This window comes from Mirounga leonina, unplaced genomic scaffold (assembly GCF_011800145.1).
Source record: "Mirounga leonina isolate KUSES-001 unplaced genomic scaffold, KU_Mleo_1.0 Mir_165, whole genome shotgun sequence".
NCBI classification, from domain to species: Eukaryota; Metazoa; Chordata; class Mammalia; order Carnivora; family Phocidae; genus Mirounga; species Mirounga leonina.
Genome location: NW_023270415.1, coordinates 7,238,438 through 7,310,526, shown reverse-complemented (window position 1 = coordinate 7,310,526; position 72,089 = coordinate 7,238,438). Strand labels below are relative to the sequence as shown.

General features: G+C 38.1%; 3 protein-coding genes across 5 annotated transcripts; 1 reads left to right on the top strand and 2 right to left on the bottom strand.

Moving 5' to 3' along the window:
* Positions 1-17,563: 17,563 nt before the first annotated feature.
* On the bottom strand, positions 17,564-24,443 carry MRPL15 (mitochondrial ribosomal protein L15). Its single transcript, XM_035011160.1, has 5 exons — positions 24,254-24,443; positions 22,900-23,054; positions 22,141-22,306; positions 19,430-19,553; positions 17,564-18,980 (listed from the first exon to the last, which is right to left on the bottom strand). The coding sequence occupies exons 1-5, from the start codon at positions 24,359-24,361 to the stop codon at positions 18,643-18,645; spliced, it is 891 nt and encodes a 296-aa protein (XP_034867051.1). The 5' UTR covers positions 24,362-24,443; the 3' UTR covers positions 17,564-18,642.
* A 15,400-nt stretch (positions 24,444-39,843) lies between these two features.
* Positions 39,844-70,918, top strand: LYPLA1 (lysophospholipase 1). Of its 3 annotated transcripts, none has more exons than XM_035011156.1 (9): positions 39,844-40,041; positions 41,129-41,160; positions 54,271-54,336; positions 55,912-55,959; positions 58,257-58,327; positions 61,505-61,578; positions 63,784-63,885; positions 65,597-65,773; positions 69,151-70,918. In XM_035011156.1, exons 1-9 carry the CDS (start codon positions 39,973-39,975, stop codon positions 69,202-69,204), a joined length of 693 nt encoding a protein of 230 aa, XP_034867047.1. In that variant the 5' UTR covers positions 39,844-39,972; the 3' UTR covers positions 69,205-70,918. The 3 variants fall into 3 exon arrangements, with proteins under 3 accessions (XP_034867047.1, XP_034867048.1, XP_034867049.1); XM_035011157.1 differs by lacking the exon at positions 39,844-40,041 and adding an exon at positions 40,108-40,126; XM_035011158.1 differs by lacking the exons at positions 39,844-40,041; positions 41,129-41,160; positions 54,271-54,336 and adding an exon at positions 55,616-55,807.
* A 353-nt stretch (positions 70,919-71,271) lies between these two features.
* LOC118014824 (60S ribosomal protein L36a-like) lies at positions 71,272-71,685 on the bottom strand. The gene has a single exon (XM_035011159.1). It carries the CDS (start codon positions 71,658-71,660, stop codon positions 71,340-71,342), a length of 321 nt encoding a protein of 106 aa, XP_034867050.1. The 5' UTR covers positions 71,661-71,685; the 3' UTR covers positions 71,272-71,339.
* Between the last annotated feature and the right edge of the window lie 404 nt (positions 71,686-72,089).

Sequence of the window (72,089 nt, the reverse complement as noted above, 5' to 3'; positions counted from 1 at the left end):
GAGAGAGAGAGAGATTTTAAAAACCATCAGTCCCATTCCTTTGCATTTGCTTTTGCAATTTGGTATTTCTAAGGGAAATATCTGAAGAATATTTTGAATCTTGATGTGACAGTTCATTGGCTCCAGGGACCAAAATTCTGCTCTCCTTGGTTTTATCTATATAATGAGAACAAATAGCTTAGATCTGGGTGGCAGGCGCACAGGCAAACAAAAGTAATTGGGGGCCCTTGCCTTCTCCCTGCATTTGTAGGCCAGCATGTCAGGCTCCTTAGTGGTAGAACACCATTTCTAGCTTAGAATATTTGGCTTTGAGCGAAAAAGTATGACTATTTTTTATCTTGGCAAATACTCTAAAACACTGTGCCAAAATACAGCCCCAAAAGAGAGAAAGACCAAGAGAACCCAGCTCTACACATTATCACCAACACTGGATTCTGTGGGGATTATATTTCCTCATTGATAAGGTTATGGAGGTTTCAGACTTAAGAACTTCTTCTCCAGGGCGCCTGGGTGGCTCAGTCGTTAAGCGTCTGCCTTCAGCTCAGGTCATGATCCCGGGGTCCTGGAATCAAGCCCCACATCAGGCTCCCTTCTCCTCAGGAAGCCTGCTTCTCCCTCTCCCACTCCCCCTGCTTGTGTTCCCTCTCCCGCTGTGTCTCTCTCTGTCAAATAAATAAATAAAATCTTAAAAAAAAAAAAAAAAGAACTTCTTCTCTGAATTTCTCACGTCTCTATCCGATGGCTTCATGAATCGACAGTCATGCACACCTTACCATAGTAACTTAGGAGATGAGTATCCATGCTAACCGACCGGGGTGGGGGGGCACACAAGCTAATAAACTGATGTGATAGACAAGATTCTCTGAATGTGCCAAGTGCGCTGAGGCCCAACACAAGCTGGTTCCCAAGAAGCCTGCTCCTGAAGTCTGGAGGCAGAGAAGACAAAAGTGCCTCAAGGAGCTACTACAGTGTTTCAGCCTCCCTAAAAAGGTAGGGCAGCCCTCACTGGGTGAAGACTGAAGCCAGGGGAGCGTGGCCCTTGGCAATATGCTGTGTCACCCCAGGGTGCAGGGCGAGCAGTTATTACAAGCTCTCTATTTGGTCCCTTAGCCTCGCCTTACAGTTCCCTGTGACTGGTAAGCCTGAAGTCTCAATTTATAGATTTCTTTGTTTATTCTAAAGGAAAGAAGCAGGAAGTTCATTTTTACCAGTGACCTTGAACTAGATGTCTTTGATGATGAAGTTTAATGGGTTAAAGGTTCATTGTAGTTTATTTATGTCATTATAAAATGACGCCATCCTTGTTTATATATTTTTTCACATTTAATGAGCGTACTTCTTGTAATAAGTTATACCCCCCCACACACACACACACACATTTAAAGCAAAAGTTTTTCCATTTACTTTTTTTTTTAGTTTTTAGTTTTTTAGGTCTTTTTTTTTTTAAGTTTTTCCATTTACTCATTTTTATTGTAGCTCCACCCCAACCTATAGTACAAATAGTGTCATATTATTTGCAAATATTTGCCAGAACTTTTAGAACAATAATTGATTTTAGTCTCTCTAAAGTGTTTTAGACTTGAATAGAGAAGGTTTAAAATACGTCCTCTCTACAGTCATTCATCAGATACAACTTGCATGTCATACATAACATCTTTTGTATCAGTTTGTTTTGTCTTCGTTTAAAGAGCAAAATGCTATTCCAATGGGGAAAAAAATGCAGGAACCACCGACAGTGACGGTTCTTAGGTCACCCTTTAGAAGCCCTAGGAAATATGAAGAAATGGGTCTCCCTAGCGTTCTGCATGTGCTACTGCAATATGCCAGCACCCTAACTCGTAGCAGAGCTTCTCCAACTTTAAAGTGCACAGACACTATCTGGGGATCTTGTTAAGATGCAGATTCTTACGCAGAAGGTGAGGGGTGAGGAGTGGGATTCTGCATTGCTAACAAGCTCGCAGAGGATGCCAACGCTGCTGGCTCGCGGAATGTCCATGAGTTTGACGGTGTCGAGTTGTGTCAATAGAATCAGAAGGTTGTAATTACACGTAAAGATCTTTTTAGATGTTAAAAATTCAGAAGTCAAACTCATTTTCCCCTTTTCTACCAGAGGCCATATATTAGTTGAAATTGGTGAAATTAGTTGAATTGGTGATGTTGAATTACGAATTTCAGAGCAGCTAATTGCCCTAAATGAAATTCCTTTAATGTTCGACCATTACTTTCATAACAACATCTAAGAACATGCCCGCTTACTGATTTGCCCATGCTTTCCTGTTAACAGTTCTAAAAGCAATGTTCCCATGTTCTATTTTGTCCCCCTAGCAGCTGGCAATGGCTAAATTATAGCGGATGCCCGGCCTATTGCTCTAGAGAGATGAATTTTCCAGGTGAGAGAACAAAAAGCAGGTGGGCACAAAATGCCTCACTGCTGGCCATTCGATCACAGGGACATCTAGCCCAAGCAGAGCTTATTATGAGAGTCACGTAAGGGAAGAAGTCTGTGTTGTTAGGGACTGTCTTCCCTGAAGCCATCCGTATGATGGCTTCACCAGAGTGATGAGTGTTCATGCTTACGGGACCTTTGCTCTGCTCAGCACTTACTAAATGATCTCTGTCCCTTCTCCATCATACTGAGCACCACAGCCGTACGAGGAATTCACTACTGCTCCTACCACTTTGTCAAGGAAGCTGCTGAGTCTAAGAGCTTGAACAGCCCTCCTGGCTAAGCTGCTGACTCAGGACACACACCCAGGACCACCTCATTCGAAAACTCTTGCTTTAAGCCACTTTGTTACCACATTTAACGCTAGCTTGTGAATGCACAACTTCTGGGCTTCTCTTCCTTAGAGAGTTTGCAGCTGGATTTCAAATATGTATGTATAATATATAATCTCAAAAACTAAGAGTTTATCTATTCTGTATCCTTAAAGTGCTAGGAGGTACTGTAAATGTCAGTCTTGGAAACTTGGGAAAGTCAACATCTAAACAGCTTTATAGTATCTCTGGGAGACTTAAGTGAAAATCAGTGTAAAAGCCATTGTTGCTACTTCTGGTTTGCTTCTCCCTGCATCCCCTCCCTGTCCCTCTCCCCCTCCTCCTCCTTTTTATGGTCACTAACTACAAGCAAGGAAGAATTTAGGTTTGCCTAAGACTGAGGTTCCAATTCCTTTAAAATTAAAAGCGAACCAGAGCGTTGCAAGTAAGCCACTTACAGCATTTACCGCACTGCAATTTATTTATTCGTTCATTTAGTTATCGGTTCCCTTCTACAGGTCTGTGTGTGCCTGTAGGACAGTAACTCTGCCTGTCTGATTTTAGTATTCCAGTGCTTAGCATTGTGTCTGGTGTGTGAGCACTTCATGCTTGTTGAATAATTAATGAGTAATTAAGTCAGGCCAAGGTCAAACGGGGAAATTCCCCGAGAAATGCTCATATTTGGTCACTAGGTGGCAGCCTTGCCTAATCTTGGATGGCTGAATTTTTTTTTTTTTTTTAATGATGTTGAGTCTCTACTTGAGGAAAGGAGAACCATTTGGAGGCACTTAGAGCTGCAAAGAGCCTCAGAGGTCATTGCTCATTACTTCTGTGGGTCCTTCACTCCGTTTGTCAAAGTAGGAGGCTAACCTCTCCCTCTCAATAGCTAGGGCATACACGTGGCCAAGAGACTGTTAGGTAAATGAGGAAAAAAGCATGGACAACCCATTCAGCTCAACCTTTGAGAACTGACACCAGCTTCTCCAACTTCAAACAGTCTCTCCAGCAACATCTCACCCTTTCTCTGAAATTCTTCCTTCTCATTCTTCAGTCAACACAATGAAATTACAGGGATGCTACAAAGGACATTCACAAATGAGAAACAGTAAGTGTACATTAGCATGACTCCCCACCCCCACCCCCCACCCACATCCCTCTCAGGAGTTAGTTTTGTTCAAGCCAATGTGACTCTACAGGGACACTACCCTCGGTACCAGTGTCACTGCATGGCAGGTGGACTGTGCCCAAATTCTCATCAGCTGTAATTCCTGACGCAAGGCAGAGCGAATTCCTACCTCTCCCTTAAGCAACTTCTCTGTCCATGGGACAAGAATGATAATCATGACCTATTTCCGGGGCAGCTCCTACCTGAGGTGTTGTCCCTACCTATACTGGAGAGGGAATAAAAAGAGACCCACCTCCCTAAGAACTTCCCTGAACCACAGTCATGCTTTATGTTCAAGATAAACAACTGACTACATTATAACACCTACTACATTACTAGTCTTTGGCCCTTGAGACCTATGGTCTTGTGTTATAAAATCGTCTGTGAGTGATGACTTGATGTTGACATAATACTGGAGGCAGAGAAGAGAAAGGCCAATAAGCTTCTGGTTGATATGAGAAGGCATTGCTAAGAAAAAGTTTTAAGACTTGTAGGAAGTACACAAGAAAAAGAATTCTTACACTTTAGCAAACTGGATGCAATTTTATGGCATTGCATGTAGTATGTCTACTATTCTCATTTTAAATGTATTTTACACTGAAAAATGTCTTGATTTTAAAATATTCTGGCACAGTCAGTACAGTATGCGACTCTTGATCTTTGGGTCATGAGTTTGAGCCCCATGCTGGGCATAGAGATTACTTAAATAATATTACTTAAAATAATAGGAAAGGTAATTTTTGCCACATGCTGAGTAAATTACTAAATCAGAAATGAATAAAAGACATTAATGCCAACCTTACAGAAATAAGAAGGATTATAACAGAACACTGTAAACAATAGTATGCCAATAAATTAGGTAATCTAGGTGAAATGGATAAACAGCTAGAAAGACAAACTACCAAAATGGATTCAAAACGAATAGAAATTTTGAAAAGATGTCTAACAAGTAAAGAAATTGAATTAATAATTTTTAAAACTTCCAAATTAATTAATTAATTAAATTTAAATTTAATTTAAAAACTTCCCACAAAGAAAAGCCCAGGATCAGATGACTTCACTAGTGAATTCTATCAAAGATTTAAAGAATTACCACCAATTCTTCACAAACTCTTCAAAAAAAAAAAAAAAAAAACAGAGGAGGGAACACTTTCAAATCATTCCATTTGCCCAGTATTACACTAATACTAAACCAGATCAAGACATCAAAGAAAAACATCAGACAAATATAATTATATATGCAAAAATAATCAACAAAATACTAGCAAACTAAATCCAACAACATATAAAAAGGATTATATACCATGACCAAGTGGAATTTATCCCAGATACACAAAGTTTGTTTGATATATCTGAAAATCAATCAAAGTAATATACCACATTAATAGAATAAATGACAAAAACCACATGATCATTTCAAAGAACAAAAAAAGCATTTGGCAAAATCCAACACCCATTCATGATAAAAGATGATAAATCCAACACCCATTCATGATAAAAATACTCCAACAAAATAGGAATAGAGGGGATGTATAAAAAACCCACATTCATTGTCAATGGTGAAAGATTAAAAGCTTTACTCAAGATCAGGACCAAGGCTGACTGAACCCACCACTGCTGTTCAACATTGTCCTGGAAGTTGTAGTAAGGACAATTAGAGGAAGGAAAAGAGAGGAGAGGAGAGGAAGAAGGAGGAGGGAGGGAGAGAGGGAGGGAGGAAAGAGAAGGAAGGAAGGAAGGAAAGAAAGAGAAGAAAAGAAAGAAAGAAAGAAAGAGAAAGAAAGAAAGAAAGAAAGAAAGAAAGAAAGAAAGAAAGAAAGAAAGAAAGAAAGAAAGAAAGAAAGAAAGAAAGAAAGGAAGGGAGAGAGAGAGAGGAGGGAAGGAAGGGAGGGAGGCAAAGAGGGAGAAGGGGGAGGAAAGGAAGGAAGGAAGGAAAGGGAGGGAGGAATGAAGGAAGGAAGGGAGGAAGAAGGAAAGAAAGGGAAAAGGAAGAAATACGAGGCATCCAATTTGTAAAGAGAAGTCAAAGTATTCATAAAGGATATCATCCTGTATATGGAAAATCCAGGGGTGCCTAGGTGGCCAGTCAGTTAAGCATTCGGCTCAGGTCATGATCTCAGGGTCGTGAGATCGAGCCCCACATTGAGCTCCTAGCTCAGTGGGGAGTCTGCTTGAGATTCTCTCCCTCTCCCTCTGTCCTTCCCCCAACTCATGTTTTTTCTCTCTCTCTCAAATAGATAAATCTTTAAAAAACAAAAAAAAGAAAATCCAAAAGAATCCACAACAAATCAGAGCTAATGAATGAATTCAGCAAGCTTGCAAGATAACAAGAGCAATATACAAAGGTCAAGTGTATTTCTATACACTACCAATAAACAATTCAACAATGAAATTAAGAAAACAATTTAATTTACTATGGCTTAAAAATAGCAAGATATTTAGGAATAAATTTATCCAAAAAGTATAAAACTTGTACAAAATATTAAAAGGAATTAAAGAAAATTTAAATAAAAGACATTCCATATTCCATATTCATGGATTAGAAGTTTTAATATTGCTCAAGGTGGAAATATTACCAAATTGATCTACAAATTTAATGCAATTGCTATCAAAATCCAAGCTGTCTTTTTGCAGAAAGTGACAAGTCAATTTTCAAATGCATATGGAAATAGAAGGGACTCAGAAGAGCCAAAAGAACCTTGAAAAGGAACAAAGTTGAAATTTCTGGACTTCAAAACTACTATAAAATTATAGTAATTAAGACTGTGTGTGGGCGCCTGGGTGGCTCAGTTGGTTAAGCGACTGCCTTCGGCTCAGGTCATGATCCTGGAGTCCCTGGATCGAGTCCCACATCGGGCTCCCTGCTCGGCGGGGAGTCTGCTTCTCCCTGTGACCCTCCCCCCTCTCATGCTTTCTCTCTCTCACTCTCTCTTTCAAATAAATAAATAAAATCTTAAAAAAAAAAAAAAGACTGTGTGGTATTAGCACAAAATTACACATGTAGCTTAATGGAATAGAATTCAGAAGCCAGAAATAAACCCTCACATTTACAGTCAATTGATTTTCAACAAATACTCTTGTCAATGAATGGTGCTGAGACAACTGATATCCACATGCAAAACAATAAAGGTGGACTCTTACCTCACACATATTTTGAGTCAATATACAAATGTTAGCTTAAAATAAGTCAAATACCTAAATGTGAAAACCAAAACTATAAAACTCATAGAAGAAAACCTAGGGTGAAATCATGATCTCAGATTAGGAGATCATTAAATATGACACCAAAACACAACAACAAAAATAGATAATTTGGACTTCAGCAAAATTAAAAACTTTTTGTGCATGGAAGGATACTCTCAAAAATGTGAAACAATAACCCACAGAATGAGAGAAAACATTTGCAAATCATATATCCAATAAGGATTTGTATCTTCAGTATATAAAGAACAGTTACAAGTCAACGATAAAAACACAAATAATCCAATTTTAAAAATTGGCAAAGGACATGAATAGATATTTCTCCAAAGAAGATATATAAGTGGCAAATAAACCAATGAAGGTGATGATTAACATCACTAGGTATTAGGGACATGCACATCAAAACCACAATGAGAGATTATGTCACACTCACTAGAAAGGCTACAATTAAAAAAAAAAAACAGACAATAAAAGTCTTGGCAAGGATGTGGAAAATTGGAACCCTGGTACATGGCTGGTGGGAATGTAAAATGGTACAGTTAATGTGGACAACAGTTTGGCAGTTCCTCAAAAATTTAAACATAGAGTTAACAGATGACCCAGCAATTTGATTCCTAGGTATATACCCAAGAGAACTGCAGAACAGATACTCAAACAAATCCTTGCACGTGAATGTTCATAGTAGCACTAGCCACAATAGCCAAAAGGTGGAAACAGCCCAAATGTTCATCAACGGATGAATGGATAAATAAATTGTGGTATATATGTATAATGGAATATTATTCAGCCATAAAGAGGAAGGAGGTTCTGATATATGCTACTACATGAATGAACTTTGGAAACCTCATTCTAAGTGAAAGAAGCCAGACACAAAAGACCACATATTGTATGATTCCATTTATATGACATATCCAGAATAGATAATTCCATAGTGATAGAAAGATTGGTGGTTGCCAGGGACAGGGAGAATGGATAGTGATGGCTTAACAGGCGCAGGTTTTAGAGTGATGAAAATGCTCTGGAACTAGACAGAGGTAGTGGTCACACAACATTGTGAATGTACTAAATTGCACTGAATTGTTTAAAGTCGTTAATTTTGTTATGTGAATTAACCTCAATTTTAAAAACTGCTGTGAAGGGGCACCTGGGTGGCTCAGTCAGTTAAGCATCTGACTCTTGATTTCAGCTCAGGTCATGATCTAGGGTCATGAGATCGAGCTCCATGTGGGATCCACACTGGGCATGAAGTCTGCTTAAGATCTCTCTCTCCTCCTCCCCTCACGTAAGTGTGTGAGCATGTGCGCTCACAAGTGCATGCGCTCTCTCTAAAAAAAAAATAAAATGAAATAAAATAAAATAATAAAAATACAAAACTGCTGTGAAGACAAAATGGAAGAACAAGTATTCTCTGCAGTATCCATCCCTTACCTCATTTCCTATGACCTTCCCTTGCTTCTTTGCTCCAACAAGAGTTCACAAGGTCTTAGAGAGCTTTATAAATGCAATACTTCCTTCCATGATGGCAACGCAATGCCCGCTGCTACCTTTGCATGAGAGGATTGCTCTCATGGCCTCACTTAGTTCACTCCTCACAGGGAAGCCTTCCCTGACCTCCCTGATGAAATTAAATACTTTTTATATGCTGTCATTGTCCCACATAATTCTCATTTCCAGCATTTATTACCACTATGATGTAAAATTAATTTCTGTCAATTAGACTATAAATTGCAGGAAGGCAAAGATTATGTTTGATTCAGCATGGCCATACTCAGGGCTCATTACTTAGCAGGTGTTCAATAAACAAGCATTTGAATGTTCAATAGAATAAATGAATTTTTGAAAATTCATTTGAAAATTGCACAGTGCCTTGCATATATGAGGTTCTTTACCTGTAAAAAAATCATTTTACGAAAACAGTTTGGTGCTTCCTCAAAACTTAAAGAATTATCATATGATCCAGCAATTTCACTTGTATGTATGCACCCCCCCAAAAAATGAAAAGCAGGGACTGAAGCAGATTCTTGTACACCAACGTTAATAGCAGCATTGTAAAAGGTGAAGTCAACCCAAATGTCCATCAACAGATGAATGAATAAACAAAATGTGGTATATCCATAAAATGGAATATTACTCAGCAATTAAAAGGATGAACTACTGCAGCATGCTACAATGTGAATGAACCTCAAAAATATTATGCCAAGTGAAAGAAATGACACACAGAAGATCACATCTTTATGATACAATTTATGTGAAATTTTCAGAATGGGCAAATCTACAGAGACGGGAAATAGATTGGTAGTTGTTTCAGGATGGGATGGGGAAAAAAGAATGGGTGGTGGCTGCTAACGGGCATGGTTTCCTTTTGTGATGATGGGAATGTCCTGTAATTAGATTGTGACAATGGTTATATAACTTTGTAAGTATACCAAAAACTATTACACACTGAAAATTGGTAAATATTATGATATATAAATTACCACAATAAAGTTGTTTTTAAAAAATAAGAATACCGGGCGCCTGGGTGGCTCAGTCATTAAGCGTCTGCCTTTGGCTCAGGTCATGATCCCAGGGTCCTGGGATCGAGTCCCACATCGGGCTTCCCGCTGTGCGGGAAGCCTGCCTCTGCCTCTCCCTCTCCCACTCCCCCTGCTTGTGTTCCGGCTCTCGCTATGTCTCTCTCTGTTAAATAAATAAAATCTTTAAAAAAAAAAATAAGAATACCATATACTAGTAAAAGAACAAATTAAATCCATTATAGGCAGAAGAAAGGAAACAATAATGATAAGCAAAAATCAAGAAAATTAAAAACAAAAAAATAGAGAAAAATCAACGAAACAAAAACTCATCCTTTGAGATGATCAGTAAAACTGATAAACTTCTATTAGTTTGATCAAAAAAAGTGGGGGAAGATGAAAATTACAATCAGGAACTAGGGAGAGACATCTCTATAGATCCGACAGAACAAAAAGAATATTAAAGGTATATTAATAACTCTATACCCATAAATTTGACAAGGTGGATGAATGACCAAAACCTTAAAAGGTACAAATTAACAAAGCTTATTTAAGAAAAAATAAATAACCTGAATAGTCCTGTATCTATTAAAGAAATTGAATTTGTAGTTAAAAACCTTATCACAAAGAGAACTACAGACTCAGATAGTTTCACCAGCAAACTGTATAAGATATTTAATAATATCAATTTTATACAGTCTTCCAGACAATAAAAGATGAGAGAATTCCTCCCAATTCATTTTTTTTAAGATTTTATTTATTTATTTGACAGAGAGAGACACAGCAAGACCAGGAACACAAGCAGGGGGAGTGGAAGAGGGAGAAGCAGGCCTCCCACCAAGCAGGGAGCCCGATGCAGGTCTCCATCCCAGGACCCTGGGATCATGACCTGAGCCAAAGGCAGACGCCCAACAACTGAGCCACCCAGGCGCCCCTCCTTCCAATTCATTTTATGAGACAACATTATCCCGACATCAAAAGAAAAAAAAAAAACAGTACAAGAAAAAAATTACAAATTGATATCTTTCATGGACAGAGGTGAAAAAAATCCTAATAAAATATTAGGGATCTTGGGATTGAAAGATTAGTTCAACATTAGAAAATCAATGTACTTCATCATATCAAGAAACTAAAGAAAAAAAATGATCTCAATAAATATAGAGAAAGCAATTGACAAAATTCAACTAACATTCATGACAAAAACTCTCAGCAAACTAAGGATTAAAAAAGAATTTTAAAGAAGTTCCTCAAATTCACAAAGGTTATGCACAAATAATTTATAGCTTGCATCATCTTTAATAGTGAAAGACTAAATGCTTTCTCCCTAAGATCTGGAACAAGGCAAGGATGTATGTTCTCATCACTTCCATTCATCATCATACTGGTGGCCCTAACTAGTGCAATAATACAAAAGGGGGGGGGGCATACAAACCGGAAAAGAAGAAATAAAGTTGTCACTATCTGCAGATGACATGACTATCTATAAAGAAAACACACACACACACACACACACACACTACCAAAAAGCTGCTAGAACTAATAATTGATTTTAGCCTGGTTGCAGGATAAGAGGTCAACATTTTATAGAATCAATTTTATTAATATATTTTAAAAATAAACAGCAATTGAAATTTGAAAGTGCCATCCTTTATATTAACACCAAAAAAATCATATACTTTGATATCAATCTAACAAAACAGGTCCAAGACCTCTACTCTGAAAAATACAAAACACTGATGGAAGAAATCAAGATCTAAATATAAAAGGAGAGGTATACCATATATGTAGTTGGAAGCCTCAATAGTGTGAAGATGTCACATCTCCTCAAACTTGTCTATAGAATCCAACACAAACCAAATCAAAATCCCAGAAGATTGTTTTTTAATAGAAACTGACAAGCTGGTCCTAAAATTTATAAAGAAAACGAAAGGAATTAGAATACCCAAAACAATTATGGAAAGACAAAAGTTAGAACTCATACTGCCTGATTTAAAGCCCTACTGTAAGATAGTTCTAGTCATCAACACCATGTATATTGATAAAAGGATAGACACATAGATCAATGAAACAGAAGAGTCCAGAAATAGACTCAAACACATTTGATCAATTGATTTTTGCCAAAGGTGCAAAGGGGTTGTCATTTCAACAAATGATGCTGGAACAATAGGAAATCCATGTGTCAAAAAAAAATTTTTTTAATAACTTTGATGCATTCTCACACCCTAAACCAAAATTAACTTGACAAGCGTCATAGAACTAAAAAGTAAAACCTAGAATTAAGGAAACTTCTGGAAGAAAAATAGGAAAAAAATCTTTGTGACCTTGGGTTGAGCAAAGATACCTTAGATACATACCAAAAGCATGATCCATTAAAGAAAAAATTGATAAACTGGACTGTATCAAAATTAAAAGCCCCTCTTCAAAAAGCATTGTTAAGAAACTGAAGACAAGTCTCAGACAGAAAATATTTGCAAATACAAACCTGATAAGGGACTAGTATGCAATATATATTAAAAACACTCAAAAGTCAATAATAGGAAAACAATCCAATGTAAAAATGGACAAAAATAGGAAGATACTTCATCCAAGATATTTGAATGGTACTTAGCACATGAAAGATGTTAGAATCATTAGTCATTAGGGAAATACAATTCAAAACCACGCATGCCTATTACAATAGCTGAAATGGAAAAAGATGGTCCACCAAGTGCTGGTAAGAATGAGAAGCTTCTGGAATTCTCTTACATTGTTGGTGGGAATGTAAAATGGCACACCCACTTTAGAAAACAGTTTGCTACATGATCTACACATTTATCCACAAGAAGAGAAAGCATGTATCTATACAAAGACTCACACAGGGGCGCCTGGGTGGCTCAGCTGGTTAAACCTCTGCCTTTGACTCAGGTCATGATCCTGGAGTCCCAAGATCAAACCCCTATTTGGGCTCCCTGCTCAGCAGGGAGTCTGCTTCTCCCTCTGCCCCTCCCCTTGTGCTCTCTCTCTCTCTCACTTTCTCTCTCTCAAATAAATAAAATCTTTAAAAAAGAAAATAAAAGACTCATACACAAATGTTCATAGCAGCTTTCCTTCTGATAGACAAAAACTATAAACAATTCAAATGCCTATCAACAGGTGGATGAATAAACAAATTTCTTAATGGAACACATACTCCATTATTATGGATGAATTACGTATATACACATTGACATGGACAAATCTGAAATTATCTATAATTATAGTGGCTTTACTAACAACCACTAAAAACTGGAAACAATCTGAATGCAAAAAGATGAACAAACTGTGGTACATCCATAAAATGGAACACTACTCAGCAAGAAAAAGGAAAGAACTACCTATAGGAGCAACAACATGAATAAATCTTTCAAATGCATTGTGCTAAGTGAAGAAAGCTAGACTCAAAAAGCTCTAAGCTGTATGATTCCATCTATAGGCAATTCTAGAAAAGGCAAAACGGTAGGGACAGGAATCAAATCACTGGCTGCTCGTTGCTAGGATTTGGACGAAGAGACTGACTACAAAAGAACAAGAGGCATCTGTAAAGGTGACAGAAATAGTCTGTCTTCACTGTGGTGGTGATGGTGTTGGTTGTAGGACTGTAGAGTTGTTACAATTCAGCTGTACACCCAAAGGCCTTTACTAGATGCAAACACACCTCAATGAACCTGACCTTTTAAAAAAAGGGGTATCAGTGCTTACTGGAGAGGCCAGGCCTTAGCCAGGCCAAGGACACAGAGCCTCTTTGAAGAGGATGGAATCATCTTTACCATGGAATGGGGCTGCAGCGGAAATGGTTTGCTGGCGGATCAACAAACATGGAGGCTGCAGGGAAGAGGAGAAAGGCAGACCAAAAGTACAAAGCTGTGAAGCTATAAAATGAGAGATCTGACGATAATGACACATAAACAGCTCCTACTGACCTCTTCACTTAGGAAATAAGAATTCCTTTCTTGGGACGCCTCGGTGGCTCAGCCGGTTAAGCGTCTGCCTTCAGATCAGGTCATGATCCTGGGGTCCTGGGATTGAGTCCCATGTCAGGCTCCCTGCTCAGTAGGGATTCTGCCACTGCCCCAGCTCGTGCTCTCTCATTCTCTTCTCTCTCAAATAAAAAAATAAAATCTTAAAAAAACTTTTTTTTCTCCCCCTTTTGTAGTTTCCAGATTTTTTATTTTTCCTCTCAATTTCAGTACCTTTTCCAGATAGGTAGATGTCTTTTATAAATTAATGGCAGAGCAAATCAGTGGCTACATCACTGAAATTCAACTTAATCCTCCTGGTTCTGGGTCTAATTCCTACCATGCTGACTCTTCAAAATGTACTTATTTCAGCAGATCCTGACACAAATAAAGTTCAGCAAGCCTTTCATTAAGAAGGTACTGACCCTACATGAAAATCCTAAGGAGAAAAGGAAGTAACATGTATAGAGTGGCTCCCACATCAGAGGGACTGTAAGAAACTGAATTCACTAACCCAGCCGCTTATGTGCCAGGCGTTGTGTTAAGTGCTTTACAAGTAGTGATTTCTTTCAACCCTCATCGTAACCATGTGTTCGGATCTATCATTACCCCCATTTTTCAGGGGAGTCTGAGGCATGAGAGGTTAAATCGTGGCCACAAGGATGTTACTGGGATCTGAGCCCAAGTAAACCACTCCTGGTGGCTCTGCAAACCAGCTCTGTATGCTTGGTGCCTCTCCACAGGTAAGCTGGTTGAGTCCCCAAGCACAGAAAGAGATGGGTATTATGGGGCACCTGGCTGGCTCAGTCAGGTGAGCGTCTGCCTTCGGCTCGGGTTGTGATCCCAGTGTCCTGGGATCGAGTCCCACGTTGGGCTCCCTGCTCCACAGGGAGCCTGCTTCTCCCTCTGCCTCTCTGTCTCTCATGAAAAAATAAATAAAATCTTTTAAAAAAAAAAAAGAGGTGGATATTATGACCCCAGCTTCACACCTCAGACAACTGAACACCCATGTCAGCCTGTTGTAGGAGCCTGGATTCCAGGCCCATACGACAGAGAAAGTTGTGCTAACTTCCACCATACTATATGGCTCTCCAGCAAAGCATCTAGAGACACAGCCAGTCTGGGATTTGTATTAACATTAGCATACTTTATTCTCTGACACAAAGCTGGGTTACTCTGCTGTTAGCTGACATTTTTTTCTACTATTCCAGAGCCATTTTTTCTACTATTCTATTTTTTTCTACTATTCCACTCCATTTTCCAATAAATGAAGAGTAACATTTAAAAAAGAAAACTCGGGAACTCAATAAACAGGAAATCCATAGTAATTATTTCTGAGGTATCAAAAAAAATCTTTTTTAATGCATATTAGCTCCAATTTTTCTATAGTCTTGCATGCAAATAGGCCATCCTATATACTGAAAACAGGCTGAAGCCACACACCAGGTAAGGACTTCAATCTAGACGCAAGGCTTCTTGCTTTTCTACTTAAGATTTCCAAATGATGTGATTTAACCAGATAAAGCTACTAGATTCTGCCACTGTGTTCTTGCCCTCATAATCCTTGTAAATGACCAGCAGTAGACAGGACCTGGGAATCCAGCGTTGTTACATAATTAAAATAAACTTGTGTCTCCCTGCTATACAGCAATTTAGAGATTGCCTTGAACAGATTTTGTGGAACGTGGCTGTTTGGCCTGAGAATTATCTGCACAGTTATAATATTAAGATCAGGATACAGCTGTTTGTGACTAAGTGCAGGCTCAGTGAATAAGTACTATCCAAGCATTACATCACCAGACATCTGTTTCCTGTTTTCATTCTTCCCTCTATCGTTCTATCCCGATTTCCCTTCACCTGTAGGCCATAGCCACAATTAAGCAAGTCTCCTTTTCCATCTTTAACTCAGGGTGACTTAGTCATTGTGCATGGACGGGGAGGGGAAGGAGAAGAGAACCTAAGGGCCCTCAAAAGTGCATTCTGAGACTGGAGGGCTTTTGCCCAGGGAATCCATCTTTACATGACTAACTTCTTAATTATTTCTAATTACAAACTTTTCCTGTTGAAGCAATACCAGCCCCTCCAAAAGGGCAGTTGTGAACTGAATCACAAAAGGAAAACATCCAGCAGCACAAATAAGTTGAGGCACCAACTTACCTAGAGCAATGTCCCCACACTCTGGTACACAAAAAATGGTATCTCTTGGCTTTGTTTCCATACCTCATGCCCAGATACAGAACAGGATGTGTTTAAATTTAAGGAAGTTCATTTCTTTTTTTTAAGATTTATGTATTTATTTATTTGAGAGAGTTCGGGGAGGAGAGAAGCAGACTCCCCGCTGAGCCTGGAGCCAGATAGAGCCAATCTCAGGACCCTGAGCCAAAATCAAGTCAGACACCCAACCGAATGAGCCACCCAGGCGCCCCTAGGGAAGTTCATTTTTTTTTTTTTAAACATTTTATTTATTTGAGAGAGAGCGAGAGCACAAGCAGGGGAGGGGAGCAGAGGGAAAGGGAGAAGCAGACTCCCCACTGAACAGGGAGCCCAACAGGACCCTGGGTTTATGACCTGAGCCAAAGGCAGACACTTAACAGCTTAACCAACTGAGCCACCCAGGCATCCCATCAAAGCAACATCTTTATCATCAGGGCATTAGAGCTGAAAGAGACCTTAGAGGTCACTCTACACCTCTTGGATTATACAGATTGTCATTGCATTTTACAGTTAAGAAAGGCAAAGTGAATCCTCTAATGGACCCTATTTCAAATGGCTTAAGAATAAAGGTACAAGTTTAAATACCCTAATGGAAAATACTCAGAAAAAGTGTTTTTGAAATTTTTGTACCTTGGTATCTTTCCTTGCAACCTATCATCTCTTCCTCCATACATTATATTCAAATATAACTGTTTAGATACCTAACATGGCAAGTGTAAGATAGCTTTATTGTTAAAATGTTTAGAAAAAGCAGGCACAGAGAAAAAGTAAATGACTCCTGGACGCTTTCTGGTGCTTTGTCATCATTCCTTTGAAAACATTGTCCTTACCAAGGTTGATGAATTAATCAACTTATTGACTTTAAATACTTCTTACCGAACTCAGCATTCCAGAATGGTGAATATACTATTAAAGAATTTAAGAATTTTGCGTTTTATGTTGTCTAAGTCTGTTAACCTCGGGGTTGAAGTTTGGTCAATTCCAAAACAGGTGTCAACCCCCTGCTGGTTGTCCAACACAACCACTCTTAGTCACCCATCCTAAAGGAATTTTTCAGCTAAGGACATAAGCTACCAAAGTAAAAAGTTCAGGCTCCCTTGCAGAAGAGAACTGTATCCCAGTTCTGGCCAATGGGATGTATACAGAAGTTTTGTGTGGCAGCTACCAGGAATCTTTCTTAGGAAAAGCTGGCTCTTATTGATCCCTATTTGGATCATGAAGATGTACAACTCACTCTAGGGATGGGAAAGCTACATAGGGAGAAGCCATAGGCTCTGAGATTGTGGAGCAGAGCCAGCAATCAGCTCTGAAGAGGTCTCAGCACTTCAGTGAAAAAAATAAAACCTTTATCTCATTCAAGCCACTGTGCTTTGTGGTTCCTATCAATGGAGCCAAAAGTAATCCTAAAACCCAACTCACTTGGAGTATCTGAAAAAAAAGTTCTTAAAATTTTTGCCTGTCCCTTGAAATTCACACGTGATTATCATAGAAGATGGTCCTAACAGTGATTCTTAAAAGTTCTGGTTTATTAAAAAATGGTTCAATAAGCCAAATTATATAATCCTGGATAGAAATTTAAATATACATACTCTTGGTGCATAAATTACTTTATAAATTCAATCTCAGATCAGCAATATAGAAGGCAGATAAGTTAACAAAATAAAATATTGCATCATTTAGGCTTTTAAATTTTTTATTTTAAGAAAATAAACAGCCAGGAATAATTTATTTTTCCTGTGGAAAAATTATCATGAATTATTCAAGATTTAATTGCAGCAGGATAAAGTGAGCTTTTGTATGGTTCAGGTACAACACATCTTTGCAAAGCTAAATAAGCTGACCGCTGAAACTTTTACATTAACTGAGTTAAAGTTTCACATTACCAGTTGTTTTTATGGCTTATATAATCACTGAACAATTTTTCAAAAATTATTTAAAATGACTGAAAAACAAAGGTCTCCAATATCTATGAAATAAGTAAAATATCAGAATCCGAACACTTCTTCAAGAAGATGGTTAATGGCTTAATTATCATTGTCTACTCTTATGAGTTGAGAAAATGAATTAACTTGCAATTTTTGCTTCAGTTTTTCTAGTAAATACTATACTACTTATTTACTGTATTTAAACCTTAAGCTCAAACCCCACATCTTAATAATCCAGAGTTGAAAGCTTTCTACCTTGATAGTGGATAGCAGAGCTTCCTTGAGGCTATTAAGATGGGCCACCATTAGTAACTGCTTTAACCTTGACTGAGCAGGCTTAGCAATCAATCCCATTCCAGGGACGCTTGGGTGGCTCAGTCAGTTAAGCATCTGCCTTCAGCTCAGGTCATGATCTCAGGGTCCTGGGATTGAGCCCCACATCGGGCTCCCTGCTCAGCGGCCAGTCTGCTTCTCCCTCTCCCTCTGTGATCTCTTTTGCTCTCATTCTAATAAATAAATATCTTTAAAAAAAAGTCAATTCCATTCCACCTGCACATTCATTCTGATTTGCAACAATGATAACACAAGACCTGGACGAAAAGATCATGAGAAAACAAACAAGAAATACCCTAAAAGTTACCATCTTCCTCTGGCAGAAAACCAGGGAGTCTGTTTCTTTGAGAAAAAACCCACACAGATTCAGTTCCCCTATGCAGCCCTTGCTTATTCCATTTTTTATTTAAATTTTAGATAAAAATGGATATAGGGCTACATGGAAAATTAACATCAACATCTAGAGAATCACAAATCAAGACAAGATGATGAGAAATAAGCATGTTTCAGTCCGTTTTCTTCCAGAACTCTTTTACAACTCTGCTTTCCTGGAAGGGAATTCATGAGCTATAATACTTGATGAGATTTTCATCTGTAGGTTTGAGGATTTTCTTATCTGCCATATTCACCACCCATCCAGGGGCAAGACCAAAGAAAATCTGCCTTGGATCCTTTCGAGTACTAAGCATTTTGAAGAGTTCATCTTTAGTGATATCAGGTAAAATATAGCCATACTTCTTGGCAAGCTCAAGTCTTGCTTCAGGAAATTTGGCAGGATCGGCCAGGTAACCACGATTCTTTGCATCAGTATAATACGGTACCAGTGCTTCAGGCGGAAGCATTCGTTTTGGAATTGGTTGTCCACGCAGAAAGAATGGAACGGGTTTACACAGAATTTCTGAAAAAATTTTAAATAAAAAAGAGAGATACAAATAATAGCTATATACATGATTTTCTTTTAATTAATAATTTTTAAATACTCCCAAGCTGAGCACAATCCAAGAACTTTTTTTTATTAAATATATTTATCTTAAGTAAGCAAATGGATACACTTCATTTTCAAAAATTTGCATCTTGAAAATCCAAGTTATCCCTGGGTTACCAATAATTAGTGAATTTCTAAACATAGGTAACATCGCATGTAAGCCCCATGTTTAAAAACAAAAAACCTTCTACATACTGACTGAGGTATATTACAAGAGGTCACACCACTAACAGGAAGCCCTAAAACAGAAAACTGACGTGTCCAAACTGCCAAGTCAGAGAGCTAGGAGGACTTTTAAAATCCTCATATGGCAGCCAGTAGGAGACAAAGAGGGAAAAGAAAGGGACTGCAGGACATCTTACCTAGACTTCTTGGGTCATAGAAGGCCGTAGTAACAACACCACCATTTTTTTCAATTGCAGCAATGGCTAGTTCTGAAGCCAACTGTACTTCAATATTAACTTTTGCCTTAAAGGTGTCAGCACCCTGTAATAGGTCAAAGCAAAGCCTGTTTGTAGATAGCTTGGCTAAAAGTAGTCATGGCAAGCTTCCTTTTTACATTGTATTTTCTCCTCCAAAATGCTTATAATGCAACAGTAATTCCAACTCTAAATACCTCTGCATTGAGGTCCTAGCAAACAATATGCAATTTTTTTTATGCTTTTAGGCCACTTTGTTTTACCAATTTTCATTCTCTGTAAGCAGGGATGACTACATTTTCATTTTATTTATTAAACAGCAATATAAGCATCCATCCCCAGTCCTTCATTAATAGTAGACTGTTTAATCCTCCTAACAACCCTATGACAAAATTATTGCTATGCCAACTTCATAGATGGGGACACCAAAGCACAGAGAAGTTAAGTAACTTGTCAAGATCACACAGCTAGGATTATTTTTTTAAGATTTATTTATTTATTTTAAAGAGAGTCTTGAGCAGACTCTGTACTGAGCGCCAAGCCCCACACAGGGCTCAATCCCACGACCCCAAGACCAGGAGGACCCAAGCCAAAACCAAGAGTCAGGAGGCTTAACAGACTGCACTACCCAGGTGCCCCTCACACAGCTAGGATTCTAACCCAGGGAGACTAGTCACAACACCTGTGTTCTTAAACACAACATTCTGCCATATTGAGATGGCAGAGCTTCTTTATCCTTAAGTTAGCAAAAGACCAAGAGATTGTTAACAAGGGGACAAATGTGCTGGAACCTTCGGGAGAACAACATATCTGACAACAGGGGCACCTGGCTGGCTCAGTCGGTAGAGCATGTGATTCTTGATCTTGGGGTTGTAAGTTCGAGCCCTGTTTTGGGTATAGGGATTACTTAAAAATAAAATGTTTTAAAAAAAAATCTGACCTTGGAGGGATCAGCCCACTCTAGGAAAAAAGGCAGAAGAGCACAACAGAGGTTCACTTTACATTTACTATTGATTTTATTACAGCCTCTAAAAGGACAAAAATATAAGTCTACTTTTCCCTAGTATAGTCAATACTAAAAAATGTAGAACTGAACTTTCTAAAGTTCTGTTTTTGGTCACTTTTATTAGGATGTACTACATTTTACTCTTATTTCAAAACAGATTCTGAATTAAAAGATGCTGGTATTACCATTCTTTTTGTAGTGATAGAATTTTTCTGCTATTTTGGTGTGGTTGAAACAAGCTGGCTCCTAATCAAGTTCCTTTTATTAAGTTTTCATGTATTTCAAAAATATTCCATCAATTCTAAGACACATTTTCTCACATTTTTTCCATCTATGAAACTGGTCTACATTTTTATAATCAATGGCAACTTTGACTCAATAAGGTCTTGCCATATTATTTGTGAATTTTAATTACTATTCCAGATTGCCCAACTATTTCCCTATTCTTGGGCAGTAGAGTTAGTTCCAGCATTTTCAGTATTATAAATAGCATTTTTAGGAATGTCTTTGTATCAGATAGGTTTCTTTTATTTTATTATTCCTTGAAAACATATATTCCAAAATTGGTAATTTTGTGCTGAAGGATTAAAACAGTCTTACTACCCATTACTTATTACAAATCTGAAATCCAGAAAAGGTCAACCAATTTACAGAGCTACAAATGATGTGTAATTAACTGTACTTACTCAACTGTTGCCCTGGTGTAGTTTTCAGGATTATTTTCCTCATTTAATATAGACATATGCCTGAAAACTGTTGGAATGTGCCATCTATTGGCTGATAAAGTCAAAGATTTTTCCATATTAATTTACATGTGTATTCCCTTATATACCCAGAATAGAATACGGGAGACTTGAAAGTGTATTTTGTATTCTCTTTTCAAATCATTTTATTTGGAAAACTTTTATCCATGAGGTTCACTTTTTTAAAGGAATCTAAAAGGTTTTTCCATAAACACATGCTTCCCTCTAGTGGACACTAAGTTACTTACACAGCTGTATTACTGACAAGAAACAGAAGTATTAATGAACAAGTTTAATTGTTGATGAAACTCTTGGCCAATTTCTATAAATAGAAAACTTTGCTGCAACTGGAATTGGATTTGATTCATTCCTTTTCTCCATAACTAATTATCATGAGCCAATACTTCCAATACTGAACATATAGCAATGAACCAAAGTATTTGTCCTCAAAGAACTTACATTATAGTGAAGCAGAGAGTGAAAAAATAAATGTACTACTTGGTAATAAAGGTCAGGTGTTCATATATTCAAAGAAAAATACTCTGGGCAGGTTAAAGCAGACAAGAGTATGACTGTTGGTGGGGCGGGGGGGCGGTGAGTATTCTTTTATAAAAGGATGTCAAAAAAGATCTTCCTGATAAGACATTCAAGCAGAGTATCAAAGGGAGTGAGGGAGCAAGATGAATGGATACACTGAAGAGCACCCCAGAACCAGGATACAAAGGCCCCTCAATACAGCATGCCAACTTCCTCAAACTACAACTGACTATAACACAATTAATCGCCACTATGTAATGGTTATATGACAAGTCAAAAGAAATAAAAATTACAAAGGCAGAGTGTTGATTATATGGAATTCAGATATAGCCTTCTATGTAACACTAAAAAATGTAGTCCAGACTTACCTCCTCTACCAGCTGGACACCATAATCCCTTTTAAGTGGCTGGATGGTCACACCTCTTCCATTGACCAGCTGAGTTAAGTCAATAGGTTGAGTAGGATCCACTCGACCCAAATCAATAAGATACTGCAATCTATTGAGACTCAAAGGCTGATACTGGCGTCTGAAGCTACAAAACAAAGTAATAATTGAAAAACTCAGTCAAGCTTATCTTCCTGTAAATTCTTCAAATCAACTCAAAGCTCTGTCCTGTATTTTCCTCCATCAATTTAGGTGACTTAACAAAATAAAACTCTCCTGAGTACAACAGAAACATAATATTGCTTGACTTGTGCTCATGAAACAAAACTAGTACTTCATTTCATTAAAATAATTTGCCTCTCTAAGCATTTACTTCACTCACTTAAACAAATATGTCAAAAATGTAACCCTTTACTTAAATGATGCATTAATGGAGCTCAAAGTAACAAGATAGTTTTCCTTTACTAAGTGACTATAATTGTCCAGATTTTCATATATATTATTGCTCAGCCTCTAACCAACCACAAGAGCAGGCATTAATATCTCCATTTGCAGGTATGAGTACAAAGTCTGGGCTTTTTTGCCTACTAATCCAGCCTAAATTTCATTACCAAAAATGTTTCAGAGAAGCAGCAACAGAAGTTTGCTTCAGAGTGAATTCAAATTTCTACCACGCTACTTTTTTAGGTGATTGTCAGTGAACATTAGAGATTTTTACTTTAGAAAGCAAAGCAACCTTACCTATGACCTTCATTAAACCCGTATTTTGGGATTCGAATGTAAAATGGAGTCTGGCCTCCCTCAAAGCCCAGTCTGGGCCGGGTTCCTCTCTGACGCTCTCCTTTATGGCCTCGGCCACATTTTCTACCTCTTCTCCGACCTCTTCGCCGTCTTTCCTAGGACAGAAGAGAGTTTTATGATCTGCAGGTGCATTTTTTTAAAATTATATTTCATCTTTTCGCTGTATATTTTTTGTGATGCCATTCATTTATCCAACCAACCAGTACTGGCTAACACTACTATATGTCAAGCACTGTTCTAGTTGCTCTAACCCCCAAACACTCTTAAATTAGCATCTTTGCCTCTGAAGATGTAGTGAATTCTTCTAACTGTGAAGTCCAAGCTGTGTTTCAAAGGCAAAGTGGATTCTGTGATGGACTGGAATTGAAAAAAATCCTAGAATCAAACATCCCCAACAAACAAGGTTTATACCATATTCCGGAACATTTATTTTGGAATTGTAAATACATTAGCGTTATGCATTAATTTGTAAAGATATTTAGGGCGCCTGGGTGGCTCAGTTGGTTGGGCGACTGCCTTCGGCTCAGGTCATGATCCTGGAGTCCTGGGATCGAGTCCCACATCCGGCTCCCTGCTCAGCAGGGAGTCTGCTTCTCCCTCTGACCCTCCCCCCCTCATACTCTCTATCTCATTCTCTCTCTCAAATAAGTAAATAAAATCTTTAAAAAAAAAAAAAAGACATTTACAAATTTGTAAAGAAAATATTTTTCTTAAATTAACTTCCTCTCACTTCTTGAAAACAAGGAACTGATTTCTTAAAATGACAGTATATCCCCGTGCCTGGCTGGTTCAGTGGGCCAAGTAAGCGACTCCTGATCTCAGGGTTGTAAATCAGAGCCCCCACAATGGGTGTAGAGATTACTTAAAAACAAAATCTTTCAAAAATTAGATAAATAAGTAATATGACAGTATATCAACAGCTTTTCTAGCTGTATTCAGTGATTTGCAGAGGAGACATCTATCATAATCAATTAAAATCTTTCCCACGAAAATAAAAATACTGAGAAAGTGCTTCATTTTAAATACAATTTTCACTGAGACTATCATTTTGTAGTTTCTGTGACTTCACTCCTCCGCCCTAACATAATTATGCTTTAAGATCTAAAACTTACTAAGAATCGGGACCATATGGGAAGACTCTCCTCCGTGCAGTTAAGGGGAACAAGAGCTCGGCAACCCTAGCTCATCCCAACACACCTCTGGCAAAAGGTGTCCCTGAAAACGACCGGGAGTGAATGGCCGCTTCCATCGCCCCATCCCCCAGCGTTGCCCCGCACCGCCACCAGCTATTTACCAGTTTCCTGGAGCCTGGATTCGGCTTTAGGTTGGCCAAGCTCACACGGGGCAGGGCCCGGAGCAGGTCCAGGGCCCTTGCCCCACCGCCCTGCAAGGGACCGCTCATTACCCGCAGAGCCAAGACCCTCCAAGGGCGCCGGGGTGGCCTCAGAGCCCACGTGGTCTCTCGGCGCTGCTTTACGGCCGCGGCGCCGGCCCTGTCGTACCGCAGGAACTGCTGAACTTTCTGTCGCGGGGCGCGCCTGTGTCCAGGAGTCACCCGGTAGCGTCGGAAGTTTTTCTACATTGTTGTCTCGGTGTACCTCAACATTTTTCTCTTGTTTTTAGTTCACTGGGGATGTGAGCCTAGTTAGAGGTCGTGCGTCGACCCCGTCTCTGAACGCACAACGTTTTGTCCCGCTTCGTAAAAGCACGCATTGGGAAAACGCTGTGCGGTAGGGAATCTGAGTCAGTGTTTGGCCTGACATGCTTTGTCCTGGGGTCTTGCAGTCCTTCTGAGGCAGTGTGTTCTCTGAGCTCCACGTAGAGCCCGGAATAAAATAACGTGAGCGCTAAGCCATTAGTTTTGAGCTTCGTTTAATTACACGCCATGAGATACGAAAACAATACCCAGGGTCCAGCTTTTTAAATGCCTGGCTGGGGGCGCCTGGGTGGCTCTGTAGGTGGAGCACGGGACTGGTGGTTTTGGCTCAGGTCACGAAATCCGGGTCCTGGGATGAGCACCTCCCCGCACCCCACCTTGGGCTCCGTGCTTCGCGGGGTGTCTGCTTGATTTTCTCTCTGCCTCTGCCCCTTCCCCCGCTTGAGCGCGAGTCCTCTCTCTCTCTCTCTCTCGAATAAATAAATCTTTAAAAAAAGAAAATGCGTGGCTAATACCAACCTGTGAAAAAGACTCAAAACTATGCGTTCTCTTCCCTGTGTATCTACAGCTACTGCTTTGCCGGAACCACTGAGATAACTACACTGAGTTCACTTAATAATGTTAGCGCCTGTGGGCGCTCTGTACATGTCAGATGCGTTGAGTCAGCCTCATTAGATTTCTCTAAACCATCAGTCCTAGAGGTAGATGTTTGTATTTTTTACAGTCCGAGAAGGTAAGGCTCGGCAAAGTCAAGTAGTTGGACCAAGGTCTGACAACAAACTGCAGAGCCAGGATTCACTTATACTGCCTTACAAAGTAGTATTTTTTTAAAATATAAAATTGAGTATCTACAGCACAAAACACATACCATTATTTTCACTCAAAAAATATCAGCTTCCCTATTTTTGCCTTAAGGGAGTATAATATAGAAGACCATATTCCTTTTTCTTTCTTTTATTCTTTTTACATTTCACTGTCTTGCTGTGGAGCTGTTCTTCCTGATTCCTGTTAGTGATACAAACAGTGAAGGTGAGAAATAAACTTTTTGAGGTTCCTACTATGTTTGACTAAACCTTTTTGAAGTTATTTTAAATCAAATATAAAAGAAAGAAGGTGCATTTATTCCTTTAAGCAATATTTATGAGCAAGTCACTAACTTGTTACTAAGAAATATACATAGATGAAGTCAAATAGGATCTTGCTCCCAGGTTTTTTTAAATCTAGGAGAGAAAACTTAACAAAATTGAGTATTTTTGTAAAGATTTTATTTGTAAGTAATCTCTACACCGAACATGGGGCTGGATCCACAATCCTGAGATCAAGAGTTGCTGGCTCCACCAACTAAGCCAGCCAAGTGCCCCAAAATTGAGTATTTTTTAAAAGGTAAAGGAGCACCAGGGTAGCTCAGTTGGTTAAACCTCTTCCTTCTGCTCAGGTCATAATCCCAGGGTCCTGGGATTGAGCCTCAGGTAGGCTCCCTGCTCAGCAGGGAGTCTACTTTTCCCTCTCCCTCTTCCCCTCCACCTTCCCCTCCCCTGCTCATTCTCTCTCTCTCTCTCTCAAAAAAATAAAATCTTTTTTTAAATGAAAATAAATTTAAAGAAAAATACAAATATGACTATAAAACAATACACAGTACAGACTCTATATGGAAGTACAAAAGAAAATACAGAAAAAAAAATAAAGCTAGTTCCTGACTTTAAGGGTTTCAATTCAATATATTTCATCATTTTGTGCTAGAAATTTCATATACTTCTGGGAAGAAAATTGAAAAATATGTTGCACAACATGCCCTAATCATAATTTTTTTCTCTACCTAGAAAATCATTGCTTGCATTAAGTAATGAATTTCTGGACGAGTGTTAATACTAATAACATTTTTTAATCAGACAAAAACTTTTGTTGAATAAATGAGATACAGGAAACATAAAACAATGTGCTGCATTTCTTGGAAGTAGATGTTCTTCATTGTGTAGGTTACATAATATTATTATTAGGCATCAGTTGGTAGTGGAAATAATTGTCATTAATTGTAGGCTACCTGTTTATCCCATATCCAACATGTTGATGAAGCATATAAAACTGTCAATTTGATGAGTATCATCTGTGTTGTAAAAAACATAAATTAAGGTTGTGTAGTAAGTAAGTCATTCATCCTTACCTCAAGCCTATATAAGTTTTGCAGCATCATTATTGTATGAGAACATTTGTTAAGCACCTGCAAGACTATACTTTCAGGAATCATTTCTATAGTTTGTTAAGCACCTGCATGATTGGGATATTACACTATACCCTGTTTATATCTTTAAGTAGACCTTGTAATAAGAAAACATCTCAATAACTATCCTGATTACAGCCTGGGTTAATAATGACTACTGAATCATTATATAAAAAGAATGAAATGAACCCTGTAAAGATGGTATAATTTGAAATCCCTTGGGAAGGCCTTTTTACCACACTTCTAAATAATCTTCCCCCCACTTATCCAAGTGCCTTTAACAGTCCAATACAGATTAATGCCTTTGAACTCATTTAAAATGAAAATTCTCCAAGTGAGTAGAGAATAAGAGTAGGGGGTGAAAATAAAATGGGATAAATTCATCATGCAAGGTACTTTATATGAACCATAATGTAATATACTATGAAGTGAAGAGTCTGATCCACTTAACTTACCTTTGTTTCTGAGATTAAAAAGCAACAAAATAAAAACATGCACATAAAACTCTCTTCCTAAATGAGATCACACATTAAAGAATATTTTGGCGGGGATGGAAACAGGAGGAAAAGAATTTCAGTTATTAGATTATTACTGATTTGTACCATGAGCCATGAACAAGTCATTTTTAGAATGAGCCCAAGAATAGGCTTATTTTGTGTTTACCAAAGTTGAGAACCAGAAAACAGCTGGAGATGAGATTTTCCTTGTGAAGAGGGGAGGAAGTCAGGGCAGGAGAGCAGTATATCCCTTTGATATTGGGAGGAAACAGTACCCAGAGGGATAAGAAGAGGGCATGGGAAGGGGATAGAAAAAAATGTCACTTTGATAAACCTACCTACTTTTATCAAAGGTTGGTCCAGACATAGATCTTCATTCACACTTAAATAGTTTTTGTTTTAATTTTATTAAAGTATAGTAAGGCATACATTTGTTATGAGAAAAATCAAATAGTAGAGTCTCTAATGAGAAACCATAGGCAATCACTTTTAACTTTCTGTTTTTATTTCATCTGGTGATTGCCTCCATATTTATAATTTAAAGTATCTCTATCACTAATTGATCCAATTTTTGACATTGTATATTCACCTGTCTTTAAGACAGATGAAGATTTAGATCATTTAAACTACTTTCTAGTATTTCAGTGCTCTCATGGTAAATGTGTAATTCTTTTTTAAGATTTTATTTATTAGAGTGGTGCCTAGGTGGCTCGGTTGTTGGGCGTCTGCCTTCGGCTCAGGTCATGATCCCGGGGTCCTGGCTCAGTGGGAAGACTGCTTCTCCCTCTCCCATTCCCCCTGCTTGTGTTCCCTCTCTCGCTGTGTCCTCTCTGTCAGATAAATGAATAAAATCTTAAAAAAAAAAGATTTTATTTATTAGAGAGAAAGAGAGCGAGCAAGAGCGGGAGGGGCAGAGAGAGAGAGACTCTCAAGCAGACTCCACGCTGAGTGTGGAGCCTGATTTGGGGCTTGATCCCAGGACCCTGAAATCATGACCTGAGCGGAAACCAAGAGTCGGACACTTAACCGACTGTGCCACCCAGGTGCCCCAGTAAATGTGTAATTTAAATAATGTGTGTACTTAAATATCTATTTCTTGAACTTTCAACTATCAAAAGTATACAGTAGCTTCTCACTCTATGTAAGATGAAGACACTGACACATCTAACCTCTCACACCTTTTTGCCCCCTCTACTTATAACTTCTTTTAGCCATATATTTTCTTTAACATTGTCATGGATATAAACAAGAAGCCACAATTACTGTACTTGCTCTCTCTCTAGAGCAATTTTCAGTATTTCTCTCTTTCAGGGCCACAAAGAACTGGCTTTCAGGTTGACAGGCTTTCTTTAAATTCAAGATCACAGACCCCAAATTGGTCATCTTATTCCAGTGTTCTAGAAAACTTACTTTTTCACTCTCCACAATGACTTATTTTGTACCTTCTTTCTCGGCCAATGATTTTCCCTTCTACTTCAAAAAAAGAAGTCATGAGGTAAGGCATTTTTCCACATCCCGCTGCTGAATTTAAAATCCTTCCTATCATTGCATACATCCTCTATATATTAATTATACCTCAATAACGCTGAAAAAAATTGAAATTCTCTGTTCTCTTAAATGAGTGCTGTGGCGCCTGGGTGGCACAGTTGTTTTAAGCACCCAACTATTGGTTTCGGCTCAGGTCATGATCTCAGGGTCCCAGGATCTAGCCCCGAGTCAGGCGGAGTCTGCATGAGATTCTCTCTTCCACTCCCTCTTCTCCTCCTGCTTGTGTTTCTTCTCTCTCTCTCAAATAAATAAATATTTTTTTTTTAAAAAAAATGAGTGTTTAGAAGCATCCAAGGCAGTTGACCACTTTGTCCTTGAAATACTTTCTTTGTTTGGTTTTCTGGATAGCCCACATTTTTGGTTTTCTTCTTCCATCCTGTTTGATCTTTTTCACTTTTACTGGGTCCTCCTAAACTATCTGCCCTCTAAATGTTTAAATTTATATTTTCTATGCAGATATTCTCTCAAGGTGATCTTAAATGGTTTATAAATTCTCAGATTTATATCTGCATCTCAAATATGAGTTCAACTTCTATCTATCCAGCTGCTTAATTGATACCTTGACTAAGATGTCAAAAGGGGATTCTAGATTTCCAACTCTCTGCCACAATCTCCCCCAAACTTCTTTTCCCTTATATTCCCCACCTCAAAAATGGCACCTCCATTTCCCTTGTTATTAAAGCCAAGAACCTCAGAGTCATTCTTTATGCCTATTTCTGTATCTCCCACATTAACAAGACCAATCTCTTTGACCCACAAACACCATGATGATTCAACCCACCACCATCTTGCCTAGAATAATGCTACAGTCTACTGATGATCTCTTTTTACTTCCACTGCCACCCCTTCAGTCCATTCTCCAAAAGTAGTCAGAATGTCATTACTTTTCAGTGGCTTTACATTGCACATGAGTAAAATACAAACGTCTTACCATGGCCTATGAGAATCAGGCTGATCTGATTCCTTCTTGTCACTCTATCCTCAAAGTGCTGGGTATACTTCAGTGAATGAAATAGGCGACTTATGGAGTATTTTGGGGTTTTTGAGGGGGAATACAATATATAAGTACAAATAAATAAAACTATTTCTGAGAATAAGGAGTACCATGGAGACAATTAAACAGGGGATTGTGTTACAAATTAACTGGTATTTGTGGTGTCTTTTAGACTGAATGCTCAAAAATTGCCTCTCTGAAGGGACACTTGAACTGAATGACACAAAAGAATTTTATTTATTTATTTATTTTTTTAAAGATTTTATTTATTTATTTGAGAGAGAGAATGAGATAGACCGAGCATGAGAGGGGGGAGGGTCAGAGGGAGAAGCAGACTCCCCGCTGAGCAGGGAGCCCGATGCGGGACTCGATCCCAGGACTCCAGGATCATGACCTGAGCCGAAGGCAGTCGCTTAACCAACTGAGCCACCCAGGCGCCCCGACACAAAAGAATTTTTAACATTTTCTAAGCAAAGGTTTATTTCTTGGTTATATTATAATCTTACTGAAGATCAGCTGGGGTCTCTGCTCCTTATCTATGTAATTCTAGGACTCAGGGTGAGACAGCAGTCACATCCTGAAACTTGCAGGTTGCTGTGACAAATGGAAAGAGGATTCTGGAGGGTCTCACACCAGGAATGGAAAACTCTAGTCTGGAAGTGATACTTGTCTCTTCCACCTATTGATGTATGACTGGAACGACTCACATGACCTCACCCAAAACAAAAATCTGGGAAGTGCAATCTGACCATGTCCTAGAACATAGAGAATCATAAACATTTGTTATTTATTTATTTATAGCATGAGCAGAGGGAGGGACAGAAGGAAAGGAGAGAAAAAAGTCTTCAGCAGACTCTGAACTGAGTGTGGAGCCCAACTCGAGACTCAATCCCAGACCCCGAGATCACGACCTGAGCCAAAATCAAGAGTTGGATGCCCAACAAAGTGAACCATCCAGGCACCCCCAGAAATATTTGAAAAAAACGTTAACAACTACCATAGGCTTTCATGTTCACAAAAGAAAATAAAAAAGAGGGAAAGGCACAGATGCATGCTTGGTAGTAGCAAGAATTCTCCTACAACTATAAATGCCATGGTATTGTTAGGTCTGGTCCCTCTGTAGGTGTAGAATAGAAACAGAAGATGGTTTGGTGAGACTTTCCAAATCTTGCTGGTATCCAATCCTAAGACTAAGGAAATGGTTTCCTACTATTTTATAGAGCTGGAAGAATGAGCCCATAGAATGTTACCTAATTCTCCCTACTAATGATTCCAGTTTGCTCAGCTTCAGTCAAGCTGCCTTAAACTATTCTAAAAGTGAAGAACAGTCTGGAAATATGTATACTCTCCATACCAACATTTCAGAGCAAAAATAAAATAAATGGGCACAAGACTGGTTCATTGATTTTTTATGACTATTTAATTTCAAGAGTATTTCTTGCATATTACACATACATTTGGAAAGAGAACAAAAGGTTCATTCAAGGTTATAGATGCCACTAAGACATACATGTTGTTTCTTCTAATTTTTTCATGGTTTCTTTGTCTTAAAAAAAAAAAAAGACCTTAACCCTTTGTCCTGTTTGAACTCTTTCTATTGTGAAATATTTCAAGACTGATGTTAAATATAACAGTAAGCTGAATACCTATGTACACACCACCCACCTTATGAAATAAAATAGTATATATATATAGTTGTCTCTTTTTATAGTCACATTCCTCTTTCTGCAAGCTTCCCCAGAAGTAGTCACTATTCTGAATTTAGAAGTTATCCTTCCTATGCATTTCTTTGTACTTTTACTATATCTCTATATATCCATTATCAATATATAATATTTTGAGATTTTGGCTACTGGAAATGATGGGGTAAAAACAACTGAATAATAATTTTTAAAAAGAACAAGATTTATCCTCCCAGCACATACAACTAAGCAACCAGACAAAATACACAGCATAATGGTTTTCAGATATTAGACAACAGGCACTTCTCTGAGGAAAATGAAACAAAAGATTTGAACTATGTTATTGCTCCAACGTATAGCCTGGAAAGAATTTGCAGGGAGGAAGTACCCAAATAGAGCCCCCAGGTCTCCCAGAGGTGAAGAGACAGAGTTCGTACAGGGAAAGCCCACTAGCATTTAAAGAATCAAGTATGAGAGAAGAGAAAGCTGAACAGGGAGAGCTCCAAATGAGTATTGGTCACACGTATGTTTGAAGAAACTACTTTAGACCAGTAAGAAAACAGGAGAAAGATTCAAGCAGAGCCTTTCCTGAACTCAGACAGGGCTAGGAAAACTTTATGTTATCACTAGCACACACACACACACACACAAATCTCCTCTCACAAGGACTTTCTCAAAATGGTATTGCCTAAGTGTTGGGACTGAATTAGTCCTACACTGTAGTGGACCCAACTAGCAAAGCAAAAAAGCAAGCCTCAAACATACCAACTGAACAAGTGACTTAATTGCATTCCAAAACAAAGACTAAAAATATTTTAGGTAAAAAAATGCAGAAACTCCAACAACTAACAAAATAACAAAAGTAAAATCCATAATATTTGGCATTTTGTAAAAAAAAAAAAAAAAATTACCAGATATGCAAAGAGGCAAGAAAGAAATGAAATTTAAAAATCAATCAATATAAATAGATCCAGAAATGACAGAGATGATAGAAATAGTTGGCAAGGGGCACCTGAGTGGCTCAGTCGTTAAGTGTCTGCCTTCGGCTCAGGTCATGAAACCAGGGTCCTGGGATTGAGCCTTGCATCGGGCTCCCTGCTCTGCGGCGGGGGGAGGGCCTGCTTCTCCCTCTTCCACTCCCCCTGCTTGTGTTCCCTCTCTCGTTATCTCTCTCTCTCTCTGTCAAAAAATAAATAAAATATTTAAAAAAAAGAAATAGTTGGCAAGAATGTTTAAACAGTTAGAATAAATATCTTTCATATGTCCAAGAAGGAGGAAGGATGAGCATTTTAAGGAGATACGAAAGATGTTAAAAAAAATCTATTGCCCAGGGAGCCTGGGTGGCTCAGTTGGTTAAGCGACTGCCTTCGGCTCAGGTCATGATCCTGGAGTCCCTGGATCGAGTCCCGGATCGAGTCCCGCATCGGGCTCCCAGCTCAGCGGGGAGCCTGCTTCTCCCTCTGACCCTCCCCCCTCTCATGTGCTCTCTCATTCTCTCTCTCTCAAATAAATAAATAAAATCTTAAAAAAAAAATCTATTGCCCAACAATGTAAATATACTTAACCCTACTGAACTGTACACATACAAATGGTTAAGATGGTAAATTTTATGTTATGTGTTTCACCACAGTTAAAAACTTTGCTAATCTAAAAGACAACAAACAAAACCGCAAATAAATGTCTAGAGGTGAAAAATATAATGTTTGAAAAGAAAATGGTATGGATAACATTACCAACAAGTTATACACTGTAGAAAAAGATTAACAAACTTAAAGCCTTAATATAAATCATCTAAAATGAAACAGAGGAAAGACAGGGAAAAAATATATCAGTGAGCTGTAGAACAACAACAAGTATCCTAACATTAGATATAATTGCATTCCCAGAAAGGAGAGATGATGGGAAAAGAAATTTTGAAGAACTAATGGATGAAATTTTTCCAAATTTAATTAAAATGATTAACTCATATGTCCAAGAACCACAATAAGCCCCAAGCAGAATAAACTAGAAAACAACCACCAAGGTACCTGATAATTATATTGCTGATAAAAATATATAAATATATTATATTGATATATATATAATTATATATATATCAGTGATAAGGAAAAAACTTAAAAGCAGCCAGAAAAACAAGACATGTACAGAAAAATGAAGGTAGGAATGACAACAGATTTCTCATTGGAAGGAATGAGAACCAGAAGACAATGAGGTAACACCTTTAAAATGCTGAAAGAAACACCATAGCCACCTAAAATTCTATATACGGTAAATATACATTTCAGGAATGAAAGTGAAATAACGACTATTTCAGACATATCAAAGCTTTAATTCATTTGAGTAAATGTTTGTACATGATGTGAGATAGCTGTCCAACTTCATTCTTTTGTGTGTGGATATCCAGTGGACAACTAATTTTTGACAAAGATACCAAGGGACTTCAAAGAGGAAATTATAATATTTTCAGTGAATGATGATGGACAATCAGCCATATGCAAAAAAAGTCTCAGTCATCATTTCATACCACATGACAATATTAGTTCAAGATTGATCATAATAAATATCCTAAATATAAGAGCTAAAATTATAAATCTTCTAGAAGAAAACATAGGAGAAAATCTTAGTGATTTGGGGTTAAGCAAAAATTTCTTAAAGCATAAACTAAAATAAAATGCATAAACTATAAAAGAAAAATTGATAAATTTGACTTCATGAAAATTTAAAACTTCTAGTCTTTAAAAGACACTTAAGAATGAAAAGTTCAGTCACAGATTGGGAGAAAGTATTTTTAAAACATGTATCTGACAAAGTATTTGTATCTAGAATAAATATATAATTCTTACAACACAATAATGTTGAGACAACTCAGTTAAAACATGAACAAAAGATTTGATCAGATATGTAAAATAACTATTTTGGAAAATATTTTGTCAAGTTTTTAAAGACTTTAAGGCTTCACCTTCCACATGATTCAGTCCCACTCCTAGAGAAATGTGAGCTTATGTTCACATGAAAACTTGCACAGGATTGGTAAGATAGTAGCTTTCTTTGTAATAGCACCAAACTGGAAACAGCTCAAATGTCCATCAACGGGTGAACAGATAAACAAATCATGGTGTGTAATGGAATGTTAGTTGGCAATTTAAAAATGAACAATTGATGCAACAATATGGGTAGATCTCTAAATAGTGATGCTGAGTGAAAGAAGTGCTAGAAAATGCAAATGAATCTTTATGACAAAATAATCAGAGGTTTCCTGAGGATGTGCCACAGAGGGAAGAGACAAGAATAGATTATAAACTGGCCCAAGAGAACTTTTTTTAAATAATTTTTTTAAAGATTTTATTTATTTGAGAGCGAGCGAGCACGAGAAGGAAGGAGGTGCAGAAGGAGAGGGAGAAGTAGACTCACCCATGAGCAGGGAAGTCTGACGCAGAGCCCAGGACCCTGAGATCGTGAAGTGAGCTGAAGGCAGACACTTAACCAACTGAGCCACGCAGGTGCCCTGAGCCCAAGAGAACTTCTGTGTGCAATGGGTATGTTCATTATTTTGATTGTAGTGATAGTTTCAGGAGTATATAATAAAACAAAACTCATTAAATTGTACACTTTATATATGTGCAGTTCATTGTAAGTCACTTTAGATCTCAATAAAACTGCTGAACGAAACAATACATGGTATCTTAATGTGTTTTTTAAACTTTGTGTAAAGTTTTATTTTTTGTTTGTAGTTTGTTCTTTAAAAATTCAACCTTGTTTTTGAAATCTGCTCATGTTGCTGTATTTACCTATCATTCATACATTTTCACCTTTGTATAACATTTCATCATATGAATATAATAGTATATTCATCTATTTTCCTATCAATGAGTGTTTAGGTAACTATTGGTTTTTCACTTTATGAAGTGATGCTTTTAATATTCCTATATGTCTCTCTTTGCACATATATGTGAGGTTTTCCAAGGTATGCCCTGAAGTAGTTTTTGGTCATACCTACTGTTAACCTTAAAAATAAAAACTGGTTATCTTACCAGCAAAAGATGGATTTATTCAGGAATAAAAGAGAATTATAATCTGAGACAAATAAGCAATGGCAAAACCATAGGCAAGTCTGGGGAACAAAGGAGAGGTACCCTTTTTTAAGGAAAAAAGGGGTAAGTTGGGAAGGTTGCTATAAACTGAAAGTCCATTGGAGTAAATTGGGAATTTGATTTCCGGGGACTTCTTGTTGTCTGAGCTGTTGTGTGGGCGGGGCAGGGAAGGTAAAGAAAGTGGCTCTTCCATAGGCTGGGATAGGAGTATCCACCTGCAAGATGAAGTTCTGGTAAGTTCACATCTGTCTCTTCCTATTGGGTCTGCAACTGACTAGGAGTGGTAAGGCAGAGCTTCCCCTGCCAAAACCTACCCATTCCATTTTAGTGAGGTTTCGTGTTACCAATTTTCACACTACACACATCTGCAGCTTCACTAGATCTTTCCAAATTGTTCTGCAGTTTCATTCAAGTTTGTACTTTTATTAGCAGAGTACAAAGTTGAACCATGTTCTGTTCTTTCTAACATCACTGGTCTAAAGTAGTAAATTGTTTTAATTTGCATTTCTTTAATGATTAGAAAAGTTGGGCACTTCCCTGTGTTAGTCATTTGGATTTCCTCTTCTGGATATTGCCTACAATTTGGTGGGAGGAATAAGAGGAGTAATGGGGGACCATCTGAATTTTCTCTCAAATGTAGTCAGTTATTCTGATATCATTTGCTGAAAAACTGTCATTTTTCTACTGATTTGAAATGTCACCCTTAACATATACTTATTTCTCCTGTGTGTTTCGTTTCTTTTCTTGGATTTTAATTCTGTTGTAGAAATAAATCTGAGCAGGGCACCTGGGTAGCTCAGTCAGTTAAGCAGGTAAGCATCTGCCTTTGGCTCCAGTCATGATCTCAGGGTCCTTGGATTGAACCCCACGTTGGGCTCCCTGCTCAGTGGGGAGTTTGCTTTTCCCTCTCCCGCTTCCCCTGCTTGTGCTCTTTCTGTCAAATAAATAAATAAAATCTTAAAAAAAAAAAGAAAGGAAGAAATCCGAGCAAGTAAGGGAATGTAAATGATCCAATCTATTTGTTCCTTCTTATATTGGTAATTTACTACTATAACTTCTAGATGATGTTGATGGGGGGGGGAAAACTTTTTCTCTACACTCTTAGGTTCAGTAACTGAAGCCTTTTAAGTTGAATTGACAAAAGACAGATTAACAAGAGAAGAAGGCTTATTTCATATGTATATGTGTGTGGGGGGTGCTCACAGAAACTATGAGAAAACTCTAAAGAGTTGGAACACCTGGCTGGCTCAGTCAATGGAACATGCAACTCTTGATCTTGGGGTCATTGAGAGCGAGCCCCACATTGGTCTTAGAAATCACTTAAGGAAAAAACAAAATAAAACTCTGAAGAGGCAGTCAGACAGGGAGGCTTATGTACAATCTAAAGAAAGGGAAATAAATTTGTGGAGAAATAACAAGACAAAGGAAAAGGGTTTTGAGCTTCTAGGTGTAGTAAATTGGGAAATGTAAACTTGTGGGGGAACTAATGGAAGGTAAAACTTATTTTGCAAAGTTTGTGAAATTCCACTTTGGTTCCAACTTTCTTCTTTGTGGCCGTAACACTTCTCCAGAAGAGATTTATGGCAGTCTTTCTTTCTTTCTTTCTTTCTTTCTCTCTCTCTCTCTCTTTCTTTCTTTCTTTCTTTCTTTCTTTCTTTCTTCTTTCTTTCTTTCTTTCTTTCTTTCTTTCTTTCTTTCTTTCTTTCTTTTTCTTTCTTCCTTCCTTCCTTCCTTCCTTCTTTCTTTCTTCTTTCTTTCTTTTCTTTCTCTCTCTCTCTCTCTCTCTCTCCCCCTCCCTCCCTCCCTCCCTCCCTCCCTTCCTTCCTTCCTCCCTTCCTTTTTTTTTTCTGGAAAATTTTGTTTATTTATTTATTAAAGATTTTATTTATTTATTCATGAGAGACAGAGAGAGAGAGAGGCAGAGGGAGAAGCAGGCTCCCAAGGAGCAGAGAGCCCAACGCAGGACTCGATCCCAGGATGCTGGGATCATGACCTAAGCCGAAGGCAGACGCTTAACCATCTGAGCCACCCAGGCGCCCAGAAAATTTTATTTATTTAGAGCAAGAGAGCATACACATGCCAGTGTGAGCTGGGGGAGGGGCTGAGGAAGAGAGGGAATCTCAAGCAGCAGACTGTGTGCTGAGCATGGAGCCCAAGACAGGGCTAATCTCATGACCTTGATATCCTGACCTGTGCTGAAACCAAGAGTCAAACTGAATCAATTGAGCCACCCAGGTGCCTCAGCTGTCCTCATTTCTTAGAAGTTTCTGTTCTTAGATAAAGGAAACTCCTAGAGGGCTTCTTTCTTTCTCTATTGATTCTCAGTGGCCTTAACACAAAATAATCATATAACCAAATGGCATAATTTGAGGTGGTATATTCTGATCCCCTTCAATGTCATACATTTGGTAGGGCTGGTACCTTCAATTACTGTATTTCTTTTTTAATATTCCTGGATTTTCCTGCATGTCTATTCTCCCATGTTTATGAATTTTAGACTAATTTTATAAAATTAGGAAATTTGAGTTATTAAAAAATAATTATTACAGTGTAAGTTATTGGGATTTTAATTGGGAGTACATTGTATTGGTAGTAATTCTGAGCAAATTAATAAACTTATAATAGTGCATCTTCCTATCCACTTACTTGACTTTTTTGTATGTTGGTGGCTTCATGCTTTGCTGATATAGTTCTGATATATTCTTGCTAAGTTTTGCCTGAATATATTTTTTAAAACTTCTACTGTAAATATTTTTTTCCATTACTTATTCTAACCAGCTATTTGTAGCTAGAAAAACTATTCATTTTTGTATATTGATTTAGTAATTAGCTATATTATAGCCTAATTTTCTTGTAATTTTTAAATAGCTTTTGTTAAATTTTCCCTTTGTGTAACTGATGTTGGAAACAAAGGCAAAGAAAACAATTAAATTTCCTTACTGCCTACAGCCCATTGACAAGTCCTGGAAACAGGTATAGTGACTTTCCTCTGGGAGTTCAGCTGCCTCCATGTTAAAATTTTAGCTTAACATTATCCAACCCCCCAGGATCCTGTAAGTCTACTTTAACATATAAAAATTCCTTTGGAAACTTCCTTCATCTCTACGCCCCTTGATACATGTTAGCAATCATCTCCCAAGCGTATGACCCACTGATACACATCTGAAGGGTCTCACGACTAGGGCTTTACTATACAGTAATAGATGACATTTTCCTAACAAATGATACATACTAGGGAATATGTCACGTTCACAGTAAGAATCACAGATAGTTTTTCTCTATTTATATCACAACCAAATACTTAAAAGCCTGACATAAGCACGTGTACTCCAACGTGAAATGAGTCACATTACCATTTTCAATAAACCAGCATCAACTTAACATTTCTGAATTCTCAGCGCTCAAAACCACGATGTCATAAAAAACAGTACGAATAAGATCCCCAATCCTTCAGCATTCTGGTGATCATGTGAATTAAAGTGGAGTGGGTTTTTTAAAGCCTTTTGTTCACCAACTTCCTTCCCTATCTTAAACTACTCCCTAAATATCGTATACATCCTTTAAGTTTCTCCACTGAATTGTGACCTTCCGAAGGTCAGGGCATTTTGCCTTTAAGTGTTTCAGTCCCTTATCCCCGCCCAGATCCTACCAAGCGTTTGATATGCTTTGAGCTCCCCTCAAACCCATGACAGGAAAGAGGCCCGTCCAGTCTCGTGCTTAAATCAGTACAGTGTCAATATCCGTCAGTCATAATTGCGGATCCTCGATGCAACTCTTTTCCTTTCCCGCTGAGGTTTAAAGCGGGAGGGGAATCAACCCCCAAACTATACACCGGCATAGCCCCGAATGGAAATAAGGCAAAACCTTACGAACGAGTACACTCCGGCCTTAGGAAATATGGGAGTATCTGGGGCTGGATACTACCGGCTTTGGGGATAATTCTTTTCACTAGGGGGCCCCGAGGCCGGCAGCGCGGTGCCTGGAGCCTTCCCTCGGGTGGCCATCCGCACAGAGCACGCGCGGGCCACGGGTTACGAGGCACGAGAAGGTCAGCTCCGTTCGCTTCTCGGTCGCAGCCAATTGGGCGTAGCCGGGCATTGTGACGCGCCGAGGGAAAGAGCGGCAGGGGAGGGGCAGGCTGACAGGGCCTCTGAGCGCCCGGGCGCGGAGCCGGCGCAGAGCGGCGCGGCGCCTCTTTGGCGCGCACGCGCCTCAGCGCGCGCCCGGAGGGGCGGGCCGGGACTTGCCGCTCGCACGCCCTTGGGCAGCGGCCGGGCGCCCGTTGTCCGTTTTGCTTACGACGCGCGCCGTCAGGGGAGCTGGTGTATGTGCGGCAATAACATGTCTGCCCCGCTTCCCGCCACCGTGCCCGCCGTCCGGAAAGCCACCGCTGCGGTGAGTGGCGGCGGCCAGGGTTCGGAGGGGCCCGCTCGGCCCGCTGCAGGCTACCGCCTCTGGCGCGGGGTGGCATCGCAGGCCGGTAGGCGACCGGTGGGTGGGGGCCCTCTGCCCTGCCCTTTGGGAGGGAGTGGGGTGCGGTGGGGATGGTCGGCTCGGCCCGGGCCCGTATTGCGGCCGGGGGGGAGGATCCGCGTCCCACTCCCCGCCCCCCAGGCAGCCCCCGAACCCGAGTCCTCTGCATTGCGGAGCGAGTGCGGCCCGCGGGACCCCCGGCCCCCCCCCCCCCGTCCCAGCGTGGAGGCGTTGGCGTTAGTGGAGAGGCGCCCTAACACGAGGTGACTTTAGAGTATGTTTCTGTCGCGTTTGTAGATGAGAGAATCATTTTCTTACCTTGCATTCTTGTTCTAAATTAAAGAAGTTGGAAGATTGCGTGTCTCACAAAATCAGAGGTTTTTTGTTTTTTTTTTTAAGGAAACTTGTGTATGAGGATCTCAAAATTTTTTTTTTCCTCCCCCCCCCCCCCGCCCCCGGCTCCTTTTTGCGATGGAAAAATTTACAGCGTTTGTGAGAAATTTTCATGGTTTGACTCGAAAGAGACAAACTTTTTCTTAGAATGTGGTTGGTGATCATTTGCACTTAAGAATGTCTAACTGGTGGGCGCCTGGGTGGCTCAGTTGGTTAGGCGACTACCTTCGGCTCAGGTCAAGATCCTGGAGTCCTGGGATCGAGTCCCGCATCGGGCTCCCTGCTCGGCAGGGAGTCTGCCTCTCCCTCTGACCCTCCTCCCTCTCATGCTGTCTCTCATTCTCTCTGTCTCAAATAAATAAATAAAGTCTTAAAAAAAAAAAAGTATGTCTAACTGGGACCTCCTTAAGTGCTAAAACGGCACATTAATTATCTTAGGAACTCAAGGAGAGAAGTTAAGGATTTTTGTCATTTAAGAGGTCTGGAGAGATTGATTAACTTGCTGAGGGCAGTATTCTGTAATTCTGGCATCCACCTTAACCAAAGCTTCAGTGTATAACAATTCTGTGTGGGTTTATTTTGGCATTGCTTATTAATTTTCCCTCTTCTCTTATAGGTGATTTTCCTTCATGGATTGGGAGATACAGGGTAGGTACCCTTATTAGTAACAGTAATGAAATGGGGTTATGCAACTCTATACCATGAAATGTTTATTTAAGAACTCTAGGAATGTGTAAAAGAAGATTGGTAGTCCTACTTACAGTCCAGGAATAAGATACAACCTTTTCATTTTTGAAAACTCCCAGAATTTTTCTCTCATCATCTTAAATTTCTCATTTTCAACTCATGTTTCTGGAACATGTCAAAATTGCAAACTCCTTGAGTTGCTGTGGGTTAGATGCCAGAGATGGGTGGAATGTTGCACACGGAGACAGTTTGCAATTGAGAGCTCTCTACAGCAGTTTAAATTTCAGGACAGGTTGAGAAGTAGTTGATTTTGATAAGGAAGAGTAGTAATGTGAGGTATACAGCATTCTGATTGAGTACTTCGATATTCCCTTAGAAGAAAAAATCAGTTGAAGTGCAGGGGAGGCCACTTGAAGATTTATTTGCAGTCTGATCAAACAAATTTTGTTGTGCTAACTTTAGATAATATGACTTATCTTTCCCTTAGGCTTTTTCTCTGTTGAGATGTTTTGTTTTTAATTTAAAGCCGTGATTATCAGAGCGCCTAGCTGGTGAGCTCAGTCCGTAGAGTGTACAGCTCTTGATCTCAGGGTTGTGAGTTCAACCCCCACATTGGGTATGGAGCAATAACAAGCAGTGATTTTCTATTTGAAACTTGGGCAAAAGTTGTTGTTACAAAATTACAGAACTGGAGGAAAACTGCGGATAAATAAATTTTGATAAAGTAGCCAAAAAACTATTAAATCTTCTTTACAAGGAGGCATTGGGCTAGATTGTTAAAAGTGATTCCTAATATTCTTTAATGTCTAAGTGGAAGTATATGACATACCTTGTATGGAGTTAGGGGAAAGGTTGCAGGACTCTTTTGGCAATCAGGTAGTCCTGTGAAAATGACAGACCTAGGGGCGTCTGGGTGGCTCAGTTGGTTAAGCATCTGCCTTTGGCTCAGGTCATCATCTCGGGATCCTGGGATGGAGTCCCGCATCGGGCTCTCTGCTCTGCAGAGAGCCTGCTTCTCCCTCTCCCCCTGCTGCTCCCGCTGCTCTTCTCTCTCTCTGTCAAATAAATAAAATCTTGAAAAAAAAAAATGACAGACCTATTTCACTATTTATTTAACTAAAAAGAGACTTAGCAAAGCTCTCTTTTGCAACCAAACCCTTCTTAATGCTGAGTTAGGGCGGAACTTGCTACCCTGTAACTTTCCAATCAAGGAGATCCAGGCCTGAATAATCAGTCTAGGAGAAGCAAGCTTCAGTGTAGGAAGGTTCTTTCTGGACGCCAAATTAGCCAGATTCCGTGGACTGAAATTAAAGAGTGAACATGATGAAGGAAATGAACAACGTGATTAAAAATATTAATATTAAGATTAAAAATACCAAGAGCATCCATGGCTTCTTGACTAAGAATTAAGTTTATATAAAAAATTAAAGGTGTCCAATTCTAAAAATACTTTGTGAGATAGTACTAAAGAAAAGCTGACTCGGGGTTCCTGGGTCGCTCAGTTGGTTGAGCATCTGAATCTTGATTTCCACCTCAGGTCATGATCTCAGGATGGTGAGATGGAGCCCTGCATTGGGCTCCACACTGGGCATGGAGCCTGCTTAAGATTCTCTCCCTCTCCCTCTGCTCCCCACCCATCTTTCTCTCTTTCTTTCTCTCCCCCTCTCTTAAAAAAAAAAAAAAAAAAAGGCAAGAAAAAAAGAAAAGCTGACTCTAAATTTGTTCTGTCAATACATGTTGAAATTCAGAACCAATCTGACAAGTGGCAATTTTATGTTTATATTTGTCAGGTTAACTTGGAGGATGATGGGGATTAAGTGATTCAGTTTGTTGCTATTAAAATGGACAGCTTTTGCCATTTTTTTGGTTAAGGTTCTTTTTTGTAGAACTAGCCAGGGTGTACTGTCTGGTAACTTAGGTCTTGAGGTCTGTGTCTTAGATTCCTCATGAAAAAAGTGGTGGCCAAATAAGATTGAGAGACCTGTATAATTCTATATTATCAATTCTAATATGTAATTTTCCTCATATTTTTATGTTTCTGAGATTGGTACTCATTTTACTACATGTATGTTTATTGTGGTGGTGATTTTTTTTTCCTTAACCTATTTTTTCAGTGGTTCCCCTCATATTCTGTCTTAGTGTCTAGGAAATATGATATGGCATATTCTCCTCTTGAAAAAACTTACAGCATATGCACTAGCATGTTTAAAGTTCTGAAAAGTTCTATTGTAAAGAAACATGACAACCAGAGTGTTCCTAATAACATGTATAATAAGCTATGAAACTAATATTCAAATAAACATATTTTAGACTATACTGTATGGCATGAGATCACAGTTTTCCTTCTAAAGTAAAACTGGCTTCTGTTTAGGATTATGAAAATGTTGTATTTGTATTGTAAAAAAATTCCAACTGTGAATATGAGAATAATTAGTTGAAATCCTAGAACCTAGAGACACTTGTTTTTGATAGCATTTTAAAAAATTTTATTTTGAAATATTTTCAAATTTATGGAAGAGTTGCAAGAATAGAGATTCCTCAATACCTTTTACCCAGATCCACTAATCTCTTTGTTTATTGAATGTGTTACTATGTTTGCTGAAATCCTTGAGAGTAAATTGCAGTTACCTTGATTTTTCATTACCACACTTTAGCATGCATTGACATTTTTGCAGAGGTTAAGCTAGTCCCTAAGTTTAGGTTTGTTTGCCATTTCCTCATGATTAGATTCATTAGATTAGTTTATGCATTTTTGGTACAAATACCGTATAGGCTATTTGTCCTGTTCAGGGCATCATGTCATGAGACAGATGATAGCCTTTGTCCTATTATTGATGCTAACTTGAATCACTTGATTAAGGTGGTATTTTCCAGGTTTCTCTACTGCAGTTATTCTCCCTTTGTAGTTAAAAAGCAAGTTGTAGGGAGATACTTTGAGACTTTGCAAATTGTATGTTAAACTTTTACCCAGTATTTTCAGCATCCATTGATGATTCTTGCTTGACTCAATTGTTAATATGATGTGATTTTCTAAGTCTGTCTATTAGTTTGCCCCTCCCCACTTAATACAGACTATAGATTTATAGAATGGGTTATATTCCATCATTGTTACTGTGTTTTAAAATTTTTAACTTTTTCTTTTAAAATAACTTCAAATTTGCATAAATATTGCAGAAATAGTATTTAGATCTCCTCATACCCTTTCCTATTACCCAGATGTGAAACATTTGGGCATATTGTAGAAATATTGCCTCATTACTCCATAAAATTTTATTTTATATTATTTTTTTTTTTAAGATTTTATTTATTTATTTATGAGAGACAGAGAGAGAGGCAGAGGGAGAAGCAGGCTCCCAAGGAGCAGGGAGCCCGATGCGGGACTCGATCCCAGAACCCTGGGATCATGACCTGAGCCGAAGGCAGACGCTTAACCATCCGAGCCACCCAGGCGCCCACTCCATAAAATTTTAGTATGTGTTTTGTAAGCACAAGGACATTGCCCATGACCACTATCATCAGATTTCTTGGTTCTGTCACATTTTCTTGGTTTGACCCAATCATGTCCTTTATGGGCCCAGGATCCAAACCAGGATCACACGTTGCATTTAGTTATCTTTCGTGGCCTTAGTCTCCTTCAGTCTAGAGCAGTCTTTCCTTGTCTTTAATGACCTTGAGACTTTTTGAGAATACAGGCCAATTACTTTGTAGACTTTCCCTCAGTTTGGGTTTGTGTGATGTCTCCTTCTGACTTAAGCCTTTTTGACAGGAATATCACAGAGATGTTGCCGTGTTCCTCTCAGAGGATTGTATCAGGTGCACACTATGTTGATTTTTGTTCCTTTTACTGGTGATGTTACATTTTTTCACCTGGTTAAGATGGTGTTTGCCCTGTTTCTCCACAGTAAAATAAATAAGGGTATTTACTTAAAAATATTTTGTGGGGAGATGCTTTGATACTATGAAAACATGTTTCTCACCAAATTTTCACCCATAGATTTAGTGTCCATTAATTATTTTTATCTGTATCTATTATTGTGATAGTTCCAGATAATCTTTTTTTTTAGTGCCTTTTTTTTTATTCTTATATTAATCCCCATACATTACATCATTAGTTTTAGATGAAGTGTTCCATGATTCATTGTTTGTGCATAACACCCAGTGCTCCATGCAGAATGTGCCCTCCTCAATACCCACCACCAGGCTAACCCATCCTCCCACCCCCCTCCCCTCTAGAACCCTGTTTGTTTTTCAGAGTCCATTGTCTCTCATGGCCAGATAATCTTTTAAAAAAATCCTTCATTCTAGATTTATTCATTGGCCACTCTCCCTTCTCCCTTATTTATTATGTATGTATGTATTCATTTATTCATTTTAAAGTGTCAAATCAGGACAGACTCTTGGATTGCTCTTTTACTCTGAGGGTTACAAATTGTTAAATCTGTCATATTTTTGATGGTCACATCATCCTACACTTGGCTATCAGAAGCCCCTCCAAGCTGCTCTTATGTCTTTGAGACATGCCCCATCATTCCTGGAGCACTTTCTTGCTTTCTGGTGCAGCGAGATCTTTTCCGGATCATCTTATGTTTTTTCTGCTTCAGTCCTGGGACTCAGCCTTTTTTTTTTCAAGAGCCCCGGTTCCTTTTAGTAGAGAATATTTAGGAACCAAGATCTGAGTGCTTTATGTGCTTATTGCTAGAATCATTACTTCTAGATCCTTTCAGTGGACAGAGCCGGGAGTGTAGCTACATTAACATACATGTGTAGATACACATCTATATCAATTTTGATATCTACATATATTAAAATTAGGAGGTGTATACTGATTCCTCCAGTTCCACTCAGCACCAGTGGGTTTATTCTAGCCTTCCCCCTTTCTGTATTTGTAATTCTATCAGAAACCTGGCTTCTGTTCTGGCAGTTCTGGCCAGTAGTGCACTTTAGCATTGCCCCCCAACTTACCCCCCTCCCAGCTGAATGTGACACCTGAAAGCTCAGTTCCAGTTAAGGGGAGCGGGAAGGAGAAAAGGCGAGGTGGAAAGGTTGGCCCTCTTCATGTAAACTTACCCTTCCCTTCATATATTCCAGGAGTTACTGGTCTGTGTTACCAATCTATGTGAGATTTTTCTAGGCTGTGGAGATTGTAAAGCTTAGAAGAGAAAGTTTCATAAGAAAAAAAAAAAAAAAAAAGACTAAAAAACACCAAAAGTTTCAAAGACAGAAACTGGTTAAGTAGATTAAACCTTACTGAGAGGGGTGCCTGGGTGGCTCAGTCGTTAAGCGTCTGCCTTCAGCTCAGGTTATGATCCCAGGGTCCTGGGATCGAGCCCTGCATCGGGCTCCCTGCTCCGCAGGAAGCCTGCTTCTCCCTCTCCCACTCCCCCTACTTGTGTTCCCTCTTTCTCTGTGTCTTTCTCTGTCAAATAAATAAATAAAATCTTTTAAAAAAAAATTTAAAAACCTTACTGAGAGATCAAATAAAGAGAGGATTGAAAATAATATTGAATTGGCAACATGGGTATATTTTATGACTGTTCATTTGCAAGTCCTTCTATAATCAAGAACTAAGAATTATAGGATGTGATTTGGGGATCATTTAGGTATAAGGACTAGGGAACTGTTCAACTAGTTTACACAAAAAGCGGTATTTGTGGAAGGATACAAGGATAGCTCTCTTGTGTATAAACTCCATGAAGGAAAAGATTTTTTTTTTAATTTCCTTCATATATAATTCACATGCTATAAAACTGACCTGAGAACACAGATATTTTCTATTTAACTTAATACTGCATCCCCAGGGCTTGGACAGTACTGGATATGTAGAACAACTAAGTATCTGTTGAGTAAATAAATGAATGAATGAGGAATTCATGGGGAAAACATATAATGGGAATTAGTCACCAAGTATATTAGTTTCCTAGGGCTGCCATAGTAAAAAAAACATAAACTAGATGGCTTCAAGCAACAGAAATTTATTCTCACAGTTAAATAGGCTAGCAGTCCAAAATCAAGGTGTCAGAAAGACTCTATGCGCTCCCTCCAAAGGCTCTAGGGGAGAATCCTTTGCCTCTTCCAGGTTTAATGGCTCCTGGCATTCCTCGGCTTGTGGCAGTATACTTCCAATCTCTGCCTCCCTCTTCACATGAAGAAATTTTGCCATTTATCTGGGTTCTCTCATTTCTTTTTTTTTTTCTCTCATTTCTAATAAGGACACCAGTTACTAGATTTAGGACCCATCCTAATCCTAGCAAATCTCATCTTAATCCTTAACAGATTACATCTGCAAAGAGCCTCTTTCCAAATAAGATCACATTCTGAGGTTCCAGGTGGACATGAATCTTGTGGGGACTATCTAATCAACTACACCAAAGCTATTCTCTCTGCCTTTTGTGCCTTTGTGGTCTCTCACTTTTCCTTCTTTCTATATATTTGCAGTTTTCTCTGCTGACACACTTTCCTTATCACCCCAAAATGGACCACCCCAGCTCTGACTTTATATCACCCCTAGTTCTGGTGTTCATTTAAGAATCTGACCCATCTTCAGGGCACCTGGGTGGTTCAGTTGGTTAAGCGACTGCCTTCGGCTCAGGTCATGATCCTGGAGTCCCAGGATCAAGTACCGCATCTGGCTCCCTGCTCAGCAGGGAGTCTGCTTCTCCCTCTGACCCTCCCCCTTCTCATGTTCTCTCTCTATCTCATTCTCTCTCAAATAAATAAATAAAATCTTTAAAAAAAAAAAAAAAAAGAATCTGACCCATCTTGGATGCCTGTGTGGCTCAGTTGTTAAGCGTCCTTCTTCTGCTCAGGTCATGATCCCAGGGTCCTGGGATTGAGTCCTGTATTGGGCTCCCGGCTCTGCAGGGAGTCTGCTTCTCCTTCTGCCCCTCCTCCCCCTCGTTCTCTCAATCTCTCTCTCTCTCAAATAAATAAATCTTAAAAAAAAAAAAAAAAGAATCTTACCCATCTTGGGTCATTTTGCTCTTAGCCCGGTAGTTGGTAAGACTCATTAGGACAGGTAGGGGAGATTCCATGACAGTGATATGCTACTGGGACACAGATGGTGATGAGTTGTGTTTCTTGTGGAATCTTTGAGTTTTTAGTTCCATAGCATATTACTTTGGAGTATGAACATAATAAAAATAGACTTTAGTTACTTTGTAGTCTTTTTCTAAAAGCACAACTGAGAAGTAAAATAGAGTGGATTTGTAGTATTTTTGGGGATATGCCTTGAAATTCACTTTTTGAACCCATAAAACCTTTGTGTGTGTGTGTCTGTTTCGTTTTCTTTTTCTGTTTCTAATAATTAAGTGAAATATATCCTCATTGATGTAGGTTTCTGAACATTAGATTCCTTTTACTGAAGCTTTGTGTAGACTTTTTAAATCTTGAGGTGTCCACTGACTTTGACAATTATCAAAAGGACAAGTTGGCCATATTTTGTATAATTCAGTTATAGTCAAAGATTTTTATACTCTGTGGGGAGCTTTGAAATCATCCAGTACGACCAGCACAAATTATGGATGGGAAAACTGCAGACTGGAAAGACATTGATTCTCATACTGTAGCATGCAAAAAAGTCACCTGGAAGGCTTGATTATTGGTCCCCACCACCAGAGTTTCTGATTCAGTGGGTCTGGGATGGGGCCCAGGAATTTGCATTTCTCACAAGTTCCCAGATGATACTACTGGTCCGGGGGCCACACTTTTAAAAGCCACTAGACTGAACTGTCTTGAGACCATACTTCTAGATAAAGGCACAGTTGGGACTAGAACTCAAGATTCCTATTCCTTTTTCTTATATAAGAGTTCTTAGTATTTTTTTGTAGAAGAGTAGTTGGCAAACAGTAGGCAGCAGTTCAATTCTGGCCTGCCACTTTTTAGAAACTTATTTAATGTTATTTATTGATATATAATTCACATCCATAAAAGTCAACCCTTTTAAAGTGAACAATTCCATAGTTTTTAGTATATTTACAAAGTTGTGGAACCATCACTACTTGTTAATTCCAGAATATTTCAACATCCCAAAAAGAAATGACATACCCGTTAGCAGATACTCCTCGTTCCCTTCACAGGCAACTACTAATCTCCTTTCAGTTTCTATGGATTTGCCTGTTCTGGGTATTTCATATAAATGGAATCAGATGATATATGCTCTTTTCTGTCTAAATTCTTTCACATAGCATGTTTCTCAGGTTCATTCATGTTGTAATGTGTACCAGTACTTTTTACTTTTAGCCAAATAATATTCTGTGGAGGGATATCCATGTATTGATCTTATGGATATACCATGTTTCTTTAATTCATCAGTTGATGAACATTTGAATTGTTTCCACTTTTTGACTGTTAGGAGTAGTGCTACTCTGAACATCCTTTTGCAAGATTTTACATAAACATAGGCTTTCAGTTCACTTGAATAATTGCTGAGTCAGTGGTAACTGTTTAACCCTTTGAGGAACTCCCAGACTGTTGTCCCCGTGGCCGTACCATTTTACATTTCTACCAACAGTGTATGAGGGTTCTGATTTCTCCAGATTCTCACCAATATTTGTTATTATCTTTCTTTTTGAAGAAAATGATTGACTACCTAATGACTAATCATGTTGATCATCTTTTCATGTGCTTATTAGTGATTTATATATCTTCATTAGAGAAATATCTGTTCAATACCTTTGCCCATTTTTATTTTATTTTTTTTAAAGATTTTATTTATTTATTTGACAGAGAGAGCGAGAGAAGGGAGCACAAGCAGGGGGAGTGGGAGAGGGAGAAGCAGGCTCCCCGCTGAGCAAGGAGCTCGACACGGGGCTCTATCCCAGGACTCTGGGATCATGACCTGAGCCAAAGGCAGAAGCTTAACCATCTGAGCCACCCAGGCACCCCAGAGCACAACAGTTTTTAATCCTGATGAGTTCCATTTTATCTTTTTTTCTTTAGTTGCTTGTGCTTTTGGTGTTATTATCTAAGAAATCATTCCATATCATTGGTACCAAGCTTCCCCAGTTGTTAATCTTTTACTACATTGTGTATTTGTGCATGCACTCAAGGTCTTTGTCTGTCTCCATAAGTGTATGTATATACATATACTCATTACCTAGTGATCAAAGTCTTTTTTTTTTTAATTCTTTGACATCATCCGAAGCATGATTTTCCATCATCTCTAAATACTCTGGTGTTTCCCATACATGAGGATACTGTACATGACCAGCATACAACACTCCAAAGTAGGAAATCAGCATTGATCCAACACTACCATCCAGTCCAAAGAATCCATTCAAATTTTGCCAGCTTTCCCAATTATGTGTTTCCTTCCTGATCCAAGATCCTTTCCAGTGATTTGTGTTTCATTATGAAATAGTTTATTAGCCTCTCATATCCTTTATATTTTTAAAATGTGGAGCCTTACCTCTGTACATTCTGTAGAATGACTGTCAGCTTAGGTTTAGTGTCTCCTCATGACTGGACTCAGGTCATTTATTCCTTTTTAATTCTTTTGGTAATAGTTTCATTGGGATATAATTTGATTACCACACCATTCACCCATTTGAATTCTGCAGTTAAGTCTTTAATGTATTTACAAAGCTGTGCAACCATTTTTTTCCCTCCAAAAGGAAACCCTGTACTCTTTTTTACCCCCAGATCCCCCTTACTCGCAACCCTAGATAATCACTAATCTACTTTCTATCTCTATAGATTGACCTATCCTGGACATTTCATATAAATGGAATCATATAATATATGGCCTTTTGTAATTGGCTTTCTTTACTTAACATAATGTTGTTAAAGTTCATCCATGTTGTAATATATGTTAGTACTTCATTTCTTTTTATTGTTCATCATATTCCTTTGAGTAGAATTGCTGGGGCATATGGTAACTCCATGTTACTAGCAGTATATGAAAATTCTGGTTTCTGGGCGCCTGGGTGGCTCAGATGGTTAAGCGTCTGCCTTTGGCTCAGGTCATGATCCCAGGGTCCTGGGATTGAGTCCCACATCGGGCTCCCTGCTCCTTGGGAGCCTGCTTCTCCCTCTGCCTCTCTCTGTCTCTGACTCTGTCTCTCATGAATAAATAAATAAAATCTTTAAAAAAAAAAAAGGAAATTCTGGTTTCTCCCCATCCTCATGAGCATTTATTGTCTTTCTGATTATAGCCATCCTAGTGGGTGTAAAGTGGTATCTCATTGTGGTTTTATTTGCATTTATGTAATGACTAATAATGTTGAGCATCTTTTCCTGACCACGTTGGCCATTTGTGTATCTTTGGAGAAATGTCTGTTCAGGTCCTTTACCTATTTATTTTTAGGTTGTCTTTTTGTTTGTGGGTTTTAAGAGTTCTTTATATGTTATGTATACTAGACCCTTATTGAATATGGTTTGCAAATAATTTTCCATTCTGTAGTTTGTCTTTTCACTTTCTTCATAGTGCCCTCTGAAGCATAATAGTTTTTAATTTTGATGATTAAATTTCTTTGTTGTTTGTGCTTTTGGTAACTAAGAAACCATGGCCAAATCCAATATCACAAGATTTTCATACATTTTCTTCTAGGAGTTTTATAGTTTTATCTCTTACATTTAAGTCTTTGCTACATTTTGAGTTAATTTTTGTGTATGGTGTGAGGTAGAAGTCCAACTTCATCCTGTTATATCCCAGCTACTTCTGTTGAAAATATTATTCCTTCCCCATTGATTTTTTTGGAGGCACCCTTTTCAGAGATAAGTTAATCATAAATGGAGGGTTTATTTTTGTATTTTCAAATCTGTTGATTTGTAGGTCTTTCCTTATTTCAGTACCACTCTGTCTTTATTACTATTGCTTTGTAGTAACTTTCGAAATTGGGAAGTGTGAGTCCTCCAGCCTTACTCTCTTTTAAGATTGTTTTGACCTCTTCTGGGTCTCTTATATGTCCAGCTGAATTTTAGATTTGGTTTGTCAATTTCTGCAAAGGCAGCTGTGATTCTCATAGAGATTGCATTGACTCTCTATCAGTTTGGGAGTACTGCCACCTTAAGAATATTAAGTCTTGGGCGCCTGGTGGCTCAGTTGATTGAGTAGCCAACTTTTGATTTCTGCTCAGGTCATGATCTCAGGGTCGTGAGATGAGCCCCTTGTTGGGCTCCACACTCAGCAGGGAATCTGCTTGAAGATTCTCTCCCTCTGCCCTTCCCACCACTTGCGCACACTCTTTTTCTCTAAAATAAATAAATAAATGTTTAAAAAGAAGAATATTAAGTCTTTTGGTCCGTGAACATGGGATGTCCATTTATATAGGTCTTCTTTAATTTCTTTCAACATTTTTGTAGTTTTCCTAATGAAGTCTCATATATATATATCTCATGTATCTATATACACACATAAGACACACACATGAACTCACATATAAACACACGTGTACACATGCAAAGCACATATACAACTCTAGAATAGTGCCTGGCTCACAGCTAGTGTTACATAAGTGTTAAAATTTTTCTATATGTCTTTAACATTTTGGGGAAGGTAGATTAAAACAGAAATAATAGAAAATCATTTAATGTTTATTTAATTACTAAAAAAGATTTGTTTATTTTATTTATTTATTTTTAATTTTATTATGTTATGTTAGTCACCATACAGTACATCATTAGTTTTTGATGTGGTGATCCACGATCCATTGTTTTCGTATAACACCCAGTGCTCTATGCAGTACGTGCCCTCCTTAATACCCATCACCGGGCTAACCAATCCTCCCTCCCCCCTCCCCCCTAAAACCCTGTTTGTCTCTCAGATTTGTTTATTTTAGAGAGAGAGTGTGCGTGTGCGTGTGTGAGTGGGGAAAGGGGCAGAGGGAAGAGAATCTTCAAGCAGACTCCTCACTGAGCATGGAGCCCGTCACAGGGCTTGATCCCACAGCCCATGAGATCATGACCTGAGCCAGAACCAAGAGTCTGATGCTAACTGACTGAGCCACCCAGGTACCACGTTATTTATTTAATTTTAATTAATTTTAAATTTTAAGGTTTTTAAAATATTTAATTATTTTTAAAACTTAAATAGACTCCATGCCCAACATGGGGCTTGAACTCACGACCAGTAGAGGTCACATCCTCTACCAACTGAGCCAGCCAGGCACCCTTTAAGTTACCTTTACTTTATCCTTTAATAGAAGTAACATGTAGGGGATCCTAGGTGGCTCAGTCGGTTAAGCAGCTGACTCTTGATTTCTGCCCAGGTCATGATCTCAGGGTCGTGGGATCGAGCTCTGTGTTGGCTCTGTGCTGGGCGCGGAGTCTGCTTAAGATTCTTTTTCTCCCTCTCCCTCTGCCCCCCGCCCCCCCAAAAATAAAAAAATTAAAAAAAATAACATGTAAAAAGCATCGGTTTTAATGTCAAGTGTAAACAAGCAGGAAACTATGTATGTATAGTATCCCATTTTTGTAAAATCTGTATCTGTTTCTTAAGTGATATACATGAAAAAATTGGGAGGAAATACATCAGAAGATTAACTGCTTATTTCTGCCTTGAAGGATTATCATGATTTTCAGTTTTTCTAGTATTCCATTTTGAACATGTATATGTACATAATACACACAAGTAAAGAATATTAAATAAAGTTATTTTTAGTAGTACAGTAAGCATGTAGTTTATTTATATTTATTTATTAGCATATAGAGTTTAAGATAACTGATTTACTCCTGAGGCAACTTTTATCATTATATGAGAATTCACATTATGTGAATTCTACTATCTGTCTTGCCTACTTTGTTAGGCACGTTGTTGTAAGATTATAAAGAGATAAATATATCTATATTTTGTAAATTGTAAAGCCCTGTGGAGATATATGAAAGAAAACACACTGCTCTTCAGAAATCCGGAGACATCATCTTTATTTGTAGGTAAAGCTTGAGTAGTAGTAGCCTTTGGGTTGTTTCTGCATTGGTAGTGGTGTTTTAATAGCATTGATGGTCCACACTTTTAAAATTTTATAAGAAGTTAACATTTATCCTTGCAAGTTTTTTAAAGTTACCATTCTGTTACTAACTTATTGGGATTTAAAATGGTATCTAATGGCATCATTCAAATAATTTCTCTACCAGGCATGGATGGGCAGAAGCCTTTGCAGGTATCAGAAGTTCACATATCAAATACATCTGCCCACATGCGTAAGTATTTTACTCTTTACATTTGTGATTCAGAATCTGGAGAGGAATAATTGTGATAGCTTTATTTTCCTAGAAAAGCATTTGAATATAATTAGTTTTTATCCTTTTAAATCATTCAGTTTAAAAATAAAGATTAGTAAATTCTTTAAAACTAAACTGGTAACTTGGCTACATAGAATTTTTTTTCTTTTTTGTTGGGAAATTTAAAATAATGCTTTCTTGGAGGTCAATTGAACTCAGAACTAGAAAAATTCCTTTAGATATACAAACATCTGAGATCTAAGGATATCCATGAGGTATCTCTGAAGGGGATTTATTTACTTGTCAGGTTTGTGAGAGATCTTTATTTACTATGTTGAAAACACTCTAAATTTTATCAGCTAAAGGCAATGTGTGTGCTGTGGAAAGAACACAGGTTTTAAAGTCTTATAGATTTGGTTTTGAATTCTGAAAATGTTTGTGGATGTCAGAAACTATAAAGTTTTGAGCAAACTCAGAAAATTGCTGAGATTGGCAAGGTTTTAGGTCAGAAGGTTGCTGAGAAACAATAGCTGTAGAAAAGACAAATGGGATTAGATACGTGCTCGGAGGTTAGTAATTCATCCTCAGAAGTGGTAGTAGCAGTAGAGCTGATAAATGTGAAAGAGGAAATGGAAAGAGGAAAAATATCTGATGAGGTAAGAAAACTTCTTTCCCCTTTTTATCCTGAAATAGAAAGTTTAATCTGACCTCTGTAGGCTACAGCTGAATACTATGGCAAGAATGGCTGTGTCCTCTATTATTCTGATTCACGTATGAGACAGAATTCTTGATTATATTAGAATTTCTGCTGTATTGTTATTGGCTCCAGGATTGATTTGATTTAAAGCTATTTCCCAGTCTAGGGAAGTTCATGTTCTCAAAGAAATTTTGATAAGATTTTGTGACCTCTAAGGTAGACTTGTTTTATGAGTTAGGAGGTTAGTGGTAAGATGTAGTTCTAGTGTATTTATTTTTCTTTTCTTTTGTACCTAGCTGTATTCAGGTTATCCAGCAGATTTTTCATCACAGACCTGAATTGGGTGTAGTGGACACTTAGGCAAAACTTATATTTCCCATATTTATTTAGAGGTCTCTTAAATAACCAAGTACATAGATAAAACTTAGACTATAAGCAAAAATGTAATCTGACCATATGGGAATTGATGTACTATATCTGTGCGGTAAATTGCTCATTTCCTAAACCCTTAGCCAGAGTCTCATATTTTATACATTTCTAACTCTCTTGGTCACTTGTTTTCCTTGTCATGTCTGGTTTGAAAGTGTTAAATAAGGGAGTTGAGAAAGGAAAATGTTTTTTATTTGCCAAGCTTAGTCCTTTCCAGCTGCTGTTCCATCTTCAGAACACATTTGGAGGATATGTAGAAAAAATGACACAGGTGTGGATGCAGTGACACAGTTCATATGTTAAAATTGTGGAATACAGTTTTGTGTAAGCCTCAAGTAATTATCTATTCTTAATTGATGAAATTTATCAGGTTTTATGCCTTGTCACATTACTCTTATTTTGCTGTTTTTTTTTTCTTTCCCGTGTAGACCAATTATGCCTGTAACATTGAATATGAACATGGCTATGCCTTCTTGGTAAGTATCAGTAAGAACTTATTTATACTTAGTTTTTGTCTTTTCTTTCTTTTTTAACTGGAATTGTTTTTCCATGTGGCAATTTTTAATTAGCTATTTTTAGGCTGCAAAGTTACAGAATTAAATTTAACCTTAAACCTTTAAGCTTAATCTTAAAGTTTTGTATTTTAGACTCGGGTAAACTTAAGGAGCTGCACCAACAGGTAGAGAAACAGGAGAAAATGGGTAGACAGAAATACTGTAGAAAATATCTCTTACTGCTTGATAAACCTTTGCTGGTTTCAGTGACCAACATTTAAATGACCCGATGTGGCATACACTCTAATTAAGCAACAGCCTTTCACCCTTCCAATATCTTGCCTTCCTGGAGAGTTGACAGGTTTTTAAGGAAACCACTTCCTCTTCCACCCTCTCAAGATATTTTCACATTCCCTTGTATTTCTTTTTTAATTAATTTATTTTTTAAAATCTCTCAAGGGTCTTCTTTCAGTTTCTACCATGGAAGCAGGACAATAAAAGCAGCAGATTGGTAAAAGCCATTCTTTCTCATCAAAATCTAGTTCAGGGGCGCCTGGGTGGCTCAGTTGGTGAAGCGACTGCCTTCGGCTTGGGTCATGATCCTGGAGTCCCTGGATCGAGTCCCGCATTGGGCTCCCTGCTCGGCGGGGAGTCTGCTTCTCCCTCTGACCCTCCCCCCTCTCATGTGCTCTCTCTCATTCTCTCTCTCAAATAAATAAATAAAATCTTAAAAAAAAATCTAGTTCAGTGATGCTTAGTGTCATTTTATTGATTTTTAAAATTTTTTAAAATTTTTAATTTTTTAATTAACATATAATGTATTATTTGTTTCAGGGGTACAGGTCTGTGATTCATCAGTCTTACACAATACCTAGCACTCACCACAACACATATCCTCCCCAATGTCCATCACCCAGCCACCCGATTCCCCCACCCGCCTCCCCTCCAGGAACCCTCAGTTTGTTTCCTAAGATTAAGAGTCTCTTATGGTTTGTCTCCCTCTCTGGTTTCGTCTTGTTTAATTTTTTTCCTCTCTTCCCCTATGATCCTCTGCCTTGTTTCTTAAATTCCGCATATCAGTGAGATCATACGATAATTGTCTTTCTCTGATTGACTTATTTCACTTAGCATAATACCATCTAGTTCCATCCATGTCATTGCAAATGGCAAGATTTCATTTTTTTGATGGCTGCATAATAATCCATTGTATGTATATGTGTGTGTGTATGTACACCATATCTTTTCTGGACATCTGAGCTCTTTCCATAGTTTGGCTGTTGTGGACATTGCTGCTATAAACATTGGGGTGCCGGTGCCCCTTCAGATCACTACATTTGTATCTTTGGGGTAAATACCCAGTAGTGCAATTGCTGGGTCATAGGGTAGTTCTATTTTCAACTTTTTGAGGAACCTCCGTACTGTTTTCCAGAGTGGCTGCACTGGCTTGCATTTTCACCCTTGTGTGTTTTATAGTCAGGAAGTAGAGTCAGTTCTTTGTTCCTCTAAGCTACTTCCAGTCTATTGTCATCTTGTCCTCTCTTCTTGTTCCTACCCGTTTCTTATTCACCCCTTCACTTCCTTTTTCTCTCTTCTGGATTCCTTCGAAGTTTTCACAAGTTCTTGCCTACTTTGCTCATTGGTTCTTTCATCTTCCCTCTCTGGCAAAATTCTCATCCAGAACCAAAATTTTTAGCTAATGTGGCTAGAGACTGTAATGAAAGGATGTAACTTGATACAGAAATGGAAAGGGCCAGAGGAAAGCTTCCCTTGGGTCTCTAGTTGGAGGTATCTACTATGTGTGATGAAAATGTTTTGCAGAATGTGGATAGAGCTCAGTATAATTCCTCTGCTCAATACGTATGAAGGTAGTGCATGTGAGAATGACATGGTAAAGTAGTTCTGTTCCATTGGATTGACTTATGATGCAATAGAAGGGAAAGGAATGGCTGGAATTTATTGCAGACTTTTTAGAGGAGTGTGCGATGAGATTCCTGCTTGGCTGTAGGATTGGACTAGGTATTTTCTTAGATGTTCTTACCCTAAAATTATGTGGCATTGTGATTTTTTAACATCAGAATCTGTATCTAGTTGGTGAAAGGAACATGTAGAATGTCAGAATCATAACAGAATTTGAGTTAATTTTTTGGACTCTTGTAGACATTTTATTTTGAGTTTCATGTTCATGGTTAGCCCTTTTTATCCTGAATTTAGTGAAATATACCATGAGTACATATTTTTAGACTCAAATAGCTCTTTTAAGATTTTGCCTTATTTTCCAGGTTTGATATTACTGGGCTTTCACCAGATTCACAGGAGGATGAACCTGGAATTAAACAGGCAGCAGAAAATGGTAAGTACAGAAACATTTTACAAAGACAAAAGCATTCTTATTTTAGTAGGTTCGATAGTTTTATTGATATTGATGAAATAATACACAATTATCTGAACTTAGGAGGTGATGCTATTTCCTTCCTTTCTGATCAGTCTCTAACTCGTTTGCCACGATGGCCCCATGGACTCCCTTAACTATAAATGAAGATGAGGTGAATGGGGAAGAATGGCCTTTATCAAACTTCATCTCTGTTGGATACATAATTTTGCTTTGATTTACATAGACTAATGGAGAAAATAGCAATTTAATAGTTGTGGCCAGTTATCTTCATTAAGGAGACTTGAAATAAGGATAGGTATAGTGATACAATCATGTATCACACAATTTATGTTGGTTAATTTTAGTGTGGTAATAATAGATGCCACTGATTGAACACTTAGCTATTAAAGAAACCAGGTAATTCTTATAAATCATCTAACACTTCTATGACATAAGTCTTAGCTCTACTTTACAGAATCTCCAAAGTGTGTTCTCTGGTTGGTATTCCATGTTCCTTATGGACATGATAATTCCGTTTATTTTTAGGGTGCAAGCATAAAGAACACTAGTTTATTGGGAGAAATCTAGTTTTAGAAAATGTATAGAGGCACCCTTTTATGTATGTACTGAAGTATTTACAAATAGATGGGATCACTGGGATTGACTTGAGAATAATTGGGTGGTGGCGCAGCAGGTATTGATGACACAAGCCTGGCTGTGAATTAATTGATAGTTGCAGAAGTGAGGTGATACGTACCTGGGAGTTACTGCACACTCTTTCTATTTTTAGATTTGTTTGAAAATTTCCAAAATAGCTTAAAAACCAGTAGGATCCTTTTTAAAAATGTTTTTAAATAACTCTTAAAAACTTTAAAACAGGGAAGATACACTCAAAATGCAGTGGAGATTTGAGACTGTCAAACCAAGAACACTGGCTTTTTTAGGATCATCAATAAGTAGGTCAAATCGAGAATCCTAGAGCTAGGATTTTTTCAAACAGTAATAAATGACAAAAATAGGTATTGGGTTTGGGAGTGAGTTGTGAGATAGGGAGGGGCAGGGCCTTGTGGAGAAGACTGGTAAGCCTGGTGAGTTCCAGAGTGAAAAGTTCCATCCTAGTGATAGAGTTGGCCTGTGACATACAAGCCATTTCTTTCCTTTCCAAGGTGATGTATTATTGGAGAAAGTGAGGCTCAGACTCAGAGCTAGGAAAGAATGGAGCCTCTGTTTGAGGCCTACAGGAGTAAGCTCCTGAACAAAGAAGAGAGTGCTCAGGTTAGATCCAGGGAGCACAGTGGTGCCCTCGCCCGTATGCAAAAGGTGATTGAAATGGGAACGCACTGCTCCACCACTGACGTCTTTGTAGTTTGTCAACATTATTTCAGCGCTTGGTGTAACCTTGAGGGGTAAAGCTTTGTGAAACTCAGGGGAAGTAGTCCCAATAGCTTGCCAGGTGGCAAGTGAAGCAGAGGGAGAGGGACAAGCAGACTCTGTGCTGAGCACAGAGCCTAACGCTGGGCTTGATCTCACAACCCTGAAACCATGACCTGAGCCGAAATCAAGAGTTGGTGCCTAACCTACTGAGCCACCCAGGCTCAGTCCTGCCACTTGCACAGTCTCCATCTGACTGAGGCTGTGCCGTCTCCCCTAAATAAATCCCTCACATTTCTCAGCACTTCTTTTATTTATTAAGCCCTCTTTGCTGTTCTCTAGCCCATTCTTCCATGCCATAGTCAGGGCATTACTTTTCATACTCATTCTAACTCAGTACTAAACTTTATATAAAAAGAAAATAATTTTTCATTTGGGCGTTTGTTTTTTGCAGTGTTTTAGAAAAAACAGATTTTTATTTTTTGATAAGGAAGAAATATGAACTTGGAAATTTTAATCTTGAAAAATGAAACTCTTGGGGCATCTAGGTGGCTCAGTTGGTTAAACATCTATCTGCCTTTGGCTCAGATCATGATCCTGGGGTCCTGGGATGGAGCCATGTGTCGGACTCCCTACTCAGCGGGGAGTCTGCTTCTCCCTCTCCCTCTGACCATCACCCTGCTCGTGCTCTCAGTTGTACTCTCTCGCTCAATAAATAAAAAATCTTTAAAAAAAAAATGAGGGCGCCTGGGTGGCTCAGTCGTTAAGCGTCTGCCTTCAGCTCAGGTTATGATCCCAGGGTCCTGGGATCGAGTCCCACATCGGGCTCCCTGCTCTGCGGGAAGTCTGCTCCTCCCTCTCCCACTCCCCCTGCTTGTGTTCCTGCTCTCGCTGTGTCTCTCTCTGTCAAAAAAATAAATAAAATCTTTAAAAAAAAAAAAAAAATGAAACTTGCACATATGTAAAAATGAAAGGACACAGTTTGTGTAGTTACTAAAAAAACACTGGACAGATTATAAAGAAAAAGGAAATTCTAGGAGTCATCAAGTTTTATAGTTAATGATCTGTGTCAAAGTAGTTTGCAGAAACAAAAGAACTCATTTGATTTTTTTCCCTGCATCATTTACTGGCTATAGGAAAAATTAGTACTACAGTTTTTAAAAATAATAGAATGAACTTTTTAAACACTATAAATCACAAACTGTATAATATACTTTATTTATATTTTAAAATGGTAACTTTTAGGTACAAATCCTGTGATTCATTGGAGAGAAATATAAATGTATATGAGCTGAATTGACCATAGATAAAAGAATATCCGTTGATTGATAAGAGAAAGAACTGTTTATAAATTATGTAAGAAATAATTGAACAGTTTAAGCAACACCTGCAAAATGAGTTTTATAATGAAAATACATTCTAGGTTTGTATTTTAGTAGAGTGCTTCAAGTTTTTCACTTGTTTCGACCTTTAATATACTTTGTGCTTTTTTTTTAAAGATTTTATTTATTTATTTGAGAGAGAGAAAGAGAATGAGAGAGAGAGAGCACATGAGAGGGGGGAGGGTCAGAGGGAGAAGCAGACTCCCTGCTGAGCAGGGAGCCCGATGTGGGACTCGATCCCGGGACTCAGGATCATGACCTGAGCCGAAGGCAGTTGCTTAACCAACTAAGCCATCCAGGCACCCACTTCGTGTTTTTCTATAATTAATTGTATCCTATTTAAAATGGTATCTTTAGGCTTAACTTTGAAAGTATTAGTGATTTAATTTTATGTTGTTTTTAGTAAAAGCTTTGATAGAGCAAGAGGTGAAGAATGGCATTCCTTCTAACAGAATTGTTTTGGGAGGATTTTCTCAGGTAAGATGAAGTTTGGGTGATACGTCATTGGTATATTTATCTAGGAGTCTGTGGGTTCTGTCGTTTTCTATGGAGGAGTCTTTTTTTCAGTACATGTTACAGAATCTGATATACTTTTTTTTTTTCTAATATATATATGCTGTTACCTTTAATGCTGAATTAAGTTTGAATGGACTAGATGTAGTTAATTATGATAATATACTCTTCTGCTTTTCTAGTTTTCTCTCCAGCAATTGCCTTCAACTTCTAGATTATGTCTTGAAAGTCAATTTATTAATAAGTAAATTGATTAGAACTTGGAATATATTTTCTTAAAATAATTAGGACACATGTAGTTTAGGTATCTAAGTTGATGCTGTGTACCCCTTTAAACAAAATTCTAATTTGATAAACACAAGTATAATTCCCCTGTCCTAGGAGGAGACTACTAATAGGAACAGTAAAGTAGAAAACAAGAGAATTTCTTCCCTCTTTTTGTCACAGATTCCCAGTGGTTGAGCCCCACAAACTCCCTCCTTGGGGCAAAATCCACAAAGTGTCCCACAATGCTGGAGGTTGCTGGTTGTTCCCCCTGGGTTCTCTTCTCCCACAACAGGAACCAGACACTCTGGGGATACTCTCCAGGTGGTGCTGCACTGGCTTGGGAGAGGGGCAATGCAGTCAGCGTGTAGCCATTTCTCTTACCTTTCAGTGTGGTCTCTCTTGGTCTCTGTGGTGCAGGGGGTGCCTCAGCCTCACCCTCTCCCCGCCATGTGCTAAGATTCTCTCGGTGGTGTCCTGTCCATGATTAGATGTTAGTTCTTTTAGGAGGGAGCAAAGTTAGGAATGACCTGTGTCCCATCATGCTGATGTCACTCTATCATCTTTACTCTTTCTGTCTTATGAAAGAGATTGTAGATTTAAATATGTGATGTTTATTTTTGGCATCTTTCTTCTTCTGTCTGTACTTTTTCTCCTACCTTCTATACTTTTTCTGCAGATGTAGTTATCTCGTATTGACCTTATATCTTTCTTTCAGCTTATCACATGTTCACCTTTTCACCCATCCCAAATTGCTCTAGCTTCTAATCTGTAAAGCTTTGAAATCAACAACTTAGTGTTCAGACTACCTGAATTAGGACAATGTCAGAATTATGGAATTCTTTAGAAGTTAGAATTCAGTAGGAAGATAGGTTGTCAATACAATATAGTAAAAAGATGTTACTGGTTTGGTATTTGTTGAAGTCAAGATAATGTCTATTGTAATGCACATCGTGATGTAAATATAGGTACAGAAATGAATACTTGATTCGAATACAAAAGCTAACATAGGAGACTGTATAGTTGAGATTCGTTGATTACAATTTACAGAAAGGAATTCCTCTTACCTTAAGCAAGAAAGAGCAGGTTATGAGTCTGTGGGATCACATCAGGAAAACCAAGGATGAGAATGAATCAGAGCCTCAGGAAATAGCTAAGATTTGGAAAGCCCTCACGGCTTTCTCTCCATCTCCTGTTTTTTCTGCTCATCTGCTTCATTTGCCTCTTCATCTACAGTTGGCAGCCTGTAGCTTTTCCAGTTCTTGAATTTACAGGTTACCGTTCCAGCCATCCAAAGAGACAGACTGACAGTCACTGAATCCCAATTTCAAAATCTTGAGAAAAGGAACATGACTATCTTGGATGAGAAAGAATCTCATGTTCTCATGGGGCCCAGTGACCCACAGGCATGGTCAGAGTGACGTGGCATCCAGATAACTAATGGGAATGCTCTTCCCAGAGCGCCGGGTATTGTAAGCTGGGTAGACAGATACTCTGAAGGTGTCTGCTACAGAGTCCTTATTATTTGACTTTTTGTTGTAGAAAAGATTACCAGCTTAAAGACTAAGTTTGATTTTATACCTAAGACTTTTCAGAGGAGCAAATAAGTATAAGTTTAGAATGTTCCTAAGGCAGTTGTAAGTGCATTTAAATATACAATTAACTGTTTCTTAACTGATTGGGTGGTTGCTATGTTCTCACAGTGGTCTTCAGTGTAGAGAATCATGTCCTTTAGGACATGGTGGGGTGGAGTATGTATGTATTTCTGCTAGCTTGCCTGATTTGATTTGACAACCACACAGGTTGATTTTTTTCTTTAATGGACATCATTAATAACAGGAAATCTCTTAAGTTGCTGCTAGCAGAGGATGTGTTCCACTGACTTTTCTCTGCTTGTCTTTCCAGGGAGGAGCTTTATCTTTATACACTGCTCTCACCACACAGCAGAAACTGGCCGGTGTCACTGCACTCAGTTGCTGGCTTCCACTCCAGGCTTCATTTCCACAGGTAGCCTGAATGATACCTGTAACATTACTGATAATGTTGGGGAGAGGTTCATTTTTTTTTTTTAATTAATCAACTATATATTTTTAGAGAAGTTTAAGTTCATAGCAAAGTTGAGCAGAAAGCACAGTAAGTTCCTATTGGTGCACAGGCTATGGACACCCTGCAACCCTGTGGTACATTTGTTAGAATGTGTCAGGTCATCACCCAAAGCCCATAGTTTATATCAGTCATCCTTTTTAAAAAATAATCTTCCTAGACTTTTGTGATGTACTAGTAGGCTTTATCTGAATACTATATTGTCTTTATTGTGGATTGCAGAGACTGGAGTAAGAAATAAGTCCTTTTGTCATAAATCTTATATTTGAAGTGTTTGATATATTTTAAAATGTATATATAAATTAGGACAGTGTTTTACACATAATATTTTCAAAAGTTCAATATTTTTACTGCTTGATGAATTTTACCATAGAATAGAATTTCTAAGTACTCAGTAGTGTAAAGCAATATATAATAAACATGGGAGAAGTGGATATTTATTTTCAAATTCACTTTTAAATCTAGGATTTTGGGCTCCTGTGTGGGTCAGATGGTTAAGTGTCTGCCTTCGGCTCAGGTCATGATCCCAGAGTCCTGGGATCGAGCCCCGCATCGGGCTCCCGGCTCCTTGGGAGCCTGCTTCTCCCTCTGCCTCTTTCTCTGTCTCTCATGAATAAACAAATAAAATTTTAAAAAATAAATAAATAAATCTAGGATTTTTTTCCTCATCACTATATAGTAATTCTTTGGTGTCTTATACATACTAAGTGCTGTTTATTAACCATCTTTTTTTTTTTTAAGATTATTTATTTATTTATTTTTTAAGATTATTTATTTATTTAAGATTATTTATTTTTTTTAAGATTATTTATTTATTTATTTTTAAGATTATTATTATTTTTTTAAGATTATTTATTTATTTGACAGAGAGAGACACAGCAAGAAAGGGAACACAAGCAGGGGGAGTGGGAGAGGGAGAAGCAGGCTTCCCACCGAGCAGGGAGCCTGACGCGGGGCTCAATCCCAGGACCCTGAGATCATGACCTGAGCCGAAGGCAGACGCTTAACAACTGAGCCCCCCAGGCGCCCCTATTAACCATCTTATTTAAATCAATTAAATAAGAACTGAGAAGAACATGATTCAGTTAAAACATACCTCTCATCTCAAGACACTGTGAACATATAAAGAATAATTAAGAAAGAGTCTTCTTCAAGGAACCACTTCATTGGGAAAACAGTAATACGAGACAGGGTAGGGGCACCTGGGTGGCTCATTTGGTTAAGCGTCTGACTCTTGATTCCAGCTCAGGTCATGATATCAGGGTCATGAGATCAAGCCCCATGTCAGGCTCTGTGCTCAGCTGGGAGTTTACTTGAGATTCTTTCTCTCCCTCTCCCTCTGCCCCTCTCCCTGCTTGCGTGCTCTCTAAATAAATAAATAAAATCTTAAAAAAAAAAAAAAAAGCAAAACAGGGTAATCATATGTCCTATAAAAGTTTAACTAAAGAGTTGTGGGGAGTATAGGGATAGAAGGAATTTTAGTTCTGTGGCCGAATAGAACCTATGATGTAAGTAACATACTGTATGTGCATATCTGTCTATAGTTGTAAATGCCTGGCATATAATACTCTATACATTTGAATAAATAATACTAGTTTTCTTTTATTTTTTGCAGGGGCCTATCAGTGGCATTAATAGAGATATTTCTATTCTTCAGTGCCATGGAGATTGCGATCCTTTAGTTCCCCTAATGTTTGCTTCTCTTACTGCCGAAAAGCTAAAAACATTAGTAAATCCAGTCAATGTAACCTTCAAAACCTATGAAGGCATGAAGCACAGTTCATGTCAACAGGTAATTGGAAGCAGTGATTACAGACACATATTTGCAACTTTTTTCATGGGATATTTTTAACATAAGTAACATTTGATTGCTTGGGGATTTAAAGGAGTTAATGAATTCACATAGAATCATAGGTTGGCAGGATTTAGATCAGCATTTATTCAATTTAATTCAACAAACATTCACTGTTTTCCTATTGCATGCAAGCTTTGTACATAACTCAAAGATAAATAAAAAACAGTCCTTTTTATTAAAATTTAAGCTAAATTAATAAAATTTAAAATTTAATAGGGGAGGATATATATCCAAATAATTGTGTAGAAAACAGAATGTGATAAGTGTTATATTAGAAGTTTTTAAAGTTCCCTAAAACACTGAGAAGAGTGAGATTAATTTTATCTTGAGAAGTACTGAGATCATGAAGAAAAAGCTAGATTTAGAAGAATGGGTAGGATTTTGATAGCAAGTGTGCAGAGAAAGGAAAAGGGAAAGCAAGCTGTCCAGTTGGGCCATAGTCTTATGATAAGCTGGCTGTCCTAGAGCAGGATGCCATTCATAAAGTAGGTACAAGGAACAGTTTTAGGGTAATAGGAAGGAGATAGTACTGAGTTTAGTGAACATACTGAGATTGGTGTACCCCCCATGATAACAAAATGGGATGTTGGAAATCTTTGTCTGAGGCTCAAGCCTGTAATAGAGATTTAGAATAATTGCCAATATTATTAATCACTGAAGAATTACCATGGGAGAATATCATGAGAAAAAAGCCAAGGGATAGAACTTGGGAGGGGATTAGAAGGAGTTAAATGTGGAACGAGAGTACAGGAGGAGAGAATTTCAGTACAGCACCTGACTGGCTCAGTCGGAAGAGTGTGCAACTCTTGATCTTGGGGTTGTGAGTTTGAGCCCCATGTTGGGTGTAGAGATTACATATATACATACACAAACTTCTTTAAAAATTGGTTAGGTTATTTAAGAAAAAAAAGAAAAGGGGTCCCTGGGTGGCTCAGTCAGTTAAGCATCTGCCTTTGGCTCAGGTCATGATCCCAGGGTCCTGGGATTGAGTCCCACTCGGGCTCCCTGCTCTGTGGGGAGCCTGCTTCTCCCTCTCCTGTTTCCCCTCTGCTCGTGCTCTCCCTCACTCTCTCACTCTATGTCACATAAATAAAATCTTAAAAAAAAAAAAAAAGAGTTTTAGAGTGGGAGGGAACAGTGTACCATGATTCAGAGAATGAGTGAGGAAAAATAGGCCAGGAAGAAACTACCCAATAGTAAGCCATCTGTGACCTTGGATGTTCGGGGAGATGGAGCCTGCAGTGGATTATGTAAAGTGGATAGAGAAATGGGAAAAGTAGAGGCAACATGTATCAACCTTTATTAAAAATTAGGTTTTTGTGAAGGGGGAAAAAAGTAAAAAAAACTCTCTTTAGTGGATGGGAGAAAAAGACTCCCTTGGCGGGGGAGGGAGGAAGAAAATGCGATGAAGAGAAGAGAATAATCTAATGGGGGAATCTTAGGGAGATCTAATAATGTAAATAAGCCCTAAAATGGGTAGTGCTTGCCTTCAAAGAGGAGAACAACACTTAAGAATCTAGAAGAGGGTGGATGAATATGAACAAGGATTGCTGAGGTAGTACTAGTTGAGAGTTCACATTAGATCCTCTTTGTCTTTTCAGTAAAGTAGGAGATACGGTCACTTGATAAGAATGAAGGAGGCCTGCATCGGTTTGGAGGCTTGAAAAGGCCTAAAATAAAAATTAATTGCCAAGCATTGAGGTAGTCCCTAACAAAACTGTTTTGTAACCACTTAGCCTGGCTGAATCATTTGTTTTACGGACAGAAAAAAGTGTTAGTAATATGATTTATCCAGAAAGATAAGGGGGCTGGGATTCTAGCCTGTTACTGAGAACATAGTTGAAACCATCAGCAAGTGTTGAATCCAGAAAACAGGCTGGCACTCTGAGTATCCAGGAGGGACTGAGGGTCTAGAGCATTGGTTTCCAAAGTAGGCTTTATATCACAAATACCCTGGAGCTTAATAAACATTCAGACACCAGAACTCCAAACTCCGCAATTCTGATTCAGCACATTGGGGGTTAGCAGGTAAACTCAGGTACTTGTGTTTATATGGATGTGTTTTTAAAATAAAAGTTCCAGGGACGCCTCGGTGGCTCAATGGGTTAAGCAGCTACCTTCAGCTCAGGTCATGATCCCAGGGTCCTGGGATTGAGTCCCACATTGGGCTTTTTAGCAGGGAGCTTGCTTCTCCCTCTGCTTGCTGCTCCCCCTGCTTGTGCTCTCTCTCTCTCTGACAAATAAATAAATAAAATCTTTAAAAAATAAAAAAAAAAGATGCTGTTTACCTAATCTCTACACTCAGTGTGGGGCTGGAACTTACAAACCTGAGATCAAGGGTCGCACACTGTTTGCACACCCCAAGCATGTAACTTTTGATCTCAGGGTTGTGTGATCAAGCCCCAAGTTGGGCACAGAGCTTACATAAAAAGAAAAAAAAAGGTAAAATAAAAGCTGAGGATTCTTTGTGCAATCACATTGGAGAACATTGGACTGAATGATGAGCAGAAAGTGAGAAGAGGTAAAATGGTAGGAGGTATTGTCACCAGGAAACTTCCAGGACTTTAGAACATTGTAAAATAGAGCACTTCTGTGCTGTGGCTTTATTTTCTGAGTGACTAAATTATAAGGGTGAAGGCTCTTTGCATGGCTAATTTGTGGGTCTGTGGGGTTAAACCTTGAAATACTAGAGATTATAGTAGGAAATTATTTGAGGGGAGTGAGAAAACCGAACCACATGGCAGGAGTCTTATAGAAACGTTTCTTTTGTAATAAATACTTGATATCTTCTTTTTCATCTTTCCAGGCCTATCATAGGTACATGGTGTCTTTTAAATGGTTGGTTGTATGTAAATCCTTGTGAAAGGCACAAAATATTTTCTGCTACGGATTTAGCATTTCATTCTAATGAGGGAAAGTTAAAAGCTAGGTTTTTCTACCCATGCTTAGTTGACCGTAATTGTATCCTTACTGATATTTCTCTGGATAGGTTTTGTTACTTCTAAGCCCCCTTCTCTCACCCAACCCCTGTGTTTTATTTTGTTCAGGTATAGCAAAGTGCAGACCCATTATCATGGGATTGCATAATAGTTGGGAGCTATCATTTGAATGTACAATAATAATCCTAGTTGCAGGAGATGTTCTGAAATTTCTATTGAAGCCTCATTTCTCTGTTATAATTTTTCATTTAATTGAAGTAGTAAAAATATGGTTTCACCTTACCTAGGCACACCACAAATTTAGTTGGTGGTATTTTAGTGGGGATTTAATTTCTGATTTTGTAACTGCCTATTAAATCACTTTATTCCAAACAGGAAATGATGGATATCAAGCAGTTCATTGATAAACTTCTACCTCCAGTTGATTGATGTCACTAAGAGGCCTTCTGTAGAAGTGCACACCAGCATCATTGTAGTAGCGTATAAACCTTTTCCCGTGCCCAGTCTTGAAACTTCTAATGTTTGCAGTGTTAAGATGTTTTGCAAATACACACCAATGACACAGACTACATGATACTATCTCCTTGTGGGAAAGATGGTCTTCTTTTAGGTTTCTATACATGTATTTGTATAATATGATTCAGAATATACTAGTATTAAAATAGGTGAAGCACCTAAGCTTCTTTTTCCCAAATGTAATTCAGCAAAATAATAAAATACTGTAACCAGATTTTTTATTACATCATTTGACAATTATTAGTATGCTTAATGAAAATTTGTTTAGGTATAAATGAGCAGTTAAGATATAAATGATTTATGCATGCTGTGACTTAGTCTATGGACTTATTCCAAAATTACTTAGTCACCATGCATTATCCGTATTTTTATATATGTATTCATTATATACTTAATGATTGTAATACATAATGAGAATGTGTTACTACATTATTCCCAATAATAGGGATAATGCTTCTAAGGTCAATAAAGAGTAATATTCCTCTGTTCAGTTAATGGCCCTTTTATTTTGGGGACCAGGCTTTATTTTCCCTGATATCATTTCTATTTAGTATTTTTTTTTCATCTCTGGAAATCTGTTCTTTCTTTTTTATCCTTCATAATAGACCAAATATTGCCTCCTTGCCATAGACATCTGCTGCCAATACATGCTGTAGTTTGACATTCTGAATCACAGGTTTGATGGTATTTAAAATGTATTTACACTTGTATAAAGAAACCTTTAAACTTCCTACACTACTTATTTCTTAAACTGTACCTTAGTCCAAAGTTAGACCTATATAGTTATTAGAATCTTCAGTCTAGATAATGGGAATAATTCTGTGGTTGTATTTTTCTGTAATTAACTGAAAGAATATGTAGGTCATATTCTAGTATGTTCTGGAATATTTAAGACAGATCTTAAAAACTAATTTCTAAGATGATTTGCTCTAAGATGATTCTCCTCGAGCATAGTTTTAGTTTACTTGTTTTGTACATATGTTTGAAACCAACTACTGTAGAAAATGAACAGTCCATTAGAAAATTTTGCTTTATTTTTATCTGCCAGTGAACTTTTTTGAAAACTTCACTTTAGTCAGATGGTTTTTTTTTTTAATTTAGTTTTTGTGCAAACATAAAAGTAGCAATTATTTGACTTTAAGTAGTTGAATTTTTCAGATTATTGGTAAAAATTATTGGAAAACAAATTTATGGGTGATAAAGATTAATCGCAACTCAATACATAGGGTGTAGTTACCACAGTTTAATATGTAGCAAAAATGTATACTTGATATTTCTGAACTGTTGTTAATTTTTCTGCTGTATTCCAACTGACTAAAACAATGTTAGGAATGCATCTTTATAAATGGGTGCTAATTGATAATGGAAATAATTTAGTAATGACTGTACAGAATGTTAATAATGAAGCCATATGTTTATGTCTGGATTTAAAATTTTTAAACAATCATTTACTAAGTCATTTTGCTTTACCTTGAAGAATATAAATTGTTGTTTCAATTATACAAATCAGCAAGATCTAATTTATGGCAAGAAATATTCTGTTGAAATGTTGTGCTCTAATGTGGGAAAATGTAAATCTTTTTCATGGTTTCTACCAATGTGAAATAAAATTTCATTCTGACTTTTCTGTGACTGCTTTCTCAAATACTATTTTTAATATTTGGGTTTGCTTTCGAATGGCTGTCTATACTGAAAAGGGAGAAAATGGCAATACAATCATAACATACATTCAGGAGAGAATTTTGATGATGGTATGGTTGACTTGGAATAAAACGAGGCATGAGAAAAGCTTCTCCTGTTACTCAATTTGAATAAGCTAAAAAAAATTCTTAAATTTGGTTTACAGTGTTTCTAATGTGTTTAAGAAGTTTAGTTTGGTGTTTCCAAGCCTCCTCCTTTCATGCAGTATTCATGGGATTTTTAAATTAGTGTCATGAGGCAGTATCCAAATAGTTTTTCTCCTTTTATTTCACTGTTGACTTTTTTTTTTTGAAGTGAACATAACCTCAAGATTTTATTGTCTTCATAATATTAACAAAATATGAAGCTTAGAACTGGATCACTTGGCCCTTTCTCTTCTTATCTCCTCCCAGTTCAAAATGCTTGCATCTCTTAATAGCCAGCATTCTCTTAGATCTGCAATTGGGCTCAACACATTCAAGCCTCAGCGCAATCTTCTTTGTAGTTTTAGCCTTTTTCCAGAAAATTGGCTTAGTCTGCCCACCATAGCCACTCTGCTTCCTGTCATAACACTGCTTTCCCTGGGCATAAAGAGAATTTTTGCCCTTCTTGTACTGTGTCACTTTGTGGGGCTGGTGCTTGCCACACTTCTTGCAGAAAGTCCAGCGGGTTTTAGGAACGTTCACCATGTTTGCGAGAGCGCTATCGGCATTGAAAAAAAGCTCACTGTTGACTTCTAGCATTTCCCAATAAAGGAATCCTTTCTATCCCATCTCTTAAACAGTCCTTCACTTTCTGCTTCTGAGTACTTAAAATTGACCAGCTCATCTTTTTGTGAGGGAGCTTGTTCCATTTTTGGATCACCCTAATGGTAAGGGAGTTCTGTATACCAAAATATTGTCTGCAACTTCTAGACTTCACAACAGCACCTTATTTCATATGATAATCTTTTATTTCATCATCCTTTTTCAATTATTGTGTTCATGGTTAGATGTGGTCAGGGTATGGTATTGTTAATCTCAATTGACAGCGGCAGTGTCTTATGTATATATAAATAATTGGGAAATTTGTCTCTTGAAATCAGTGTTATGGCTATTTTAAAAGTAGATTCACGATGA

Coding starts and splice junctions, on each gene's coding strand:
- MRPL15 (XM_035011160.1), bottom strand. CDS start 24,361: ATGAGCGGTCCCTTGCAGGGCGGTGGGGCAAGGGCCCTGGACCTGCTC. Junction 22,307..22,899: donor GGGTTTAATGAAGGTCATAG/GTAAGGTTGCTT, acceptor TTTGTTTTGTAG/CTTCAGACGCCAGTATCAGC. Junction 18,981..19,429: donor CTATGACCCAAGAAGTCTAG/GTAAGATGTCCT, acceptor AAATTTTTTCAG/AAATTCTGTGTAAACCCGTT.
- LYPLA1 (XM_035011156.1), top strand. CDS start 39,973: ATGTGCGGCAATAACATGTCTGCCCCGCTTCCCGCCACCGTGCCCGCC. Junction 61,579..63,783: donor TTTTGGGAGGATTTTCTCAG/GTAAGATGAAGT, acceptor TTGTCTTTCCAG/GGAGGAGCTTTATCTTTATA. Junction 65,774..69,150: donor AGCACAGTTCATGTCAACAG/GTAATTGGAAGC, acceptor TATTCCAAACAG/GAAATGATGGATATCAAGCA.
- LOC118014824 (XM_035011159.1), bottom strand. CDS start 71,660: ATGGTGAACGTTCCTAAAACCCGCTGGACTTTCTGCAAGAAGTGTGGC.